The sequence below is a fragment of the Neofelis nebulosa genome, chromosome 9, assembly GCF_028018385.1.
Source record: "Neofelis nebulosa isolate mNeoNeb1 chromosome 9, mNeoNeb1.pri, whole genome shotgun sequence".
Lineage (NCBI taxonomy): Eukaryota > Metazoa > Chordata > Mammalia > Carnivora > Felidae > Neofelis > Neofelis nebulosa.
In genome coordinates, this window is record NC_080790.1 from 1,751,211 (window position 1) to 1,821,553 (window position 70,343).

The following is a 70,343-nucleotide window of genomic DNA, read 5'->3' on the forward strand; positions in this document are numbered from 1 at the left end:
GCAAACATTCGCCCCTTTGTGGCCGGAGCGGGTTCACCACTAAGCACTTTGTGTGTTCTCGTTGGGAGCGGCCGAGGAGCGGGGGACGGGGTGGAGGAGGAAAGCTGCTCAGTGACGCTCGGCCAGGAAGCGACAACTGGAGCTGGCGTCCAGGCAGAATCTTGACGCCTAGAGGCAGCCAGCACAGCTTCCGTGCGGCGTGGCCATGGAGGCAGTTGCAGCCCAAGCGCGAGGCGTCGGTGCCCCACACGCTGGCTGACTCAGGCAGGCCACAGGTCACACCCCCTCGTGGCACCCGTGGCCGATGCAGTGCCTCCGGTGGCGACGAGTGGAAGTGCAGCCTGAAGCCCGTCTGGGGACCGAGCAGGGGCGCCCAGAGCGTGGGCCCCCAAACGGCGTGTGGACGAGAAAGGGTCTGGGATTTGAAGTCGGATGCACACGAGCCGGGCCGTATGATTGTGCGGCCGCAGGGTGAGCCTGCCTGCGTGTGAGAAACAGAGAAGCAGGGCCCCCGCCGGCTAAGCCGTCGGGGTGGCTGGTTACCGCTGCAGGGGTGAGGGGCGGGGAGGGTGCGGCCAGGAAGAAAATCACTCTTTCATCGGGTTTATTTCCATGTGCAAGCATCACCGTCGGTGTGGACGAGGGGCCCGTGCTGGTCTGACCCCACCTGTGTGGGGATGTAATCCCAGCCCGGCCCTCCCCTGGCCCCGGGCCCGGCATGCTGCGAAAGCTCGGGGCCCTTCCATGCACCTTCTCCCTTGAAGTTTCCTCCCCAGATTCCCCTCTTCCTGCTCCTACCTCTGAGCTGGTTCACGTTCAAGATTAAGCCTGAACCTTCAAAGTCCTCCCTTGAACCCGACAGACCCTCTCCTTTGTCCTCACAAAGCACCTCAGACCCCCTTCCCACCAGGACCTGCCCGGGTCCCGCCACAGCGTTCGGGGCTCCTGAGACCCGCACTCGGGCCTCTCGGTCTGGACGTGGCGAGGGTCCTGAGAGGGCAGTGGGACAGAGCCCACATACGACAGAAAAACAAGCCACCTCCTCCCTAAGTTTGCAGAGCAAGGTCAGGGCCCTGCGCTTAACATCACAGGCTTTTGCGTACCCCCCTTCTTCCTCGGTAACTATTGTCTTCCTATCTTACAGAAGCTCTTTCTTCTTCCTGAAACAGGCCCGCGTGATGTCAAAGTAAATTCTGGGCCCAAGGATGCCCAGGGGACACGAGCATTACTTCATCATACGGCAGCTTTTCCTGAGAATGTCCCTGGAAACGCCCGGGCTCTGTGCTGGGGGATCCAGGTTTTGTGCCAGGAAACCTAGCAGGAAAAGAGGCGTAGGGAAGCTGGGGAGATGGGCGGGCCTTGAAAACTGCAACTGTAAGATCAAAGCGCGGGTGTGAGGGCTCTTTGCGGTGGGGGGTGCAAACGACCCCAGCTAACCTGGAGGAGGGGCTTCCAGGCGGCCGTCTGACTTTGCACAGGGGCCAGCGGCCCGAATGCTCACAGAGGACGTAACCAGACGCAGGCAAACCCAGAAAAACATCCTGGAAACTGGAACCTGCCGGTGCAGGCCCCTCCCCGGGCCACCCACGGCCGGGGGTGTGCTCGCCCTGGCGGTCTCGCCTTTGCCTCTGCCATGGGCCGAGCCCGGCTCTGGGAAGAGCCCACCAGACCCGGGGGCAGGGCCCTGGGTCCAAGTCCCGCCGGGCGCGTCCTGACCAGGTGAGCCGCTCGGCCTCCCTCCTCAGCAGGCGTCGCCCGGGACCGCCGTGGGGCTGCCGGGACCTGAGTGCCAGCTCTGTGCGCAGCCAGCGCCCTTTACTGTTATGTCAGTCTTGGCACCCTGGTGGCTTAGAAATTTTGCCAAGAAGCAGAGCTGTTTCCCGAATTCATCGACTCACTCATTCGTGGGCTCACACGCCTTGTCACCCCGCATTTAATGAGTGTTGAAGGGTCCTGGGGGAGCTGTGTGACAGCAGACGCCAGGCTATGTTATGACGTGGGAGGGGACAGCGGGACGCAGGGTAAAGACTGTGGGCGTGGCAGCTGAGCAGACCCACGGTCGGGTCCCGCCTGTCCCTACGGGGTGGCTTCGAAGAGGCCTGACAAAGCCCCATGGGCAACACGAATGTGTGCACGGACTTGTGGTCAGACGACGGGGAACGGGGGGGAGGGGGGGGGGGATGCGTCTCAGGGGCCAGGGCCCGCGGTCGGTCTGATGGTGCCACAGAGACACCAGCTCACTGTCCTGCCAGCCTCTCGGCCCCACCGCTGCGTCCTTGCCCCCGGACCACTCTCTCTGTCCACCCGAGGAATGCCCGCGTCTGAACTCGCCTGCTTAGCTCATCCTCAAATGGCAAAGCCAGATTTCTTCTCTAACAAACACCCTTTGCCTACAGAGCAAAATGTGCACTTCTCATCACGGTCCACCAAGCCCTCCATGGCTGACCCTGCCCCCCCCGGAGCACCCTCTCGCCGCACGGCCACCCTGATGGTCATTCTCTGTGTCCCACAGTCACTGCTGCCGGCATGTGCATCCACCGTGTGGGACAGTCCTTCTCCCGGCCTCTGCCCCTCATCCGGCCAGCTGTTCCTAGACCTCGCCCCCTGCCTGGCCACCACCTCCAGGAAGCCCTCCCTGAATCCCCCTCCCACCCACCCAGGAGGCCAGGTGCCTGTCTCCAACTCAGAATTTCCCTAACTCGCCTTTTTACTGGGAGGCGTGTGACCCTCCTTTGAGGACCGCTGGGTCTCTCGGGACAGACGCGACATCGCACTTCACACTCGGTCCTGTGTCTTTAGTGTCCTGCACCCTAGAGGGAGAATGGTGAGCGTGGGGCAAAAAGTCGCGGGACTCGGTCAGGAGCGAAAAAGAAGCAAATGGGGCCATCGGCCAATTCGGGGTTGGCACAACCTTCGTCCACTTGGAGCCAAGGACTGGGTGTCTCCCCACGCCGTGGCCAGGCACTCGCAGAGCCGTCCCGCGGTTACTGTTCCTCGCACACTTGCCTCCCCGCCGGACCGCGAACTCTCCAGGGTGGGGGCCTGTGTCACTCACCACCCCGTCTTCCCGCAGGGCTGCTGGGGGCCTGGGGCCGGGCGCTCGCACGCGGGGGCTCGCTGAGCCAGGGACGCAGCGGTCGGTCGCAGCGGCCCTCGGACGCAGTGGCCCACGTCTGCACTTTCTCCCCACTTAGCACCGGGAGAAGGCGCCCCCGCAGGAGGGCACTGGCTCGGGGGCCAGGCCTGGTCCAGCAGCAGGACTCTGGGCCCCGGGACATTCACTCACCCGTCTCTGCCGCAGCCCGCAGGGGGCCGTGCAAAGAGCTCCCGAGGGACATCGTGTTGCTGCAGAGGCCTGGTCACTTCTCTGCCCCACATTCCGCCCATGATCGCATAATTAATGCCCCGTCACCGTTCGTTTGCTGACACGCAATCTGCTATGGTTCCAGACGTTCCTACTTACAGCTCAGCCTTTGCAGGATTCATTAGGTTCGGTTGTTCAGAGAATCTGCTTAATTTCCAGCCATGCCCCGTCCTGTTGAAAAAAAATTATGATCTGTAACAATTACACAGTTCAGTTGTTTAATGGAAAATAAATTTGTCATCATTCTCTTGCTGAAAATGACTTTACCTACAGCGAATGCTCTGAACGCCCCCGCAGTGGCCCTGGCGTGGCCCCTCGTGAGTCGACCCCACACCAGCCCTCAAACCCGACGTCCCTCCCCCGTGAGTCTGTCTGTAAACAAGCTCTTGCTGGGCGTGTCACACGGAGTGTCACTTACGATGACCATCAATGAGTGTTAAGTGAAGAAAGGGTTCTGTGACCAAATAGGTTTCAGACAAATTGGATTTTGAAAGCGTGCATATTTAATGCAATCCTGATCCGAGTTTTATATGCAAAGTCTCGACATTTGGGGCTATCTGAAGAGGAACGTAGGACACGGTGCTTCCCAATCCTGACCGCGTCCAGAAGCCCCTCCTCGTCCTGGTACTTGAGAGGCGCGGGCGGGACGGTGGTCAGGAGAACCTCCACGCAGGGCACGTCCTGTGTGCTCACCTCTCCAGCCACGTTCAGAAGGCCACACCGTAGCCACGTGGTGGGACTGTCCTCCACCCCACGGCTAGCTCTTTCCACACCCAGAAACAGCTGGTTCACTTGTCGATCCCTTCATCCAACCGCCCACTACTTCCCGACAGCTCCTGAGTGCCCAGATGCTCCCAGGTCAGCTCTGGAGAAGCCATCCTGGACGAAGAGGTCCGTGTGCAGGTGACAGTTGATGAGGTGCTCCCAGAGGAGATCTGTGTGACAGGCGGGAAGGGGCCAAGCATGGGGCCCCTGGGGACGGTCCCTCACAGGGTGGCTCGAGCTGGCCCGGCCAGGAGGACGCTCAGGGGAGGCTCGCCGAGGTTCTCACAAGACACAGAGGTGGGTTTCCACATGGCCGTGTCTGCAGGACAGCGGGCCTTCGCCGTCAGGGACCATCGGCTCACGGGTGGTGACAGCAGCCTCCGGTGGCCTCAGGACAGACCTCTGGACCAGGGCTGGCTGTTGAGGCAAGGCGCAGAGAAGGGGAGTCGCACGGCAAAGGGCAGACGCGACGAGGAGTTTCAGGCGGGGCAACGGCCTGACCTTCCCCGGGGACACGAAGGTGGCCGGGCAAGTCTCTTACCGATTCTCAAAGCCAGTTGGCCACCCTGCTCCTGTGCCCACTCTGCTCTGCCGGCCCGGCCGCTGCGATGCCCTCAGCCCCCGGCCACCTTCACTCTCGCCTCCAGAAGCCCCTCCCAGAAGTCGGCGAGGCCTCCCACGGCCCTCCAGGCCCGCCGTGCCTCCCCGTCCCCTTCCATCCCAGAGCGAGCGTCCGCACAAAGCCTGGATGGTGGGAAGTGAGCAGCCCGTGTCCCAAGGGAATGAAGGGATGACGAGTGGGCGGAGGGCCTCTGCAGGGGCTTCGTTACCCCACCCGGCCAGCCAGGCCTCGCTGAGAGGCAGCAGGCCCTGGAGACAGGATGCTGGCCATCAGATGCCAGGTCCCCCTTGTCCGTGTGACCTGGAACGAGCCACCATCTGCGTCCGTCCTCTCATCCACGAAGGGGCCACCGAATGGGCTGACACACCCGAGTGCTTAGAAGAGTAAGCCCCCGGCGACTGTCAGCATCATCGTCCTCTCCGACGCCGTCCAAACGAACCAGAAGCAAACTCAGCACGGCTCCCGGGTAGCTCTAAGTGTGACTGCTGTGGGCTCCCCGGAGCCCGGCCCCGTCCCCGTTCACGCACGCGAGGGCCCGTCCCGGCCGGACGCGCTCCCACCCCCCACCTCACAGGTCACGCTGCCATAGACGGCCATTCGCCTCTGCCCCTCCGGCCTTCACGCCTTCCAGCAGAGCGCCTGCACGAGGCCGGGGAAGGCGGGAGAGCGCGCGGAGTGGAGGTGATCGTAGGGAATGACGATTTCCACCGTGAGTCTGATGAAGAGCTGCCTTCATCACCGTGGCGTCTAAGGAGCCAACCACAGCACAGAAGCGGAAACGTTTTGGTGCCACGTTGCCAGTCAGCGAGACCTCGGGTTCCCACGTAACTGCATTCCTGAAGGTGTGGAATCATCAGAAGACCAGATTCGATAATTCGGTTCGGGGGCCTCAGACGTACTTGGAAACCAAGAAGAACTCATTCAGTTTTGTTAGCGTTTCTCAGAAACTTGCAGAAGGCTCCCAGATACATCAGACCGGCCCAGACTATCAGCAGGACCGTCCTCCTCAACCCACACGGGCGTTTTTTTTGTGTTTTACAGACAGAGCCGTCCACGATCCTGTTCCAGACAGGAGAGCACCCCCAAATCCAATTTCTGCCTTCGCGAGCTCTTCCCGGAAGCAGCTCTGGGGCGGTTCCCAGCACACACGAAGCCCCAGGGAGCCCTCAGGGGTCGTGAGGAGACGGTGGGGCTCCAGGGGCCTGAGCAAACAGCGGCACTGACCCGGAGCCCCCGGGTGTCCCCTCACCAGCCCTCGGTGCCCATGAGCTTCGGGGGAAAACTGAGCAACTGCAAAGAAAATGAAAACAGGCACATCCGGTGGGTTCCAGCTCCGCCCAGACCTCGCCAAGATCTTCCCCTTGACACGTGGCACCAAAAGGACTCCACCCAAGATGGCGCCCCAGACCGACGTTTATTCACCTCATGCTGGGCTCCTGCCTGATGGGAATTCGCTGCAGGGCTGCGGCCCGGGAGAAGACAGTACAGACCGGGAAGAAGACGGTACACACGAGGGAGAAGATGTACAAAGCGGGGAGGAGACGGTACAAGCCAGGGCCCCGCGTGCACCTGCAGACACCGGGTCCGAGGACGGGGAGAAGACAGTACAGACCGAGAACGCAGACCCGTGAGCACAGAGCCCCGGTCCGTGGTGCTGCCTTGCAGAGCCCGATGGGCAGCGTCCAGGCTCAATCGGGGAGGAAAGTGCCCGCAGGGGGAGGCAGCAGCCGCAGGGCCTCCGGTGCGAGCCTCCCACCCGTGTGAGGGGGTCTGGAACTCAGGTCGAGGACTTGAGGTTTTAAAGAAAAAGGAGCCGCGCTGGAGTGTGCGAATCGGGAAAGCAGTGTCGATGTCATCTAGTGTGTGTACCGCGGGGAGCAGACCGCGGCCCGAGATGGGGGCGGAGGCCGGAAGGACCCCCTAGCTGGGTTGGGGTCACACCCCAAGGGTTGTGCAGGGGCGAGGCCAGGGAGAGGAAGGACACGTGACAGTGTTCAGTATTTGGTGAGGGAGTCCCGGGCTGCTGGCGGAGTTTGACCCAAGGAGGGCGAGACGTTTTCAGTTCCCGCGGCTCAGGGGGCGCCGAGACCAGCCCAGGCTGGAGAGGACAGAGAGGACGCCGCTCCCAGGGTGCAGTGGGTGGCTCCGTAAGCAGGACAGAGGTCCTCTGCTCCTCGGGAACAGGTGTCGGGGGGCGAGGGCCCGGGGCCTGACCTGGAGCACGCGCAGGCTGGCCTGGGCCCCATTCCTGGTACCCCCGCCCCGGGTGACCCAGCTGTGTGTGCTCAGTGCCCAGCGGGATGGCAGAGAGACGATGTCCCCGCCAGCGAGAGCGTCCTCACGTCCTGCTCTGGGTGCGGTGGGAAGGGGATGCAGAGGCGGGGCTGAGCCTCCGTAAGTGGGGACGACTCACAAGTTTTCACACAGAACGCACCCCCCCTCCCGCCCCCGTGGCCTCGGTGAGGCGGGAAGAAGCCGGTGAGGAGCAGAGCTGGGTCAGGAGCAGAGAAGGAGAAGCCAGACTCCAGTGCAGCTGAGGACGGAGCGTGATGAGAGCCGGGAACCACCAGCGGTAGGGAGGGTGGACTTTACACAAGCCAACGGCGCTGGCGGAATGGTCCAAACGCAGAGGACTCAAACCCCAGCTCCCGCTTTCCTACAACACGCGAAACAGAACACGCGTAGAACAGAATACAGCCCGAAGGAACGCGAGGCGTTTCCACGTGGTTCCGGAACGGCCCGTCAGCGAGGACCGCGTGGGGCGTGGGCTTCGCAGGGCCCGCCGTCCTCGACATCAGCGGCCCGCTGAGCATCCCCGACCCCAACCCCCGTACGCAGAAAAGGACGAGAACAAAGACTAAGTAAAATGCTGCATCCAAAGCACGTGGCACAGAGCGTGTGGCCGGCATGTGACAAGTACCCTCTGTACCCACTGAGCTGTTTTTATTGCTGTAATTGTGTGTGTTTCGTGAAGATTTTCAACAGTAGCGAAGGAAATGCTTCTTTTCCACAGACAGTCCTCGGACCTTCAGAACATTCCGTGTCTCAGCAGCCCGTTGTTCTACGGCCAGTCGGGCTCCCCTGTCCGCACACCCGATGCCCGCTCTGGGGCCCGTACCCCGCAGGCAGCAGCCTCGTGACGAGGGTTCCCTGGGGACTCTCCATGGCTGGGGGGCGGGGGAGCTCGGGTCACACGTGGCGGGGGGTGGGGTGGGGTGGGCGGGGTGTCGGTTCACACACACCGAGTCCCAATCTCCGCTCTGGCTTGAGGACAGAGGTTGTCCTCAGACACGTCCTGGTCAGAGGGAGTAGGAGGAACAAACGGGGAGGAGGGACCCCCTGGTCGGTTCTGAGCTCAGTGACTTACAGACCGAATGCGGCTAAATCTCCATGACAACACGCCAGGCGGCCCGTGAGTTCCGCTGCCCAGAGGAAGCCGACACTAAGCCGAGTAACCTGAGATGGGTCAGAATTGAGCACAAGGAGGAGCTGAGACTTGATTCAGAAACACCTGCCCGGCTCCCCAGCTGACCTCCCCCCAGTCAGACACACTCGGCGTCCGTGCGTCTACACGGCGGATGCTGCAGCCAAGCGAGAGCCAGGAGGGCACACGGGCAGGGCCCACACCACCCCCCAGCCCGGATCCGGCCACTGTGCTGGAGGAGCACTCAGACGTGCCCGGGTGCCGGGGGCACAGCCGGGGGCACAGGGCAGCACTGACAGCCGGGGTGCGGGGCGGGGAGGGTCAGGAAGGCTCCCGCTCCAAGAAAAATGTTTCGAAGGCGAAAGCTAAGATTCCCTTGAAAAGAGAATTGTATAGTCGCGCAACAGGCCCCCGAAAACATACAGATGCCGTTCGCGGGCAAGAGGGCATGGTCTCCCCCAGGAGCAGCTGACCCCTGCCGAGCCTCCGTGAGGGCAAACAGGTCCCCGCGCCCTCGCTTTCCCCCGCGACGAAAATCGGGGCAGCTCATCCGAGCTGTGCCTCGATTCTAAGACAAACTGGAGAATCAGTAGAGCCCGCCCGGGGTGAAGGGTGAAGGTGACCCTGTAACCTCATCCCCGACTTCTCATCACCCGCCCCCCGGGGGCTGAAGGACGCCCGCGCAAGCACTGGCCGCCTCCGCAAGAGGCTGAGGGCGCATTCCAGACGCCCATGGCGCTGTGCTGGCACGTCAGAGAGGTGACAGCCTTTGGGGACTCCCAGTGGCGGCTTTACAACCAGCGTCTAAGCTGCCCCAGCGAGGGGGAGTGGGGGGGTGGGGAGGCCTGTCCGTGGCCTGAAGAAGCCCCCCGCGGAGAGCGGCGGGCACAGCGGTGGCCACGCAGGGGCAGGCGGCTCCCGCTGCGAGCCAGGCCACCAGCTGTCTCCCAGATCCCTCTCGCGGGAGTTCCGGTGAGCAATCTGGCTTCCTACGGGGGCGACTCATCAGCCTCCCGACCCCACGGTCTGACCCAGGGTGTCCGTGCGCCTCTGCTGGCCTGGGCCGCTGGCACAATCTGTGCAACAGGAATGACCTTATTTAAGAGATAGCATCTTAGAACTTACGGAACTGCAGGATGGCCTATCTGAACATGACAGATAACGACTTTTCTGTCAACTACACCACGAACCAGTTTTCCACCTCATTTTTTTTTAGATCAGAAGTAAATGAAAAAGCGGAAGATCGTAGGAGATCTGGGCGGAAGCGGCACCCGCTCCGCGGGAGGCCGCGCGTACTCACGGGTGCGGCGAAGACGGGGAGGGGGGGCTCTGGGCCCGGCCCGCGGGGGTCCGCGGTCTACGGCGCACGGCAGCCGGCAGAACTGGGGCACGGAAAGGGCGCAGAGCAGCGCCGAATGCGGCGAGAGAGACCTCCGTGTGCGGCCGGAGCGAGGACACACGGACGGACACGCGGGAGCTGTCGGGGTGGCGACGGCCGCCTCCGGGACTCAGCACACTCCGTGGAATGTGACTCTGCTCCACTTGTAGAGGATCAGCTGCCTGCCGGTCACTAAGACGCATGCCCTTTGTTTGCAGACGTCCATCCGAAGGAAATGCGCCCGAGAGATGGCTCGAGGCCGAAGCCCAGATCTGACAAGTCACGGGGCTGCTGATGGGGGTTCCGGTAAGAAACAGCGGGCTCTTGGCGGCTAAGAGCTCCGGCCTGGGGGGCTGTCAGCAGGCTGTGTCACACCTGCCCCACGGACACAGCGAACAACAGGTAAGCTCAGGTCTGAGGGCGGCTGATCAGTGCTCGACCTTGGGCTGTGGGCCTGGCCGCTGTGGGTCCCGCAGGCGAGGGAGACGCCGCAGGACATTTGCACACTACAAAGGAATGGGAAGAGCCGGGATACCTCGGTTCTCGGCCTGGGAGGGAGCACAGGCTCTGGGCAAACGCCGGGGGGAGCACGAACGGCAGGAGCCTGCCCCTTCCAGGCTGGGCGGCCAGGAGGCGCCTCCGCACCACGGCCAGCCTCTCCCGTAAGGTCTCAGTGGGGCAGGAGGACTGCCCTGAGCGGGCCTCATCGTCTCCTGGGGGCATCCGTCCTGCCGGCGGTGACGCCCCGCCATCCCGGGGGCCCCCGTGGAGGCTCGTCTCCCCTGACGCACACCAGACGTCACACACCCGTTCCCATCCGGACACACCCATCTCGGCCAGAAAGGCTCTGCTGACAGAAGAAGCCTTCGGCGGGCGTCCTTTCCCCCGACCCGTGGGCAGCTCGCCCCAGGCTGTCCCTGCACACACTCTGTCCCCACAGGCATGGAGACAGGGGACAGCGCAGAGTCCCTTTGTCTCGGCCACCTCCCGCCTTGTGGAGGCTGCCTTCCAAAAGGCCAGCTGGGAAACGCCGGGAGGGCGCGTGTGCCTCCCGGTTCACTACGGGTGTGTACAGGGTGAGGCAGCAGACCCGCGCGTGTCACGTGGCCTCCCCCTCGGGGTCCCGTCGCAGGACAATACCCCGGGTCCTCTGCGGGGCCCCGCCCGGGACACTGCACCCCCACCCTCCCGCCGCCCGTGCCGTGCCCGATCCTGCACAGACCGCACTCCTACCTCGTGTCTGCTCTCCCCTGACCTCTCTATGGGAACGGCGTCTATCCCGCCATCCGGGACCAGAACTCGCACCCCTGCCCCACAGAGAGGCCCCCCTTCCAGCCCCAGAGCCCTCCGGCCGGCACCGTAACCCCTGGTGCCACACAGCCTTGTCCTTCCACACCACGGGCGTGGTGGGCTCATCCTGTTCTCCGGTATCTGCTCTGTGGTCTGGCCCGGGCCCCACGCGCAGTGGGTGCTCCAGAAGCGGCGACAGGTCACTGGAGGGGAAGGAGCAGCAAATGACCATCTGAACCTCAGTCAGAAGCACCATTTGTGCGGAGGGCGGGGTGAGGGGTGGCTGGCAGAGCACGGTCTTCGCTCCTTCCAGATCCGCGGGGGGCGGGGGGCCCGCTGGAGGGGGCGTGGTCCCCACGGAGCCCCCGGAGGAGGCACACAGACCGGGAGCCGGGCTCAGCTGAGGAGCAGAATGCAGATCCCAGCGCACGTAGGAACCCGGTCTCCATGTCAAGGGCGTCAGGCTCATACTTGGGTTAAACTGGGCCCGGGAGCGGGTGCTTGGAGGCTCCCCTCGACTTCGGAAGTGGGTGAGAACTCACTCCCGACTCCACAAAGCGTAGCCGAGGAGAAGCTCGTTCCTGCGGACAGAGAGCACGCGCCTCTGTGATCATCCAGACGTGATCCGGGCTGAGGCTCCCTTGCCGCGAAAAGGGGCTGGCCAAGCACATCGGTGGCCGTTTCCTGGAGGGCACGGCCGGGTGTCCTCGCCGCCATCCCCCTGCCGTCTCTAACAAGGCTCCGGGAGGAGACAGACTTGCAGAAACCTCTGGGAGCTCTCTCCAAGCTCTCGCAAGCTGTTTCGTTGGGGCGGGGGGCAGGCAGGAATTGACCCGTCCACTTAGCGCTCGCAGCCCGGAGTCAGAGCCACTGTTTACTGGAAGGCCCCGCGACTCGGCCACGTCCCTGGGCGTCCGTCACCACGCTGGGGCTTCACGGCGACGCGGCCAGCAGGCGGGGCGTATTTCGAGGCCTGGGCCAGATCACGTGACCCCAGGGTCCCACAGCCAGGTCAAGGAGCAGCCGGCCGGGACTCATCCGCTCCACAGGCTGCCACAGGGACACCCCCCCCCCCCCCCCCGCCCCTGGAGCCAGAGAGCCGGGCGCCTCGAGCAGCGTCACCTGCTAACCGGTTCGAGTTCTGCACATTGGGGGAGGGGAACGGCACGAACATAAAATACAAACGTCAAACGGGCCCCTGAGTTACTCGGTAGCCGCAAAGCCCGGGTGCTGAGCGCAGCAGCCAATGCTGGCGGGGTCCTGACTCCTTCCCTCAGGGCCGAGCGGTCAGCACAGGCACAGGGCCCCTCGGGAGCCGCACGCACAGGCCGGACCACCGAGTGGGCACACGTCTCACCAGGAGCCCTCCAAGGACAAAGGGAAGAAAGGATGTGTAAGGGTCACAGCTGCCGCAATGGCAGGCTGGATCTTCTAGATTCCCGTGAGGCCCTGGTGAAAGCTCTTGCTGGAAATGGTGGCACAGTGTCGCTTTGGTGACCGTCGAAGTCCGCCTCTCAGCTCCGTGACTGCAACGGCAGGCAGGACTCGGCCTCAGATGGGGCGGGGTCCCCTCTGCCATCCAATCACCGCCCTTACTTTGCAGGTGACACAACTCAGGCAGAGCCAGCGGCCCTAGGGCCCTCGCTCCCTGGGGGACCCAGAGCTCGCGCTGCCGAGGTCCCTGCCGAGGCTTCCCGTCGGCCGTGACGCTTCGTACTAGACCAGGAAGGACTCGGGGTCCAGAAATTCTTCCCTTCCCATCAACATCCATGAAAAATCTGGTGTCTCTTAACCCGAAGTAGACAGACTGTAGGCTTGCGGCTGGAGTCATGGTTACCGGGGAAATGCTCATCTTTCGGTGGTATGAACATTTCCTCCTTGCTCGGAGACACGTGAAACCCAGGGCCTCCCTGCGTGGCCGTGGACGCCGCTGAAAGGCTCTGACATTTTCCACCAAGGATGCGGAACAGAGAAGAGGTGGTGTCGAAGTCATGTTGTTGCTTCACGAACACTCGGTCCCCTGCACCCCCCACGGGAAGACGCCAGCTGCCTGCCCCACCGATTCTGGGCTTTGGCTGCCGGGACACGAGTACGTCCACACGGAGGTCTGAACGCGCTTGTGTGGTTTGGCGGACCTCTTGTCCAGCGCTCTGCCGTGGGAAGAGCGTGCAGGGGGACCCACAGCCCAGAGCAGAGATCCAGAACCTGCCACACACCCCAAATGACAACTGGCTCTGTGCACCAGCCACAGGGACAGCTGACCGCATCACAGGGGCAGGAGGGAGCAGGACCAGCAGGAAGAGGGGAGCACCTGAATGGGGCGTGCCCAGCTGAGACTCGCTGACTCACACCGGCGTGGCCTGTGCCCCCGAAGGTCCCCCCGAAGGGGCCCCCATCTAGACAGGTCTGGTTGCAGACAACAGGCTTGGAACCGCCCGTAAAAAAACAGCAAAGATCATCTGTGCGTTTTACGGACCTGAGCTGTCTCGAATGCCGCGTCTACAATCCAGCGGAGAGAGTTCAAACCAGAGAAAGACCCACGGCACCGTCGGCGATGTACCACGGAAGCTTCCAAGATGGGACAAAAGTACACAAACTTCAGGCTTTCCACGTTTCGGGGCAAGGCCGAGAGCAAGCCATTTAATTCAGAGCAGGTTTATTTCCCAAGGGCATCACTGTGCACGATGTGATAAATCAAGGCTACAGACATTACATCACGGTCCACATTCTAATTTTGAAGAGGCAGAAATTGTGAAATTAGGCTGGATTATGGGGGTTTTTTAATTATGCTTAAAATAGTTCATCTCAGTGAATGTGGAAAATGTATTTGTCCAAAGTACCTTCTTCCTCACTGATGCTTGGCAAAGCCTGTGTTCAGTCCAGCAGCAAAGGCTCTTCTCACCGAGTCTTTGATCTGGACTCCTGTCTTAGGTCCCTGCTTTTGGGGAACGTGGCGGCTGTTCCCAGGGAGATGTCTAAAGGACTGTGAATGGCTTCTAGGTTTCACTGAGATGTTTCTCCCTCCTCTCCTTGAGGTCACACAGTCCACAGACGGGCACCTCGTCGCTCCTGCAGCTCGGACCATCCAGGTGTTTTACCAGCACTACTGACATGTTGGGGCAGGTGACTCTCTGCGGGGGACGGTCCTGTGCATTGTTGGACGCTTACCTGCATCACAGGATGCTCCCACCAAGGGACAGCAGCGTCCCACAAACTGGGACAGCCTAACATACCTCTAGACGTTGCCAAATGTTCCTGAGGGACGAAATCACCCCTGGCTGAGAACCAAAATATATTGACGTCTTGGAGCCACTTATCAGACTGACTTAAGGGCCATGTTTCCCATTTTGGCCAATAAAAAACCTGTCTCAAAACACCCAGGGCAGGTTCCTAAAAACAGTTTTCTAGGGGCGCCTGGTCGGCTCAGTTGGTGGAGCATCCGCCTCTTGATTTTTGCTCAGGTCGCGATCCTGGGGTCATGGGATTGAGCCCTGAGTGTGGCTCCACACTGAGCGTGGATCCTGCCTGAGATTCTCTCCCTCCCTCTCTCTCTGTCTCAAGAAGAGAAAACCCCACAGATTTCTAGTCTCTACCCCAGATCTGCTTCACGAATTCCTGACATCTCTGCCGAATGGAATGCCCGCACGGTTGGACAGTGTGACTGCTGGTTTGGTGACTGCAGCACTGGAAGTCATGACAGGGCGGAGTCTTCCTTGGCCAGGGGTCATTGTCATTCCCTGTATGGGAGGGAGACACATCAAGAAAGTGCACCTTCTATCCCCCTTCTGCTGTGTGCTGCCCGTCAGCACAGGACGGGCAGCTCTTGGGAGGCAAGAGGGGGAACAGAGGTGAGCAGCATTTCCAGGCCATTCTGGAGGGACCTGGGTGCTTTCATTCATTTTCAGGAGCGCTCGCCCCAAACGTGTGGTTTCCAAGATGCTTAGAACACCCAGCATGGGCTGGGAAGGAAATTGTATCAGGATGTTTTCTGCCACGACAAACAGAAAACTTACCAAAAAAAAAAAAAAAAAAGGCAATGCACAATATATAAAACGATAAAGCTTAGTAATTATTCCGTGTGACCACCATGCTGGTCACATTGCAGCTCCGGGGTTACGGGTGTGAGACCTCAACGATGCTCTGAGGATGCCGGCTCTTTCTGCCACCTGCGGTGTATGGCCTGTCCCCCCAGGACACCCCTGCTGGAGGAGGCAGGGAGTCCAGAGCGGTTCCAGGTACCACTATTGATGGCAATATCCAGAAAGCTAAAAGGGGGCACAGATACCGTGGCACCTCCTTCAGTCTTCGGTGACAGCCCAGCACAGAAGTCTGCCAGGGGTTCTGCCCCTCTTGGCCAGATTTCCTTACAACCGAAGTCTAAAGCCCCCTCTGGCTGAGGGAAGGGAATTGGCTGGGGCGGACTTAGACCACCGTGATTCACCCCTGGGGCTGGGGAGGAGTCTCTGTGCCCCAGAACGTGAAACCAACCCGCACTTTCACCAAATTGGGGATCTCTAAGCAGGAGAGGACAAGGACAATAGCCACGTGGCCAGGGTGTGGTATAGAGAGCAGCCTCCTTGCCGACACCCGCTTCACATAGTCCCCCTGCCCCCAACCTCAGCACATTCCCATTTCCGTACGTGGACGCTCCTCGTCTGGGAGGGTAAGTGATCTTCCCAGATGATATGCAGCTAGTAACGAAGGCAGAGCTAAGATGTGAGCTCGGGTCTGAGCAGCTGCAAATCCCACAGCAAAGTGTGGACTGACAGGCACGCATTGCACGTGGGAAGGTACGCATGAGCTTGCTTTTATTTTGGTGATTATGGATTTCCTAGAAGAGGTGTCTCCAAAAAAGCTAACGAGCAGATCAAACTCCCATAGATAGTATTGCTTTAGACTAGGGTTCGTTTGTAAAACTTAATTTTAAGAAAAATGCTGGATGAATAATAGAACAGCGACGCATGGATGTGAGAAAACGGGAAGCTGGCTCACAGGTACATGCCAGCGAAGCCGAACGGTCTGCCTCCAGGACAGGAGCCATCCTGACGCCAGGTCCCAGAAGGACATGGCTAGGTGAGTCATTGTTTTTTTGTAAGTTTATTTATTTATTCTGAGAGATAGGGGGCCTGAATGGGGGAGGGGCAGGGGGAAAGGGAGAGAGAGAATCCCAAGCAGGTTCTGCACTGTCAGCACAGAGCCCGACGTGGGGCTCAAACTCCCGAACCATCAGATCGCGACCGGGGCTGAGATCAAGGGTTGGACGCTTAACCAACTGAGCCACCCAGGCGCCCCTAAATAAGTCATTTTCAAGTCTCCGTAAGGGGGAAAGGAGAATGTGGGATTCCACCGATGGATCTGCACCCCAAGAGACAGTCTGCCCTCAGCGGATTCACCGTTCACAGAGATGCTGGATGTTGAGGGGACCAGGGACAAGGAAATCAGAGAGAGGCCAAACTGGTGGTCCTTTGAGAAAGTGACTTCTCTGACCTGGTGCTCAAAGGTGACCTTTTCCATGGGCCACTGCTCCTGGGGACACAGTCGTGGAGGTAATGACTCCAGTCGCATCTCCACTCTGCCTGGCCCTGGGCCCCATTTCCAGGACACACAGAGACCTGGGAGGCTTTCTCCACCAGCCCACGTACTCCGTCATCAGACCTGAGATGCGCTCGGGTCCCCCCTGCTCCTTCCTCTCACTTGGGAAGCAGTTGAGCGAGGGCTACGATAGCCACATACATAGTCACCATCTGAACATGTATCCTGTGCCGTCTCACGTCTAACCCCAAACAGCTTCCGCGCCCCCACTTAGATTGTCGGGTTCCCTGGTTCACGTCACGGGCTCCCAGGCCCGGGTTGGCTGTCCCCCGCGTGTGGGCAGACACGTCCCGTCTGCTGGGAGCCCTGGGCCCCCCAGCGTGGTGAGCACATCCGGGGAAGGTCCACGCCTGCAGGCCCACGTTCCAGGGACTCTGTTGAAGGCGGTACTTGAGGTCGGGTGGCGTGGACCCAGGGGCGGATGAGTTCCGTGGCTCGGTGCGGATTCTGCCCCTCTCGGTCATTGACCGGCCACATTACCTGTCACCACACATCGTGCTCCTCTGTTGTGTTTTGCCGCATGGTACGCTGATTGGACTCCAAACAATAGCTGATTTTGGATGAAAACACTCTTGTATTTTCAGATGAAATAATATTAATTTGGACAGTGAGCATCTGATCAGAATTCCTTGTAAATATTTAGATCAAGCGCCTAGGGAAGAAAGAGACCCAGTTAATTGTAATTAATCGTGGATAATTCATTACTTACCGTACACATCTCGGCTGGAGCTCCATTGGGCTCAGAACCCTAAAGGGGCTGCAGACTCCGAGCTGAACCTGACTGGAGAAGGGTGTGCCTCGTCTGTGCTGCCTGACAATGACGGATGGAAACGCAGGGACGGCCTGCTCCCCCGGCCCCCGCGGAGCGCGAAGGAGAACCAATCACCGTCGCGGGTGGGTTGTAAGTCATCTTGAGATGCAGCTCCAAGCACAGAGGTGAACAAAGGACCAGCTGCACCGCCACAAAGTCTCCCCTCCGATCTTCCATTTCTGCTGAGTCTTGACAAGGGCCGTCTCACGCCCAGAACTCCGCCCCCCTGCCCGCACCAGGCGGCCCCCGGGGGTGGTAGGACTGAGCAGCGTCACCCGTCACCCTCGGGGCGCAGGCATCCAATCCATTAACGGCAGGAGTGACGGGTCTGAAGGGCACTGTCCCCAGCGGCTGAAGGAAGGAGGCCCCGGAGTGCGGTCACCGCATCAGTGGACGGCTGAGGGGAGGTCCGCAGCCGCTCAAAGGGGCCGTGGGGGGACGTGGGGGGACGCGGCCACGCTGCCCGGGAAGAGCCCAGGGGCCGAGGGGTCTTGCAGAGAGGTCTCAGGAGAGGCAGCGTGGTGTCACCTCAGGTGTGAAAGGGGGGCCCCGGGAACCACGGCTGGAGGGCTCGCCCCGAGGACCCCCAGAAACCCACCTCTGCCCTCAGCCCCCACGTAGCCTGTTGGCTCCGCCGTCGACACTCGGCCAGGCCCCTCCCTCCAGCCCCCTGCACAGGGTCCTGGCAACAGCCTTCACCGGGTCTCCCCAGCTCTGTCTCCTCTTCTAGTCCAGGCACACAGCCTCCCATGACTACGATGCAAGCCTCCTCACCCTCTCCTCTTAAAAACCCTTCCATTCCTTCCGATCTCCTCTACTAAGAAGGCCAAGCCCCCGGTTCAGGCTCACAGAGAAGTTCCCTGAACACCATGTCCCCCGCTGGGACCCCACCCTTCACCACCACGCCCTCCGCCCGGCAGCACCCGATTCTGAGTCACTACCCGGGGCTCACAAGCACACCTCGTATGGATTCGATCCTCCTTACTCGGGACTCCGCCTGTAACATACAGATTTTCCAGCTCACCAAAGTCTGGTAGCAGCCCTGGGGTCAAAGCACACGGTGTTTCCGTGGTCGTTCTGGAGGAACACAGACAGGCGACAAACTTGAGGGGTTGGCCCGTGTTCCCAGCTGAGATGAGCAAGATAACAGTCGCCTTCCTGTCCCAGCTCCCGTCCTGTAAACCAGTGTCCTTTTGTGGTCTATCTAGTGCCACGTTTTCCACATTTTTGTGCTTTTTGTCGATAACTTCGCTGCTTTAAGTGGCCCCGTGTTAGGCTGGAGTACTGGCTGGTGTTTGACCGTGCTGCCCCCGGATGTGGTGACACATTACTCTGGATGTTTCTATGAGGAGGTTTCTGGATGGAATTACTGTTCAAGCTGGTGGACTACAAGTGAAGCAGATTGCTCTCCCTGCTGTGGGTGGGCCTCGCCCAATCAGCGGAAGGCCTGAACAGAACAAAGACTGATCTCCCCCAATAGGAGGGGATTCTGCAGCAGACAGCAGGCAGACTTCAACTGCGGCACGGGGTTTCCTTGGGCCTCAGCCTGATGGCAGGTTTTGGACTTGCCAGCCTCTGTAATCTTGTGAGCCGATTCCTTAAAATAAATATTATTCCGCGTGTGTGTGTGTGTGTGTGTGTGTGTGTGTGTGTGTGCGTGCATCTCATCGGTTCTCTTTCTCTGGGAACACTGACTGCACTAACCCCGTGTTTCCCCCAGGGGCAACGGTTCAGCATGCCCCAAGTCAGAATCGGTGGCCACTTCATGGAACACAACTACCATGGACAGAGCAGTCGGCAGCACTGTCCTCCCGGCGGCTGCCCTCCTCCCACTTGCTCACCGGGTTGTGGTTTCTCAGGTCGTATGATTTTTCTAAGCACCCCTCGCCTCCCCCCACCTGGTGATGCTCTCCCCGGCCCCCTGGGCCGCCTTGAACCCCCAGGACCTGATGCCTCACCTCTGTCACACCCCACACAGGAGAGACACCTGAACGTTTGGAGAGCCGCCTGTCCCCTGTGGCATGGCCTCAGGACCAGCCAGACTCCTGGAACACAGGGGGCTGTGGGCGGTGACGTGATGCACGGCCAGTCAGAGAGGCCGCCGTTCCCTACCGTGGGGATCACGGGCCCTCCAGTGAGATACCCGTTCTGTGCACACATACATGTGCGGTGGAAGGTCGCGCGAAGGCCCTCGGACAAAAATGCCCGCCTCCCGTCACAGTGCTGGAAACACCTGAGTTAGTTCTCTTGATTTTGAGGACTTGATGGCTGCAGTGAAAACAGATATTTTCTGGGCCGACAACCATGCAGAATGTCTCCCGTTAGCACTTGGCTCCTCAAATTAGCAGGCCCGAGCAGATGAGTCCCAGCGAAGGCACCTCGCGGCTCATACACCAGAAGACGTTGCCAAAACTTGCGAGCATTTGGGCTAAAATGTCCGAGGACTAGAGCATTTTGAGGATAACCTGGCAGGGGGTCTCCAGCGACGGCCGCTGCTTTTTCTCCTCCGTGCTGCATCCGGCCGTGGAGCCGCGGAAGAGACGTTTCCGGACCAGAGTCCATGAGTGGCAGAACCCTCTGGTGCGGTGGGAGAGTGAATGTCAAGAAAACAGGATTTGGTTCGCTTGCGCCCTAAAATCACTGTTACGGGTCATGCCAGCTGTTCAGAGAGGCAGTGTCGTCTGGAGCAGTGAGGAGGGCCCTCCTACAGCAGGGCATGAATGGGGGACCCGAGGCCCCGGGTCCCTTCCAACCCTGAGACTGGGGACGTTTCCCAGCTCCCTAAACACAGTGCCTGCACCTGTCTGAGCCTCAACACGTTGCCGCGGCAGCCTGTGCCCCCCCGCCCCCCGTGGCAGAAGCGAGTGTCTCGGGGGAGAGACACGGCCAGGTCCGCTGGAGCGGATGGCGGGTGGGGGGGACCCCCAGCACCTTGGCGCTCACCCAGCCCCTGGCTCGGCCGTCCAAGTGCAAGCAACATGCCCACGTGGTATTCCACCCGCGTGTCCCGTCCTACCTTCCCGACTCGTTTCATCCTCTGGCCCAAAAACTTACATTGACATTGAGGACGATTTTACATGGCCGGCAACAAGCTTGGGCAGTTTAAGAGTTGTAATGAAAAGGTCCTCCAAACACAGGCTCTCGTCCTGGGCCACGCCTGCATGCACACATGTGAGCTCGCCTCTCTGCCCTCAGGTCCCCGACTGTAAAACACACACACGGACATGGGGTTTGCTGGGACACAGACCACTTTGTACGCCAAGCTAGTAGGAACCGCTGTGCAGATGTCCCTTCATTCATGGAAATGGAACCATGTCGGCTCATTCCAAGGCCTCTGGTCCACGCACAGAACGCCCCTTCCTGCCAGATTCTCCACCCACCTGGGGTGGAAGCCTGGGGCACAGTCACCCTGCATTTTTACATGGTGACCAGCGTCTGTCATATTTCTTAGACTTAATTCACACCTGGCCAACTTAACAATCATGTTGGGAGCTTTAGCGTCTTGATATCTGACACTTTTAAGAATCCAGATGTCAGATATTTTTTGCGTTTTGAGAAGCCTTGCTTGATACATTAGTTTACAGCTGGGCTCTAAGAAAATCTCAAGAACATTCCATTTGTTTGCAAGTTTTCCTCTGCCAACTCGTGGACCCCAAATGGAGGTGATGACTGTATCCCCCAAGAGTGGAGTTTGTCACAACGCTTCCCACTAGGAGCCGCTGGTTTCTGAGTGATATTGGTAAAAAGAATAACCATAATAATGATCAAGGTCATTGCTTTGTGAAGCAAACAGCTATCGGTAATACTGAAACACCAGATAGGCTTCGATGACACCGAGGGAAAACCTTATTACAGCTCTGATTAACTGTAATCTGATGTGCGCTACAGAGAGATCGTCTGTGGAAATCACATGTCCTGCAGACACATGCACTTTAGGCTAAGTCCACCTGCACCAGTTACTAAGATACGACCCTGAAAACACTGCTTGCCTGTTCCAGCCTGCTTCCTGTCTTGAAAAAACGTGGGGTCAACACCATCACAGACATCAGTAAGCTTTAAAGGGCTTAACAAATGTAGAGTTCCAAGCTCCGTGACTGGCACATCCTGGCACACCCAGAGGATTAATTCCCTGTCCTCTATGCCAAACACGGAGAAGCCTTTACAAAAGCAAAGTTTGAGCATGCTCATTGCGCACGGCTCCAAAGAAATGTCCCCTCCAAAAGTAGGTGGTGATACTGATCTTACGGTGGCCTCGCCATCTGTGTCCAGAGCCATCAGGGAAAAGTGAAGGGGAACCAGGCACCTTGTGCTGGATGGAGCTCCTGTGGGGTCATCTGGGTGGAGGATGGAGTATTCGGAGGGGCCAGTGCGTCTTGGTGGGTGAGGACTGCGGAATCGCCATACCTCGGTTTGAGGACGAATTCTGCCACTAACTAGCTGATAGTCTCGGGCAAATCACCGAGCTGCGCCCACGCCTGAATCTTCTCATAGGATTTGTGAAAGGATTACATCAGTGTAAGCGTGGATAGTGCTTGGAGGGAACTTGCTAAGATCTCGTTAACACTAGCTATGTGTCCATTCAGGCGTCGGGAGGCTCCAGCCACCTGCCTGTTTATATAAAGTTCCTGGAGCACAGCCCTGTTCATTTGTTTACATGTGTCCCCGACAGTTTTCACAGCACAACACAAGAACTGACACTTTGAGATCACGTGCCCACAAACCTAGGATGTTTTTTACTGAAAAAGATTGCTGCTCCCTTGAGATGGTTAATTTCATACGTCAACTTGACCGGACTGAGGGTGTCCAGATACTTGGTCAAACGTTATTCTGGATGTTTCTACAAGGGGACCTGGGATGAGATTAACATTTAAATTGGTGGAATGAGTAAATCAGATTGCTTTCCCCAGTGTGGGTGGGCCTCATCCAATCAGTTGAGGAACTGCTTAGAAGAAAAAGATGAGCCCTCCCCACGACTGAGAGAGAACTCTCCAGCAGATGTCTCTAGACTTCATCTGTCACATCGGCTCTGCCTGGGCCTCCAGCCTGCTGGCCCAGTCTGCACGTGGGACCCGCCAGCCTCCGTAACTTGTGTGTGCCAATTCCATATATACATACCTCGTTGGGTTTGTTTCTCTGGAGAACCTGTCCTCAATTTATCATGCCTTAAGTCTCCATTCACAGGGAGGGCTCAGGATGTGGGAACACAGCCCTGAGATTGTCATAAAGGATCTCTTGTCTTTCAGGACGCCCCGGCCAAGGAGACTCGAGGCCACTGCCGTCCCAAAGGATGGAATCCCAGCTGGGCTGGACTCATGGATGGTGGGGGAGGGGCTTCTGTTTGTCCCCACACGTGACCTAGATACCAAGGACATGATGCCCTTCAGATCCCACCTGCTCTCTCTTTCAGTCTTTGGAGCTGGGAATTAAATAAAATTTGAGGCCTCAAATATTCTTAATTAGTTTGTCTAATTATCACATTAACACTTACTACTTTTTGTAAAAATATTTTAGTTTTTATCATCTTTTGTGCCATTATTCCAATTAATTGTGTTGGAAATGCTCAGCCTGAACATCAAAGGATAAGGTGCTACTTTTTGAAGTCGTGTTGTTTGATAACAGAGTCTTCTCAGATTTCAGCATCTGGAAATGGGTCGAACTATAAAAATTTTATATATTTGCGTGCGGATCACAATATATCTCGTGCACGTAAATGAACAGATGTGACATGTCTGTGCCATCGAATTTCTAGCTGATCTGGAAATACCCATTGATATTTTTCATCATTTCGCTTCAACAAAAGTCTTAAGGTTGTGATTTCACCCGGGCGTCCAGAGATCACTGGGCGTCCTGGGGTGGCGCTAGGAGTGACTTAGTGAACAAACCGCCAGGGCACGGTGGCTCAAGAACAGGTGAGCCTGCACGTGGCAGGACCTGGAAGGCCCACAGGCCAGCGGGACACGGCCCTGGGGTCTCGGGCTGAGGCGACTCAGCCGCCTTCCCCCGTGGCCCCCAAGCTTGCCCGCGCCCTGTCTCCACGGCAGTGGGAGGGTGGGAGCGTGGGGGCCCGGAGCGGCTCACATTCCATGAGCCAACGGGAAGTCAGACCGTGTCACCTCGCTGCAGGAGGAGCTGGGAGGCCTGGTGTGGTTGAGCCCAGGAGGAAGACAGCATGAGTGTTGGCGAACAGCCGGGAATCTCTGCCAGGGCTGCTGAGCCAAACCGGGGAGACAGAGTCTCCCTTTCATCTGATGAGAGGAGGAAAGGAGTGTTTTCATGGTGCGGAGAAGATCGTGCCGAATGTTCAAGCGGGCCCCCGAGACAGGTACGTCAACATCAGCACCTGGCCGGCGGTGAAGCTGGGGGCGGACTGAGTGAGTTTAGGGGCCCCACGACACTTCGAGGTGTCGCCGCAGGAAGTGATGACGCTAAAAGTCCTGGATCAAAGTCACGCGTGTGTTCATTCAGGCGTGGACAGGCGACTTGAGTGTGCGACACGGCTCTGGGTGGCAGAGACGGAGCATGACCCCCTGTCTTCTCTCCTTGGGGAGGAGGACAGTGCGGAGAAGTGACCCCCAGGCCCACGGCGAGCCGGGCACGCCAGGCACCTGCAAGGTACCCGGGCTCAGGGGCGAGTCGGACTCGGTGAGCAGGAGGCGGGAGGAAAGGGGACACCTGAGGCCAAAGGGCCTGGGCCTGAGTCCCGCCTCTGCCCCTTGTTTCTTGTGTCACGTGTTCACTCCACAAGCTTCTGTTGTGACACACACACCACGCTCCCAGAACTGAGGTCGAGACCCCCGTCCTCTTGAGCTTCTTTCTGTCGCAGAGGGAAGACAGACGGCAACAGGCAAAGTAAACGGGAGACAGCAGACTACCTGTCTGCTGGAGGGGAGGCCCAGGGCACTGGCAGGGAGCCCGCTTCGCGAGCGAGCGTCGTCTCTGCCAGCCCGGCATGAGCTCCTCCCTCGCCTCCTTTCCTTGCACACGCGCACTCTCCCCGCACTCAGGCCATGCACGTCCCGGCACCGACCCGTCAGAGCTCTCATCCGAGGGGCTCAGCTCCAGGACAACGCAGGCCACGGCCAGGCCATGGCAGTCCCAGCTGGGACCTATCCCTAGGACGCCGGGGAAGCATTTCTTTCTACCCCAGTTGCTAAGCAAACCTGCAGCTGCGGACAGCCACCTGTCCCGAGCGCATGGAGAAAGTCCCTGCCCCAGGAGGAAGCCAGGCCGGGCCGAGACGTCAGATGACGAGTGTCTCCATGGGGCTGTGCCGACCCCAACCCATCTACCGCTCCCCAGTCACGGGGGCCCGCGAATTCCCATTTTTCCTTAAGCCACTTTGGGTTGTGGTTTTATAATTTGCAAGCAAGAAGCTTCTAATCTAGCCAAGGGGAAGGAGATTGGCAGGCGGTGGAGACAAATGAGAATACTCTGGTCAGGGACGGCCTCTGGGAGGGGACATTTGCTCTGAGGGACACTGGTAACAGTGGGACAGCCACGTGCCGAGCTGGAAAGGGAAAGTTCCAGCGAGGATCCCCAGCAGCAAGCCCGGGAATTAGGAGAAAGCTGGGCATATGGGGGGCAGAAGCGAGCCCAGCAGTGAGCAAGGAGCCAGAGGAAGCAGGCAGGGGCTCCCGCTTCATCCTGGGGACGGAGGACAGGCACCCAGGAGCCACAGGCCCAGAGGCTCATTGACACCATCGAAGCATCGCGGTGACAGGGACAGGGGCAGGGACAGGGGCACCGCCTCCCAGATGGGACAGCCACTGCACGAGGGCTAACCCCAGCTTGGCCGGGGACCGGACATGGTGGGCACCCTGGGGACAGACTCAGAGCCTGCAGACCAGCCCCTCCCTTCTGTAAGACCCACTTTGTTACAGACTGTGAGTCCTCAGTTCCTGTGACTTCCTTCCAATGGTCTTCGTAGCTGCCACGGTTCTCATTCAAGAATCTCACATCTGATTCCGAAAACAAAATAATAAACACGCACCAAAAGCTTTGCAGAAGCATATACTTAACCAAGTGGTTCCCCTTTATAGATTTCTTAAAACTTTTCAGGGGGGCGCCTGGGTGGCTCAGTCGGTTAAGCATCCGACTTCGGCTCAGGTCATGATCTCACGGTCCGTGAGTTCGAGTCCCGCGTCGGGCTCTGTGCTGACGGCTCAGAGCCTGGAGCCTGTTTCAGATTCTGTGTCTCCCTCTCTCTCTGACCCTTCCCCGTTCATGCTGTCTCTCCCTGTCTCAAAAATAAATAAACGTTAAAAAAAAATTTTTTTTTTAAACTTTTCAGGGATTTTTTTTTTAAGTTATTTTGTAATTAAAAAAAAAAAAAAAAAAGCTATTTTTAACCGAATGTAAATACTGGTCATTTTTGTTGGTTCAGAGAGAATTTTTCTGAACAAGTCACAATGATTTTCCCAGAGAAGGTGCCTCATTGGATGCGGGGACCAGAGCCCAGCAGTGCTGATGCTTAGTCCTTGATGAGGCTGCCACGTGCCTGGCCCACATTACTGTCCACGGCTGCTAGTAACCAGTCTGTACCTCTGAGGACTGCTAGAGAAGGTTATGGCGGGAAGCTAAGAGCCTTGGGAAGGTGCTCTTTATTTAAAAAAAAATTCTTAATGTTTATTTTTAAGAGGGAGAGACAGAGTGTGAGCAGGGGAGGGGCAGAGAGAGAGGGCGACACAGAATCCGAAGTAGCTCCAGGCTCCTAGCTGTCAGCACAGAGCCCGATGCGGGGCTCGAACCCACGAACCACGAGATCGTGACCTGAGCTGAAGTCGGACGCTCAACTGACTGAGGCGCCCAGGTGCCCCGGAAGGCGCTCTTTTCATAAAGACCATATTTGCTCTCATGGCAGAAAATTCAGGAACTACAGAAAAAAGCATAAAGAAGAAAATACAAGTTACCCATGACCCAAACCCCACATAACCGTAAGTCCTGAGTCTCACGGCCCCCGACTCCTGTGGGGTGAGAGTGTCATTAATGACACATCATAATAAACGCGGTCACACTCAGATGTGCAGTTCGCCTCTTCCGGGGCATGCACCCAGCTCACGACGGTGCCCCTGTTCGAGAGCCTTTGCTCCTCACTAGGGACAGGAGTCTCGAGGACACATGCCTGGCCGCGGCCCTGCTGGCTGGACGGTGCAGGGCAAGCCTGACCCACGCGGGGCCTCGTCACATTCTCTCTCGGCAGCTCCTACTGGGAGCCCGGTGACGGCGGGATCCCTCCTGTCTCACACCCACAGGGCCTCGGAGAAGCCAGGTCCCAGGGAGACAGGGACACGCGGACAGAAGGGAGACAGACGTGAGATGACACACACAGGACCTTCCCGTTGCCTCCCCGGTCTGGCCCACCTGCGTTTGCCATCCCCGCCCATCTATGCCTCCGTCAGCTACGTCAGCTACGCGGGCTCTCGAGAGACTCTCCGCAGCCGGGAGAGGGTCGCGTGCGCCCCAGGAGCACCCCGCACAGCAGGGACGCCTAACCGTTGCTGCTGAGAACGTCCACACTCGGCCACCCCCATGGCTTCCCGTGTAGAGCCCACGCACCTCTAGCCACCCGGCGTCCGTCTTCCTGGGGAACTCTCTCCGGGTGGCGATCGAAGAGCCTGTGCTCAGAGCGTTTCACTCCACGGCCAACGGCCACTCCGCCAAAGGATGCGGGGCCAGCCGGGAAGGTTTAGGCGCTGGAACATTCCCTCTGGCTCTTCAGAGTTGGGGGGCCTATCAGTTGTCCGCCCAGTCAGAAGCTTTCAGGGAATTTTGAGGTGCTAGCGCTGTGAGCCAGGCCCCATCCTAGACCCAGAAAGTCAGAGATGACAGTGCTGCCTGGCCCCAGGGAGCAGGGCTAGCGGGAGGCTGGGGGGTGGGGGGGGGAGACGATGGGGGGGCTTGTGGTGGAAGGTCTGAGGTGGGGCTGGGGCGAGAGGCTGGGGACCGGGGGAGGGGGCTCGACCCGCCAGTTGAACCCTGGACCCCCCTGCCTGGCAGGCCCACTGAAGGTGTGAGCGGGGCCCCTGCCCTCTCAGTCACGGGTCACCCGCATGCTGGGCAAGCAACGGCCAGCAACCCACAGCCCCACACTGACCTTGGGGGTGTTTCCCTCCCAAGTTGACTGAGGCAGGTCTCACCCCCGCCCTTCATGTCCTGCTGGCCCAGCACCCTCAGCCTTCAGCCCCAGTCAAGTGTGGGCCTCTTAGGGCTCCCCGCGAGACACCCCGGGAATCACGAAGGGATGACCCCTTTTGCACTGTGTCAGTATTTCCAATAAACAGCCCTTTTGTCTGAGGGCTCTAAAGGGTATGGTTAACATCATTTCCTTCACTTTTCTAGAAATGTCGTGTTTACAAGGCTATTTTGGCAAGAGCATGATGCAGGCTGACTGGGACCCAAACCTGCCACGCTGCTTCTGGACTTTTGATTAGAACTGCCACCAGAACACAGCCAGGCCACCGGCCGTGTTGACCCGACACCATCTCTCGGGGGCTTTGATGAGACACTCGGACATGTCCTGGAGGGAAAGGAGCCTGTAAACTCCGGTGCTGCTGAACCCATTCTACACCTGGGTCTGGCTACCTCTGTCCAGCACCGGGGAGGGTTACTTGCTCTTCAGCTGATGCTTCGCCTCTTCCAGGAAGCCCTCCTTGCCTTCTCTCTCCACCCTTTGTCAATGGCGTTGAACCACTCTTTCTCTGAGCTACCATTATACCTTTTAAATGTTTGTGTTATTTTGCTTAACATAATCTGTTTATATACCCCCTTCTCACACAAAATTATCATGCCCTTGAGGCCGGGAACCAAATCTGACTTCTCCTTGCAAACCCCGCCCCCCGCTGCCAGAAGGGCGCATGGCACCCAGGAGGAGGTCCTTTGGTTGGACTTGACTTGATGAGGTTGACACCTCCTGGGTTCACACCTCCATGTGACCCCTTTGCCTCGTCTTTGGACTCCACCTGGTGACTTTTCTACTAAATAGAACAGAGAAAAACCAATTGGCTGTCATTTCTGAGACGAGGTCACAAAAGACCATGACGTTGGTCTTTCTCACCAGCTCCCTGTGGCCGTGGGAGTCCTGGCCCTGGGGACACCAGCCGCTGTCTTGTGAGCAGAGAGGCTCCCACCACTGAGGACTGAGGACCCCGGGCGGCAGCCGGCCAGCCCCAGAGGCCTGCCCAGAGCCGTGTGAGAGAGCCCAGACCAGGGTCACCCCGCAGCCCGGCTGACGTCCTGCCTGTGACCCACACAGACCCCAAGAGGGAACCCGCTGGGCCACAGAAACTGGAGACACTACATACTTTTCCTTTCAAGCCACTAAGTTTCGAACGAATTTATTATACAGCCGTGGTGATGGAGGAAAGGTCACCCTGTTAGTTCCACGCCTGATATGAGGATGTTCGATTGACCAGGGCAGACACAGGGCAAGAGGGGGCCGTTCAAGGCCGCTGAACTCCCACGGCTCTTGAGACTCTGGGACGTGAAACATCGCCGACCTCCAAGAGGCAGTGTCTCAGGACAAATAAAACCAGGCCCTGATCACCTGCAGTCCGTTCAGCGTCATGACGAGGAGCATACGCGCTCCAATCCAAGTCCCGCGGGTCAGGACGCCGTGACGTGACGGAGTGTGACTTTCCCTCAGAGGCGTCTGCAAAGTCCAGACCTCAGCTCACAGTAAGAACAGCTCCAGTCAACATTTGAGGAATATTAACTACTAACCACTGGTTCACAGGCCCTCTGTTAGCAGCCGGGGACAGAAAGACAGAGAGATGCCACCCTGTCAACTCGAGGGACACGAGGACAGAGGCCCAAACGGCCCGAGACCCAGAACGATCAGTAACCCCAGTTCCGCTGCCTTCCATGTTCAGCAAATGACGCGCGTAAGAGGTCGTAGGGACAAAACCAGTAACACCGAAATAGACTTCTGCGTGCGATGGTGTTTGTCAATTTGGAGGGTGAGGGACCCGAGCCGTGGTATTAGCTACCTGACCCTCTGAGGATGACTGGGGAGGGACCTCGTTCTCCCGGCGCTGCCCTCAGAGGTGACGAGGGCCGCAGAGACTGTGCGTCTGAGTCGGAGCAGAGTTTCAGAGGGGACGTGGCTTCAGGAATTTCGGGGTCAGAAGGGACAGCGGCAGCCGTCTAGGCGGGCTCTCCCCTGCGACTTTGTGTGTGGGCGCGTCCCCGGAGAGCCGGCCTGCAGACCCCTGGACTCTGGCTGTGTGGCTGGGGAGCCCGGAGGACAGGCCGCCTGAACCGGCCTCCCGCTTCCCTCCCTCCTGCCTCTCTCCCTCCGGCCTGTTGGGGGGGGGGGGGGCGGTGTGCACGTCCAGACTACACACACTTTCCTCCCCGTGTGACTACTGCAAACCGCAGAGGGGGCTGGGGAAGGGCGGACTCTGGGTCTGACGGCGGCTGGGCCCGGCAGCTCTCGCAGAGGCTGGGACCCCACCCCACCCCGCCCGCTCCGCCTGGGTTCTCGTGTCCCCAGCACTCCTGCACTGCGTGTGGCACCTAAGAGGACTTCTGATGGTCTGGCAGGACTGGCCGTGAGAAAGCGCCCTTGTCCCTCACGTCCACGTGAGAACTCAGGGCCGGTCTGTGCCTGGATCAAAGCCTGGGGGACGGGGCCCAGGGGGTTAAAGGACCACACCTTTCCCATAATGGGGGGGCCATTACCTACCAGGCAGGACCCAGCACGATGCAGTTAGCAAACCTCCACTGGTGGGGATTTCGAGCACATCCAGGACACCTGGCCGAGGGTGGGGAGGAGGGTGTGCACAGGGTCGGTGGGGGGGGGGGGGGGGATCCTGGGGCCACTTCTGTGACCTCGGGAGCCAACACCCAGTGGAGCTGCCCTCTCCTCGTGCCTCAGGCCTCCTCTCTCTGAGAAGAGCGTGGGGTTCGGGGGAGAGACTGCTTCTTCCCGAGGGCGTGACTGGAGGCCGGGCAAGACAGTCCTGCCAGCGGTGGCCTTGGCCCAACTGTCCCTCTGCAGTGTGGGAGAGCGGACGGCAGGTTCCCAGGACGGCGTCTCTGGGCGTGAGACTCACCCCCTGCGGCTTCCTTCCTCCCGACTGCACAGTCAATAACCACAGTGACAGTGGCCTTCCAGCATCCTCCCAGCTCCTTCCTATTTCTGAGTAGCTTGTGAGCACAACAGTCCGGAGCTGACATCAATGAGGGGCTGCCCCTGTGCCCCCCCCCCCCGGGCCACCCCCTCACCTGCCCGATGGCGCCAGAGAACGTGCAGGCCCCCATGGCCCCAGCAGCGTGGCTGGAACAGGAGACACACAAACGTCACCTGTACCCTAAGGTGGGGCACGGGGGCGATGACAACGATCGGCCAGGACCCTGGGGACCCGAGACCCGGGTCCAGACAGCAGCCAGGGCCTTCAATCTCTGCCCTGAGCCTCTCTGTCCTGCCCCATGAAACCAGGTCGTTAGGGTCCCAGTGTGGCAGGGAAGAGACCATGCGTATTCCTCTCCTCTCCTCCTCAAAACCCCCCGCAGCCATAAAGCAACTGCTACAGAAGTATAAATCCACAAGAGAAGGGGAGGGAGGAGAGGGACGGGGGGATTTCCAGAAGATGCTCTCCTGCCTGACAGAGGGAGGAAGGGACACTGAGCCCCCAGACAGACCGGGGCGGGGGGGCCCTGGAGGCAGCAGCGGGGAGGCATCGGGAGGCAGGGGCAGAGCCCTGCACCTGCTGTGCTCCGGGACTGAGCTGTCCCTGTGACCCTGCTGGGGAGCACGGACAGGTCCTGCCCTTGCCGAGCTCTTATCTATATAACCCAGAGCAAGGACAGCATCGAGGCGCTGATCGGAGTGGGGTTCAAAGAGACGACGAGGTGAGGACAGGGGGACAGGGGTTCAGGGCAGGGGGCCTGGCCCCCCCGGACAGCGTCTCCATGTTTATTCCAGATGAGCAGTCAAGGAAACCCTGCCCGCGAAGGGGACATTTAGGCGGAGGTCGGGGGCAGGAAGAAGCCAGGGAGGGAGGAGAATTCCAGAACAGGAACAAGAAGCGATGACCCGAGGACACGCAGCAGGAACGTGTTGGGTGTGCTCCAGGGGCCTAAGATAAGGGGGTCTGCCACCACTTTTGGTAGAGGAATAAATCGCTTCACAGAAGGTGAGTTTGTCTACGAGAGCCAAGGGTGGGGCCGGGCCGGACGGCTTTGTCAACCAGGGTCCGAATGTCACAGCAAAGGGAGAGGAGAAGGGGATCCGACGGTCCCGTGATGTCCTGAGAAGACCCCTCTGGCTGGCGCCCGAGGACGGGGCGCGGGCTCCGGGTTTCCACGGAGAATGGCCCGGAACATCTCCAGCCACCTCTCGGAAAAAGTATTTATTGAAAGGTCAGGCTAAGTGACTGGGACAGCAGAAGGAGGTCAAGGAGCCAGCAGTTTGGAGGACGGTCGTCGGGGGTTACGGGACAGCGGCTCAGACTGCGGTGGCGGGTGTTCTGGAATGGGGGGAGGGGGCGGTGCAGGCAGGTGTCTCGGAAAACACGGCGTTCTGTCTCCGGAAGTGGATGGACGGGGGTGCCATTTACGGAGATGGAGAACAGGCGGCTGGAGGGGGAGAAAAGTTCCGTCCTGGGCACGTGGCCTGTGGCACGCCTGCTGGAGCCCACGTGGATGCCAGGTAGCTGGCGGGGAGAAACCCACAGTGAGGGTTAGGGGTCCCGGCGGGGAGGCGGAAAAGACCAGCCGGGGAGAAAGAAGGCCACCGGGGAGCATCCGCCCCAGGAAGGACACAGCGCCCAGGACACCAGCTTTCCGGAAGGCGTCGGATGGAAGCGACAAGGGCTCCTACCTTACGCGCCTCACAACTCAAGCCGGAAGAGGCCACGGTCCTCACTGTGACAGACACCCTCTGCGCCCGGCAGTGCCGCCCCCGGGGAGCCCGCCGGGGAAGCGGGAGAGGGAGTGTGTTTCACGCTCCTGGGGTCCCTGTGGAGGGACGTGTCCTGAGCACACGCTCCGCCTTCTCCCGGACTCCCGGGGGTGTTTGCCAGCAACGATGAGGCAGCCGAACTGGGCTCAGCTCTTCCCTTCTCCTCGTGGGCCCCAGCCGGGCTGCCCCGACTCCGTGAGGCCCACGCGCCCCCTCAGTGGGGCGGGGAAGCCGCCCGATCGGTGGTCTTCCCGGAAGCCCCCTTGACAAATACACCTAATGCCGAATCCTCCCATTTGGCTGCTACCAGTGATAAAGGTGCCGTTTGCCTCCAAAATTATTTTCTTACTTGTTATTTCAGTGTGTTTAGAATCTAGTTGGGGAGAAATGCAGTATTTATTGGGAGCTCCCTCAAAATGCCAATAGAAATAAAAGGACCACCATGTAAGGACATATCCGACCATAAGTGTATGTCGGATGAATTAATAATGTACAAAGCTTCTCATTAGAGTTGTCTTGACCAAGAATTGGAAGTGAAGTGAATCCACATCAATTTCAGAGAAGCTGGAAACAATGTGTCACATCCGTACCACCAACCGTAGGAACCCTTTAAAAATAATTAGCTGTGCGAAGTAATTTGACGGGATTTCCGCAAATTATTTTTCAACGAGAAAACAAGAGGCCAAAACTATGTACTAATGCTGCTTTGCATAAATAACTCAAGCAAATATGTTGTTTGTGAATATGCGTTACACAGGAGGAAAGCAGGGGAGACAAATCGGGTCCTCGGCCGCCGCTCACCGCCGGGGGAGCGCACACGGATCTCCCCACTTGCTCTGTTCTGTGACGGATGGAGAGTCAGAAGTCATCATTCAGGGCGGGCGAATCTAGTAACAGAGACAGACGTATATTTAAAGACACAAAAGTAAACACCAAGAGAAACAAGCAAATAAAAACGCGGCGATGATAACGAGTAGAAGGGAGAGAGGGAAGATATTTTTAAAATACGCCGTCATCATTTCCACGCTGACAGCAGGAGCCAGCGCGCTCCCTCGAAGGAACAGAGGACAAGCGCTTTCTGCTGAGATACACTGAAGACCAGCTCGGAGGAAAGGCCTCAAAAAATACCAGAAACGCAACTGGACGGTAAAACAGCTGGTCACTCAGTAAACGGACAAAGGTCTTGAACAGACGGTCTTCCCGGGAGGAGCCACAAACGTCAAGTGAGCAGAAGAGACGCCCTCGGCCACCGGCCAGCGACGCCTCGCCTGGCTCCTCGGGGCTCGAACCGGCAGTCAGGGACCCAAACGCGCTGGCGGGAGATCGGAACACACAAGCCTGCGGCCGCTTTTGGAAAACCGCCCGGTGGCTCTTCGGACGGTGACACGCGGGCTTCCCGAACGCCCCAGCAAGTGCACACGTGGTACGGTGAGCCCTCCTTTACGATCAGGAGGAGTGGAGTGTGTCGCTCGGGCCGTTAGTGCAGCGGCCCCGTTGATGGAGCCTGGCGGGCCCCAGACCCTCCCCCGCAGAGCCCTGCCCCCCAGGGAGGCTCACCCAGGACACCTGCTGCTTAGCAAGCTGGTTTCAGCCGTGCTGAACGTAACTTTCTAAAACTAAAGTGGGGGGCGCCTGGGGGGCTCAGTCGGTTGAGCGTCCGACTTCAGCTCAGGGCATGATCTCACGGTTCGTGGGTTCGAGCCCCGCGTCGGACTCTGTGCCGACAGCTCGGAGCCTGGAGCCTCTTTGGCTTCTGTGTCTCCCTCTCTCTCTCTGCCCCTCCCACGCTCACGCTCTGTCTCACTCTCTCTCTCAAAAAATAAACATTAAAAAAATTTTTAAACTAAAGTGGTGCTGCCTCACAACCCACCTGCTGCCAGCCTCGCAGAAGCAGAGCGTGCCTTCAGAAACAGTGCAGGGGGCCCTGGGTTCACTGGGAGGGACACAGGGGGCCCGTCCACCCCCGAGCCTCCACATCTGTGGACCACCAGGTCTCTGGGCTCCTTTCCCTCAGGAAACTTGTGTTTCATCCCTGGAGGCCACGTCCTGCAAGGGGGACACTCTCGTGTGCTCCAGTGACAACTTTCTGGGTACCCTTAGATCCTGAGGCATGAGGACACTCCAGAAGGTGCCCGGATGTTGGGGCCGGCCAGGTCCGAGGGGCGAGCCGCACACGGCTGTCACCTGCCCGCAGACACGCTGGGGCGCGGAAGGAGACTCACCGGGCGGCCCGGAGACCTCTCCCAATATCCGAGCTGCCATCGTAGAAAAGAGGGAAAATCATTTGTGTGTGGAGCCCCGAGGTGTGGAATTAGAAATCTGGGTGGGAAATGCATGAAAGCCTGCCTGGGAATCAGCAGAAGCAGCCCTTGCTGGCCTGAAAGCTGCTGGATCAGGGGCGGCCCTCGGTTGGGGCAGGCCGGCTCCCCACAGTGCTGGTCAGGCGGGGACGGCCAGTCCGGGGCACGCGGGTCGTGGGAGCCAGGGCTGAGACCACCATCGCCGCCGCCCCGGGGCCCGTTTGCCGTGTCTTTCCTCTTTCAGCCCAACCCCCTCCCCGCAGCCTCGATTCACTACACTGGGAATGTGTCTAGACGCCCTCTGCAAAGACCAGAGACGTGTCTCTGCGGCTCCTTAGAAGTCGTGCTGGAGGCCCCGGAGGAGCTGAGCTGAGCCGCGCCCTCAGGATTCCCGGGTTCCTAAAGGGTGTGTGGCCCCCACGTCTTCCTCAGCATGGGACTGACGCCCCGATCTGCCCTCAGCTTCAGTGAAGCCCCTTGGGGGAGCCAACCGGACTTCAAACCAGGGGTGCTGGACGAACACCTTGGGGTCCCCTGAGGCCCAGGTCCCCCCCCCCCCCCCCGGAAGCCCTCTGTTTCAGTCCCGAATCCCCACACATCACTCGCTGTGCACCTGCGGGCAAGGTCCTGGGCCTCTCTGTGCCCGCGCCCCCCTGTGCGGGGCACCGGGGGACAGGCTGCGTGCGCTGCCCTGGTGGGCGCCTGTCAAGCGCGGGGCTGGAAGCGGGGCCGCCGATCTCGGGTTTTTCCTCCTAGCCGCGCTGCCTGCCGACGGCAACACCCACGCTCCGCGGAGACTGCCACATCCTGGCCCCCTCTCCCTCGTTGCCATGGCAAGACGAGAGCAGAGAGCCAGGCTCGCACACACGGTGTGCCGCTCTCCCTCCCCCGGGGCTCCCTGCCAGCTCCAGGCAGGGGGGCTGTTAGCACGGGGGGCCACGGGCCCGGCCACCCCCTCCCCCTCGCCACAGCCCGGCCCCACCACCCCCCCAGCCCCCGCGGAGCCCGTGGGAAGCCCGGCCTGCAGATCCCCGTGGGCTCACTGCCGAACGTCCCCTTTGTCTGTGTGAGTCTCTCCCAGAAAAGGTCCCGGCCAATCTAAGGTCGGCCTGAGCCTCAGCGACGCAAGTCAGGTCACCTCTAGGAACGGCACTGGGGGCCGGGAACACCTGAGCGTCCAGCGTGGAGACGAGGGGCTGAGATCCGTCCAGGCACAGGGCACGTCGGGCGGGCACTGGGTCGAATCGCTCACACGCCTGCGCTCACAAAACCCAGATGACGAGCCGAGAATAAGAGAACGTATCGTTCCCACTGTACGGATAAGTAAACTGAGGCTCTGACAAGCAAGAGACAAGCCTGTGGTCAGACAGGCTTCCATCCGGACCAACGCCATCAGTCCAGGAACGCAACCCCAAAACTGCCTCCCGCCGCGAGCTCAAGCTCTGGTTTACAGCTCTGCTTCCCAGGCCTCCAGGCCTCCAGGCCTCCGTTGATGGGCTGGGCTGAACACTGGTCGCCAAAGACAGCAGGTCCAAGGCCCAGAGCCCACGGAGGTGGCCTCATAAGGAGAAAGGGCCTCTGCAGGTGTGAGTAAGGACCTTGGCCTGGGGAGGTCGTCCTGGCTCATCAGGGCGGGCCCCAAATCCAATCACAGTGCCCTTCGAAAAGAGAAGCAGAGGGGTTCAGCACCAGAGGAAGCCACGCGAGGACGAGGCAGAGACGGGACGGACGGGGCCACGAGCCAAGGAAACCTGGAGCTCTGGGAGCTCCCTGGGGCTCTAGGGGAGCGTGGTGTTGCCGACAGCTGGATTTGGGACTTCTGGCCTCTGGAGCTCCGAGAGAATAAACTTCTGGTGTTTTCAGCGCCCCCCTCCCCCACCGTTTGTGTTGTCACAGCCTCTCCCCCGCTCCCGCACAGTGTAGCAAGAAAGGGGCAGACTCTGCGGGGGAGGAGCTCTCCCCACGGGACTCTTCTTGGCCCTCGTGTGCCCGGTGGACCCGAAGACAGGGATTCCCTTCTCCAGTGTAGACGTTCCTCTGGGCTCCAGACACACGTACCCCCAAACCCACTTAACATTCCCGGTTAGGTGTCCCCATCTCAAGTCCGACACGTCCGAACGGGGTCCTCGTTCCCCAACACGCCTTCCCCGGTTTTCTCATTTGCCAGCGGGCGGGGGCACGTCTCCTGCTTTCTTCACACCCGGCAGCCGTCCTAGGGACCAGTGATGGTGACCCCGCCTCCGTGGCCCACGCCTGCCTCCCCATCCCCGGCCTGGTCCAGCCGCAGCCACGCAGAGCATCCCGGCGGCTGCTGGAGAGCAGGCCCAGAGGCGGGCAAGGGTCGGCAGACTCCTGCTCCGGCCCAAGTTGTGGGGGGCAGAGCATGAGGACCCAAAGGGACAGGACCGTCACCCGCCGGCCGGCTGCTCCGGGAAGGCAGGGAACACGTCAGCCCGAGACCTCAGGGCGAGTGGCTCTCAGGGACCAGACCATCCACCAGCTCGGCTCCCCGACGGCACCCGTACGACATCTGGCAAACGGTATCTTCCCAGTAAAATCTGCTGACTGTGGGAGTGGGGAGGCCCTCAGGGTGGGCTGGGCTCCAGCTACAAGCCACCATTTTTGCCACCAATCCCGAGGCTCCGGAATCTGGATGACTCCTCCTGGGACCACCGGCACGGCCAGCCGCCAGGCTTCCCTGGGGGTCTTTACTTCCTCGCACCTGAACCGGATGGTTCGGGGGTGACCAGGTGGGCCTGCTGACCAATGTCCACACGTGCCTTCCCCGTGGCCCCCGGCGCCCCCAGCGTGCAGCTGGTTCTCACGGACACGTGGCCCCCCCGGGGGAGCACCCGGCCCAGGCGTCACCTCCCTCTCTCAGAGTGGCCCAGCCACCCGGGTGCAAGGCAAGAGGCCACAGGCCCCACCCCTGGAAGAGTGTCCAAGAACCGTCCCCTGGCCTCTCAACAGCTGTCGTCAGGAACCCAGGCAGAGGTGGGGTGGACACCCGCGTTCGTGCGGCCGTACCAAAACGGCACACAGGCCGCTTCAACAGACATCTATTTTCTGGTTCTGGATGCTGGACGTCCAGGACCAAGGGGTCCACAGGCCTGGTTTCTCCTGCGGCCCCTCCCCTCAGCTTGCAGATGGCCGCCCTCACCTGGTCCTCCCCGGTGCACGTGTGTGTCCTCACGTCCTCTTCCCACGGGAGCACCGTCGCATCGATTGGGGCCCACCCTGAAGACCTCACTTGACCCTAATTAGCTCTTTAAAGACCCCATCTCCACATCCGGAGGAACGTGGCTTCAGGACTCCAAAATAGGAGTTTTGTTGATGGGGACAGGATTCAGCCCTTCACGGTGCCTGACATGTGCCTCCGGGACTGAGACGAGGCCCTGGTCCTCTCCAGCTGCCCCTCTGTCTTCGGGAGGGTGGGCGCCGATCCCAGGGTGTCTGTCCTCTGACGCCGATGGAGAGGACAGTGCCTGGAAGGGGCACAAACAGGCCAGGAGTCAGAGTCTCCGCCCAACTGCGGAACCACCGTAAAAGGACACCGCGCCCTCCTTCCAAGTATAAGCTGAGCCTCGTGCAGGCTCTCGCCAGCAGCTTGCCCTGTGGGGTCAGAAACCCTGCTCTGCCCGAGCTTTCAGGGTCCCGGGTCCAGTGCAGGTTCTGGGCAGGAACCTCACATCCCTCACTCAGCTCTTTGCTCCCCAACGACATGCAGAGGGCAGGTGCAACAGCATCCGCTGTGCACGGACAACCTCAGGGCGGAGTGCGGAAGCGGGCCCCGCGTCGCCCTAACCGTCGGAGAAGCGGCCGTGCCCAGGTCCTGTCTCCCAGAGCCAGCACCCTGCTTCCTCTGACTGCTTGTCACTTACTTGTCCCGTTTCCATAAAAAGACCGACCACAAGTCAGCAGGACGCCCCAGAAAACCTCGGCCTGTGTGTGCGGGATTTTTTTAACTACACATCCCCAGAATCTTAACATGCAGGCTCCTTCTAACAGACATAAAAGCAGCCCGATCTCCTCTTTTTTAGATCTGCAAGCACATGGCACATCCGCATGCCCGCATCTGAGACCGGGAACTCTGGGCAGCTGGTCCCCGCAGTGTGCGGGCTGGCAGGGCTGGACGGGAGACAGATGTGTGCCAGGCCCAGCGTGGGACGCCTGTCAAACTGTCCTCAGAGCTCAGACTCACAGAGAGGCGAATTCTGCTCTGTGGCAGGGGAGCGACACACAGCGTCCCTCCTACGTCCTGCCCGAGGGAGTGCAGCTCCGGGCCAGGCCTCAGTGCTCAGCACCCTGCTGTCCTCCCGCTAAGGGCGGGACGTCCCCCCGCTTTGCTGACAGCAGCCCTGTTCCTTAAGATCACCACCATTTGATGGAGTCCGTTAAAGCTTGCCAAAATTAGAGGTCACTCTTACAACTTTAGCTTCAAGCTCTAAAACCGTCTGCTAAATTTAGACATACTTCTGATGAGCACCTTAATTCTCTCGGAGAATTCTCTCTCTGAATATCGGCTTCAGCGGGAAGAAGGAGCAGAGAGCCGGTGCGCCGGCACGGGGAGCGTTCCGGGCAGAGCTCACAGCACCCAGAGCGAGCCTCACCTGCACCCCTTGCACTGGGGCACCTGCCTGGTGTTAGAGGAACTCGCCATCCAGTAACTTGGAGACGATATTTCAGACTTGCTGAAAGAAAATCTGGATAGTTCTGCTTGAGGTGGAGGGGGAGACATTTTCTTGGCTTGGGGGAGGGGGTTGCAGACCAGGGTGCCTGCCTAGTGGCAGGGATGGGTCCTGGCGGCGGGCTGGCCTGTGGAGTCAGCTCAGCACCACATCCCCCACCCCCCACAGCATGCCTGGAAGGAGCCTTCACACCAGCCAGGCCCAGCAGAGGTGAGGAAGGGGGAGAGGCCCCGGCGGAGGTGAGGAGTGGGGAGAGGCCCCGGAGGAGGTGAGGAGTGGGGAGAGGCCCCGGAGGAGGTGAGGAGGGGGGAGAGGCCCCGGAGGAGGTGAGGAGGGGGGAGAGGCCCCGGCGGAGGTGAGGAGGGGGGAGAGGCCCCGGCGGAGGTGAGGAGGGGGGAGAGGCCCCGGCGGAGGTGAGGAGGGGGGAGAGGCCCCAGCAGTCTCCCCAACGGAGGGGAGGTGCAAGGAGAGGCTCGGGGACAGGGAGAGGAGGTGGTCTGGCCAGCACTCTGAGGCAGGGGGCTTCAGGGCAGCCTGGGGACTGGGTTCGGCCCAGAGGGGGTCAGTGGGAAGCAAGATCTCAGTAAGCGTGTGAAGGTCAACATGCAGAAAATCGCAGAAGACAGGAAATGCATCCAAGTACACAACAAGGTCGGTATCGGGAGCTTGCTGAGGAAGTAAACGCACATCCAGAAGAGCTGCTCAGCCCCACTCCTCCTCCGCTTCTCCGTCTTGAAATAAGGCAAACACTGAACGTTTCCTGTTCCTGCCACTGCTCAGTCAGCCTCACTCCTGTGGCAGCCCACCCCCATCCCCTCCAGCCGTGCTGCAGGGCCTGGGGCTGGGGTGCCTCCCCTGCACGCCCTCTGCAGGGGTCACCTGTCTCCTTCTGTGCTGCGTGACCCACAGCCTCCCTCAGCCCCTAGCTCCAATGCCCGGGCTCGGGGATGCGGCCGTGCCCTCCACAACCTGCAGAGTCCCCTCCCCGCGCAGCCGTGTGTGTGACGCATGATGCTGTCTGCTTCCCACACGGGCTCTTTGTATCCACCATCACACCTGCTGCACCAAAGTGATCCCTGGCCTGAGCCTGAGGCTCAGAGCGTGCTGCTGGCAAAAGGAAGGAAGGAGGGAGAGAGGGAGGGAGAGGAAGGGGAAGGGAAAGGAGGGACAGAGGGAGATGCAGGGAGGACAAAGGAAGGAGGGGGAAGGGAGGAAGGGGAAGGGAGGAGGGGGAAGAGGGGAGGGGAAGAAAGAGGGAGGAAGGAGAGAGGGAACAGGAGGAGAGGAAGGAGGGAGAGGAGGGAGGAAGGAAGGGGGGAAGGGAGGGAGGGAGGCAGAGGGGGAAGGAAGGAGGGAGGGGGAAGGGAAAGGAGAGGCAGAGAAGGGAAGGAGGAAGAGAGGGAGGAGGAAGGAGAGAGAGAAGGGAGGGAGGAGGGAAGAGGGAAGGAGAGAGAGAGAAGGAGGAGGGGGGAAGGGAGGGAGGGGCAGGGAGGAGGAGGTGACACACCGTGGACAAGGGGGAAGGGGTCCCATCGCCGCCAGAGATGTTCCTTAAGGACTGACGATTCAGGGGCACCCTGGGACCGTCCAGCTCCCGCCACCAAGCGTGCTTGTTGGAAATGCAGACTCCCAGGCCCCACCCAAGCCTGCATTTGCACAGGACGCCCAGGGATTCGAATGCACTTAAGTTGTGAGCTGCACAAAGCCAGGTCAAGGTCTGGGTCCGGGCGAGGCACCATGCCAGCTTAAGTGAGGAGAAACTCGAGTTGCTCAGGCGCCCAGCAGAGGGAGGAACCCCAGGCTGCAGTCTCCCCGTTCCGTGGGAGAAACTCGGGGGACACACCTGGAGCCCCGTCAAATAGAAGACGAGTCAGACACTATGTGCCTCAAGGCAAGTGACAGGAGACCCTTCAGTCCCATCAGGGGGAAGCTCCAGCAGTCAGGGCCCGTCCCCGGGAGAGGAAGCGCCCGTAGGGCGGCTTAGCCTGTCACAGGAGGCATGAGCCATGCGGCAGGACACAGAACAGGGTGGTCTTCTCTTCCAGTCACATGGCAGGGACTGGGGAGACCGGTCATTTCCCCCAATCACAAATCGGGGATCGGGGAGGAACCGGTCATTTCCTCCAATCACAAATCGGGGGTCGGGGAGGGACCAGTCATTTCCTCCAATCACAAAGCAGGGACCGGGGAGGGACCGGTCATTTCCTCCAATCACAAATCGGGGATCGGGGAGGGACCAGTCATTTCCTCCAATCACAAAGCAGGGACCGGGGAGGGACCGGTCATTTCCTCTAATCACATGGCAGGGATTGGGGAGGGACTGGTCATTTCCTCCAATCACAAAGCAGGGACCGGGGAGGGACCGGTCACTTCCTCCAATCACAAAGCGGGGACTGGGTTGGGACTACATCGCAGAATAAGAAGGAAGTTCAGGGGAGGCAGTCTGGAGCATGGACTAACGCCGGTGTTAGAGGGACAGGGTAGGGCAAGAGCGGGGCACAGGCTTGAGGCAGAAACAGGGGGTTCGGAAGTGGTCAGGACTGGAGAGGATGTGAGCCCAGCGTGGGAGAAGGCGGGGCTCCTGCAGGACAGTGGGGTGCAGGGCTGGGCCAGCAGGTGGACAGAGGACTTCTGGATCCAGCTCAGTGGATGCTTCCCAAGACGGGATGCAGACGGGGGCAGGTTTGGGGTGAAGCCAAGACAAGCCTGGGTTGGCTGGTGGTTGCCGGCTGGTTTTGAGGCATCTGAGTCTTTTAGGCAGAGAGGCCCAGGGGCTGCTGGAAATGCAGGTCAGGAGTCCCGCGGGGAAGTCGGGGAAGTCGGATCTGCTCTGCAGGGAAGTCAGGTACAGGCACCGAATGCGGCCTTTGTGAGGCTGTGGCTGCAGCCAAGGGTGGTGCCAAGACCCCCCACCCCCCGGGACAGTGCCTGGGGAGTACCGAGGCCAAGCCCGAAAGGGGGGCAGGGAGCAGAGAGAGGAAGGAGGTCAGGCAGGGAGGGAGGGGTTAACTAGGTAAAAGTGGTAACTGGAAGCCAAAAGAAGAGCTTTCCCCACAAAGACAGAGGGACACTGGCACCGGACACTACAGAGGTCACTTAAGACGACCTGTCCAGCAACTTCTGAGGCTCCCTCCAGCCTGGCTGTCATCCCCGTACCGCTGGCACCCGTGCCCCTTCTTGCCCTCTCTCTGGCACCTCACAGCCCGGAGGTCCGACCCCAGGGCACACGTTCTCAGGAGTCCTTACTGAGCCAACAGGTGCGTCTAGGCATTGCGGCCCCCCGTCGGCCAGGGACCCGCGGCGAGGCTCACGGCTCCGGCCCCGGGCTGGCAGGCCCCTCAGCCCCGGCCGTGCACAGACCCGGCTGTGTGGGGAGTCTGAGGCCGGGGTGCAGCTCCCCCGGGGGCCTGGCAGGTGGAAACTCCCCAGAGCAGACGTCATGTGGAGGCGGAGGCAGGTGCGGGCACCGCACAAGACCTGCAGGGCCTCCAAGGAGCCGGGGAGCATTTCAATGCTGCCTCATGCTCTTCCCGTGCCACGTCAGGAATGCACGCACACGTGTGTGCACGTGTGCACACGAACACACATCTACATATGCACAGACAAACGCACATGCATGTGCTTTGTGGACGGGTGTGTGTGTGGACGGGTGTGCCGTCACATGTGCACGTGCATGCGTGCGTGGCTGCATATGTGTGTACACGCCTGTGTGCATGCATGCATGTGCACACACACACACACACACACACACCATAGCTGTGTGTGCCCCCCGCCCCCGGGGACAGGGGCATCCCACCCCCACACAGCTCCTCAACAGCCTGGGAGAACTTTCCGGTTGCCCTGCCTGCCTTCCCTTGGCACGGCGCCCGTGAGCGCTCACACGCCGGGACTTGCGGCCCTTTCCTGGCTGAGTGCTGCTCTCCTGTCATCTGGTCAAAGAAGCTGACAAGCACGGGCAGGTCGCCAACTTGGCCTCAACTCCACTCGGAGGCTGGACTGGCAGATAAATTGGTCCTGGCGGGGGGAGGAGGAGGGGGGAGCAAGAGGGGGGCCCAGAGGGAAGAATTCAAATTCATTTTTCTGCTAAACCAAACTCCAGCTCTCCAAGGCTCACAGCTGTAGCTGGGAAGGCTGACAGGGCGCCAGGCGGGGAGCGGGCAGATGGTACAGGAGGGGAGTGTGTGCCCAACAGGAGGGGCGGGGACCCCAGCAGAATGGGGACGAGGAAGCGGGAATCTGGAGGAATGCTCTGGCCCTCCGACCTCGGCGCGTCTCTGGAGGCATTCTGGTCCATTCTGGCTCATTCCAGTTCTGCGAGAGAGCCAGAGGCAGAGGCAGATCCCGCCCAGAATCCCAGGCCACCTCGTGAGAGAGGACTGGTCCAGGGCGGCAGGCGTCCCCGGGCTGCAGCCCTTGAGAGCTCGCTGGCTGGCGCTGGTGTGGCCCTTTCTAACCTGGGGAAGGAACTCGGACAGCCAGAAGGAACGGGACTTCAGAACTCCTTCTCTGCCGATCGTCTTACAGGCGAAACTGGGGCTTCAGGCTGGATGTCAACGGTGGCTCCCTCGGCACTGAGGCTCCGGGGTCGTAAAGTGCACCTGGCCCGCGTTCCACGAGGCGAGTGTGGCCGTTCCCTGCTCGTGCTGTGGCTATTCGTCTAAGTCCCAATATGGCAAACAAAAGCCTTGCAGAAACTGCTGGATCCCGGTACCGGGAGCGGGGGGAGGGACATCATGTGACGGTCGCCAGCCGCGGTCCCAGGGTGCCCTGTGATGTTCCTGTTTGTGGCTGTGCCGCAGGCGCGTGGACGCACGGGGCTGGCGGGGCACATTGTCCAAAGGCAGGTGTGGGGGTGCCCCGCAGAAGAGGTCCACTCGGGGCAGCGGCCGCTGTGCCCCAGGGTGGCGCAGCCCAGCACGTGGCGTCCTCGCCAGGCCCCAGCGGACACCCTGCCGGCTTCCAGGCCTGCTCCCCACACCCTGCTCCTGTTTGCAGCCCCTTTCGTCTCAGCCCAGGAACCTTGTCGCCAGGGGGGCCCAGAGCAAGTTGACATCCAGTTGGGGCGCGAACACAGACACTCCACCAGCAAGAACAACATACAAAGGGATGTGAAAACCCCACGTGTGTGTGTTGTGTGTGTGTGTGCGTGTGCATGTGTGTGTGCATACGGAGGAGGTAACATCCATGCGCGTGCACATGTTCGTGTTGGTGCGAAGGATATTGAGAAGACGCTCCCGGCGTGAGAATATTCACTGACGACAGGTGTGTTTAGGGGGCAGAGAATCCCAAGAGCTTCCAGAACCTGGCGGTTCCTGGCTCTAACCCCAAACGGACACCGAGAATCCCCCAGGGGAAAGAGGGAGTCTGTACCCCTGTGTAGCTACCAACACAGGTGAAGTTACCTGCCTTGGTTTGCAACCACCCCTGTCTATTCTGCAAATCCCAGTCCAATGTCTTCTGGGCAGGACATCCTGGGGGGAGGAGGCAGGCCTCCAGCCCGTTAGCGGCTTTTTGGACACACCCAGTTCTCATAAACAGCCATGTCGTGAGTAAAACCTAGTGAATAAACACACAGCACTGGGCTCCCTGTAATCCCACCCCGTCACGCAGATTTAGGGGGGCCCAGGGTTCACCGGAAGGCATTTCCAGTTTGCTTGAGCAAAACCACTTGAAAACAAGCATGACAACGTGGCAAGCCAGAACCGCCTCACGGCACCTGCTTCCTCCAGCGGCACAGCCCCCACCCCCGGAGAGATGGCCACGTCCCTGAGGCACCAACCACCACAGGTCACGCCGCCGCTGGAAGCAGGGTGGGTGTGAGCGAAACGCTCCTGCTGACGAGCGCACGAAGGTGCGTGCGTGCTGGGGAGGGTCGTCAAGGCGGCACCCGCCCCCCCCCCCCAGACCTCCCCAAAGTGGCCCCAGGCGCTCACCTTTGGCCTCCTCTTGACGTTAGAGGTGTCTAGGATATCTGGGCCCTGAGTCCTTTGCTCCCAGCATCTCCTTCTAGAAATGAATGTCCCAGGTAGGAAAGGTGTTAGGAGCATAGGTAGTGTCATGGGTAGAACTATGTCCCCACAGCCATGCAGAAGTCCCACCCCCAGGACCATCCCCACAGGAGGGAGAATGCCGCGTGAAGACACAGACGCGTGGGGGAGACGGCCGTGGGAGGACACAGGCAGAGACGCAGTGACGCTGTCACCAGCCCGGGACGGCCCGGGCCACCAGCGGCTGGAAGAGGCAGGGAGGCGCTTTCCCCCAGGGTGAGGGAGCCTGGCCGGCCACAGCTGGAGGAAGCAGGACCCTGACCAGGTAGCACATGAAAACACAGCGTCTGCAGGTAGGGGCCTCCCCTGCAGACGGGGAAGGCAGGAGCGGCATTACGGGTCCCTTTGGGACACACGTGATCCCAGATACAGCCCACGTGCTGAAAGGGGCCTTGGACACAACAGACCCGGCAGCTGACCTCTGTCTCAGGGGACGTCCCCTCCAGCAGAGATTCATCAACACCCACTACACACAGGAGGGGCCGCGGCCACGAGGGAGCCCGTCTCCACCCTCTCTGACGACGAGCGGGGCATCCGACGTCACGAGGCCGCAGACATCACGGGAGCTCCCTCCCCTCCGTGCCGGGAGCCGGCCTCCGAGCCCCTCTAGGGTTTTGGCCCCACACAACTCCTCCAGGGTGAGGGCCCAACCAGGACGAGGAGGGGTATCCAAAGGCAGGACTGCCGCGTTGGGGTAGCCCCGACGGGCGCGGCCAGGGCTCAGCCGAAGCCCCAGGCCCCACACCCAGGCAGCGAGGCCTCGAGCACAGCAGGCCCTGCCTGGCCCCGGGCTCGTGCTGCCCCAGCGGCACCTTCCGACCCTCACGGGAAGGCTCTGAAGTATGTGAATTGCTTCTTACGTCGTAGAACAGCCTGCACCACTGTTTATCGTCTTAACCTGTGTATCACGACCATGGTCTTCCCCGAGGGCCCTGAGGTTCCGGGTCCAGCTCGGGAAGTGGGCAAATCACGTGGGCAGGGGAAGAGGCTGGCCAGCAGCTGTCCGGCCCCTTCAGTTGGGGTCAGGCCAGAAGTCACAGGCAGAGGAGGGCGGGTGGAAGGCCGTCCCCCCCACGGGCTTGTGCCAAGCAGACAACCAGGTCTGGGAGACGTGGCCTCTGTCCTGGAACAACGGACCTTCTCTGCCCCTTTACCTCTCGTCGTCACATAAAATGCGACGCGATGCCCCAGTTTGGAGACGTCAGAAATCCAGTTAGGTGGCCAACCACTGCCCACGTGGGGAGTGAGCCTCCACGGAAACCGGCCCACACACAACGGGTGAGTCCCGCACGCGGGTCACGGGAGGCCCACAGCGGCAAAGCAAATGCTTGTGTGGACAAGTCTGTCCCTGGGCTCTCAGACCCAGCATGTCCATCAGGGCAACTTCCAGAGGCCCCGCCAGGTAGACCGCTGGGGCTCTGCCCACGGACCCTGAGCCAGGGGTCCTGGGAAGTACCTGGTCCTCAGGGCTGAACACATTCCCCTCCTGGCTGAAAGCCCTCACCAGGGGCAGACTTCCATTCCACCCCAGGCCCCAGGCCCCAGTCCCAGCGGGGGAGACTCAGGTGCAGTAGGGGGCCCATCCCCCAGCACGGGAGCCGTGAGGGTGGGGGTGCTGAGGGCAGAGCGGTCTGGGCGGGGGGCGAAGGGGTGGAGCGTGATGGGGAAGAGGCAGCAGGTGCGGGGTGCGGGACTGACGCCACACCAAGCCTTGGACGACCCCAGACTGTGTCCCCGGATGGCAGAGAGGCACATCGGCAGACACTCTCCTGATGCTTCTGTCCGCACAGGTCATGCAGGGCATCGGGACACAACACAGCCACACCCCAGCCAGAGGCAAGCTCAGTGGCCAGCCAGATCGGAACCGGTCCCTCGTCTGGACAGAAGCCCCTCCGAGCAGCCACAGCACAGCACGGCCAGGTTTCCCTGGAATGGTTGAGCAGACGTCAGATGTTTAGAGGGCGTGGTACAGACCTGTCCACCTGAGGACCACAGGGCGGGGGCCACGAGCCCCTGTGAGAGGCACGAAAGGGACGGCACCCATCAGTGTGACAAGCCACCTGTGTGTCCAAGCCACCTGTCGGCTCCCCGTGCAGACGTGCCCTGTGCCCTCAGCGTGGGTCAGATTCCCTCTCTCCCTTCCCCTTCCCTTCTCCCTTCCCTTTCTCTCCCTGTCTCTCTCCGTCTCTCTATCTCTGTGTCTATGTCTCTCACATGCATACACACATGCACACACAGGTGTGTGCACTTGTATGTATACATACATACACGTATGCATACAGACATGCACACATACAGGTGCACACAAATACATACCACATGTGCACCCATGCACACACGCATACACGCATGCACATGTACACACAACATATGTACCCGTATGTTCACATGTACACACACATGCACATACAAACAAGCACACACAAATACACACCACACGTGCACCCATGCACACACGCATACACGCATGCACATGTACACACAACATATGTACCCGTATGTTCACATGTACACACATGCACATACACACAAGCACACACAAATACACACACGTGCACCCATGCGCACACGCATACACACATGCACATGTACACGCAACATATGTACCTGTGTGTTCACATGTACACACGTGCACATACACACAAGCACACACAAATACACACCACACGTGCACCCATGTGCACACACATACACAACCCGCATGTACGTGTGTACACACACAAACAGACACACTGTTGTGGATCCCTGATTAATTCGCATTCCACATGACCGCAGGGCGCACGGTGCGAGGAACACTCCCCCAGGACCAGGAAAGCAGGCATCTTCCGGCGGAGCTAAGGAGGGGGACGCATACCTCTTTTCAAAGCTTTGATCCATTTTCCTTATTTTGAGTCAGTTTCAAACAAAACCCTCCAGACACACCCTCTTTTTAAATGTCATTGCCCCTGTCCCCTCTGGGTCCTGGCAGCAAGATGCCAAGGGAAGAAGGCCCAGGGGCAGGACAGGCCAGCACGGGGTCTCCGAACACCCGGCTGGGTCTGGGGGACACACACGCATCCTCTAGAGGAACCAGCTCTTGAAGGTCTCCCTTGATTTCCATGCCCGGAACCTTCTCCAGAAGGGCACTGTGCGCTCGCTTACTGGGGGTAAGCACGTGCCCAGTAAGCCCAGCGTCGCAGAGGCCTGCTCTGTCTCTTCTGTGTGCTCACAAAGTATGAGTCAGGACCTGGAGTCCGGCCTAACCTGTCTGATTCTGACGTGCCTGTCTGGGAATCCTTCGTGTGACACGGGCTGGTGGCCGGCTCCCGCGTAACCACCCTAACCGGTCAGGGAAGGTGAAACGGCATGTGGAGAAGGAGACCGTGTGCGGCTTCCTCGCTGCAGGGTCTGAAGCATCCTGACGGCAATATCCCTAGGTACCTGGGAGTCTCAGCGCTGTCTCTGCCCCCTCGGGTGGGGGGTGTTTCCCTGCCCACCCCTGCCCCTCGCTGCTGCCATCCTGCCTGTGCACCCGGCCCTCCCGTGCCGCTCCCAGAGGGCTCGTGGGCTCCCGTGTGCCTGGGGCCCTGGAGGCTGCTGGGGAGGCCTCTTCAAGGAGCGCTCAGCCCCAGGGGTGCCATACAAGTTGGTGGCTTCAGCGTGGAGCTGCTGGGACCGGAGGCGGCCCATACAGTCCTGCCAAGATAAAGCTTCGGAGCTGCCGTCACACCCGAGCAGCTGTGTGCCGGGTTCCAACAGGTGACTGACAGGGTGGAGACGGCAGGCCAGGGGCTCCTGCCAGAGATGGTGACGGGCAGCGGGTCACTGGTGGCTGGCCACGGTGCGGTCTCACGCCCACCGGGGCCACCTGACATCATCCAGGACTTCCCCACGCCCTGGAAGGAAGATGTGCAGCCTTGAGGGAAGTGAGTCACTGCAGCCGAGGCCGGGGGTGGCGTCACCTGGCCAGGTATGCCCTCAGTAGGTTGGAGGCGGAGCCAGGCCCATGGCCCCGGGCCCAGTCTGGTTCTGCGTGCAGCCGTGTGCGTGAGCTCCCCAGTAGGGGGGCAGCAGTCTGACCCTCCTGCCCCCGTAAGCGGCAGGAAAGGTGGTCCCGGCACGGATCTGTGCTGTTCACGGCGGGGCCTTCCCTCTGCAAACTCACGGGGATGGCTGGTGTCTCAGTTCTGCACCCCTTCCCTCAGCAGCCTTGGTCCAGCTGGGCCCTCCGGCCTGCCCAGGGTCCATGGGACGAGTCGGGAGGGCCAGGGAGCACAGTGGGAGGTCACCGTGCCCATCAGCAGATCCCTCCCTGTGGCTCAGCCCCACCCCATCCTTAGGCAAAAGGACGTAAGTCCTGGCAAGTGCCTGGACACAGGCCTGCCAGGGTCCCACACAGCGCCCTGGGGCGTGGGTGTGAGGCCCGGCCCCGCAGCCCCCAGCGCTGGGCCCTTGGCGAGCTATCCTGGAACACAGCCCATCACTGCCCTCCGTGCCACCTCGTGTCCTCCTCTGCATGCTTCTGGAACTCTGTCTGACACATATGTCGTCTCATCCCCTTTCCTCAGGGACGGTTTGGACCCCAGGACCCAGATGGGTAAAAGGGTTTACCCAACGTCACAAAGCAGGACAGTGACAGGGCTGCCCCAGGCTCACCGTGACTTTAGGGCCTTGCTTGTACAAGGGAAATCTGTGCCCACCCTGCACATTGCTGAGTGTCCTGTGTGTACATGTGCTCATGGGTCCCCTGTGTGTACATGCATGCGTGTATGTGAGTGCATACATTTGTGTGTGTGCTCATGTGTTTGTGTGTGCACCTGTGTGTGTGCATGAGTGTGCATGTGTTTGTGTGCTCACGTGTATGTGTATTGTGGGGTGGCATGTTTTTGTGTGTGCACCTGTGTATGTGTGTGCACTTCTGTGTGTATGTGTGTGTGCGTGGGCCTGTGTTGTGTGTGCACTTGTATGTGTATGTTTGTGTGCGTGGGCCTGTGTTGTGTGTGCACCTGTGTGTGCATGTGTGTGTGTGTGGGCATGTGTTTGTGTATGCACTTCTGTGTGTATGTGTGTGTGCATGGGCATATATTTGTGTGTGCACCTGTGTGTGTGCACGTGTTTGTGCATGCACTTGTGTGTGTATGTTTGTGTGCGTGGGCCTGTGTTGTGTGTGCACCTGTGTGTGCATGTGTGTGTGTGTGGGCATGTGTTTGTGTATGCACTTCTGTGTGTATGTGTGTGTGCATGGGCATATATTTGTGTGTGCACCTGTGTGTGTGCACGTGTTTGTGCATGCACTTGTGTGTGTATGTTTGTGTGCGTGGGCCTGTGTTGTGTGTGCACCTGTGTGTGTATGTGTGTGTGCGTGGGCCTGTGTTGTGTGTGCACCTGTGTGTGCATGTGTGCGTGTGTGGGCATGTGTTTGTGTGTTCACGTGGATGTGCAAACTGAAGGGGAGACAGGCTTGCCCAGGGTGGGGAATCCCCGGCCCAGAGTAAGGGGTGTGTCGGGGCCAGCACCCCAGGGGGTGAGAAGAGGGAGCCAGCCCCCATCACCCCCGCCCCCGTAGGTGCCTTTGTAAGCAAGACAGTCCTGTTGTTACCAGCTCACTGGATCCTCAGCAAAACCCATCAAAGGCAGAGAGGAGCCGTGTTCTTTCCATCATTTTATCAACATTTTTTTTTTGGTGGTTTTTTTTTTTTTTTTTTGGGGAGGGGACAGAGAGAGACAGAGCATGAACGGGGGAGGGGCAGAGAGAGGGAGACACAGAATCCGAAACGGGCTCCAGGCTCCGAGCCATCAGCCCGGAGCCTGACACGGGACTCCAACTCACGGACCGCGAGATCGTGACCTGGCTGAAGTCGGACGCTTAACCGACTGTGCCACCCAGGAGCCCCTCCATCATTTTAAATCTAATAAACAGGCCCGGAGAGTCTGTGCCTAACATCACCCAGCCGGTGGAGTCGGGAACGGGGAACAGAACTGTGGCGCTTCCTGTCCGTGCCCTGGGCTGCCCCAGGAGCTGCTGACTTTCCAGGACACGCAGGCCCACGTGACGGGCTCCCTGGGGCCTCAGCTCCCTCGGGCACTCGGTGAGGAGCAGACCCAGGCTCTACCTTCTCTTCTGGGTCAAAGCCGATTGCAGAGCTGACCCGAAGCTATCCGGGGTGACGGGCTAGACACGGAATGGAGGTCCCCAGGGATCCCACTGGACACGGTTCTCACCACGCACACACAGCAGGCGGTGCTGGGCTCGCACACTCTCCTCCTCCCCCCGCCCGAGGCCCGGGCAGCGAGTGCAGCCATGTGGCTCACAGGACGGAGCCTCCCCTCAGGGTCACCTCCAACACGGATGTCTCTAAGCATGAGTTTCCCTGGGGTTTCCTCCCCTTTCCTCATGTGGTGAAGCCCGAGCCGCCACACGGAATCTAGCAGACACCAGGGCATTTGGGGAACACTCTCCTGCCTGCCCCACCCCGTGCAGGGTTCTGAGGGGGAGAAGGCAGCCAACACCCCAGGGCTGACCCGTCCATCCACAGCCACAGAGCTCTGACCGTGCCGGGCACACGTCTAACGCACCCCTGGGCTCCGCCCAGCGGCCTCTGGCAGAACCCAGGAGGGAAGAGAAAGAAGCAAAGGGGAGACCGAGGAGGGAAAGTCAAAGTGACTCCCCAAGATGATGCAGAACCACGAAGATAAACCAACAAAAAAACAGTGAGTTAGATGAACATCTTAAAAGCAAAGCCTTCTCCAAATGAAGCATCTTTTCTATCATAAGCTGATGTAACAAATTTCACTTCCTAATTTCAAACATTCAAGCTTCTCTTCCAGAAAGGTGTTTACAAGGCCAGGCTCAGAGCACAGGGCCTTGACACGACTGAATGGCCCCGGGGAAGCACCTGACCGCCAGGCCCTGCAGCTCTGCTCCTGAAGCCCCGGGCTGTGCAGCAGCAGGACCTGGGGGTTATGTGGACAGGAGACCTGATCGGGCTGTCATCCCTGGGAGCTCACCCAGGCAGGGACCCAGGGACACTTCTGCCTCCGGGCGCAGCCAGCCAGGAGCCTCGCTGTGTAGACAGGCAGGTTCAGCTGGGGCCTCCCAACACGCCTTACCCGGTCCACACCAGGGTCACGGGAGCACACACCCACACCGCACATCCACACCTGCCCCCCCCCCCACGCATACACATACCCACTGCACACACGTGCGCACACACACTCGCTCCCCCCCCCCCCCCCCACAGCAGGTGCACTTAGGCTACAGGAGGCTGGCCCTCTGGTGCCCACCTCCCCTGCTGCCCACAGCTGCTAGTCTTATCTTTCTCCTCACGCCTGCAGCCGAGGCCCAGTGCCTGTGGGAACCGAGGAGGCAGGGAAGGCAGAAGGAAGGCAGACAAAAGGGCCAGTTGGCCGAGACAGGAGCAGGTCGCCCATGGACACAGAGCACCCGGTGCTGCTTCAGGCCAGAGCTGGGGTGCAGCCAGGGCCTGGAGGGAAGGAGGGGAAGGGAGAGCTGGGGATGGGGAGCCAGCCAGGCAGGGCGTGGGGAGGGAGAGCCACCCTGGGAGGGGAATAACGGGGTGCCTGGAGGGGCTGGGGAGCCAGGAGGGGTCCTGGGAACACCACCAAGTCACAGCCACGGGCTCACAGAGGCCTGGCCAGGCTGGGGGGCACCAGCTCTCCCCCACAAAGCTGTCCCTGAAGAGCACCAGGCTGGATGTGCTCGGAACAGGCCAGTGCCTAGGTTGGCCACATCAGCCCACCAGACTGCCCGGCCGTGGGCCCGGCCGCTCCCCAGGACACAGCACTGAGCCCGTGCCCGCTCACACAGGTGCACCCCTCCCCGGGACTCGATCCCGAGCCTGTGCCCGCTCACAGGTGCACCTGGGGTCTGCAGGGCCCTCAAAGTCCCCTCCTCTACCATGCCCTCCACGAGGTTCTTTCTAAAGGATCCCTTGCTTGGTTGCTTGTTTCCTGGTATTTATTTATTTGCTTGCTTTTGCTTTGTATTTTTAGAGCAGTTTTACACTCAAGGAAACTTTAGATTCAAGAAGGTACAGACACCCCACACGCCCGCCACACACAGCCACAGCCTCCCCGCCATCGGCACCCCCAGCAGAGGGACAGTTGCTGTAGCCAGTGAACTCACAGCACGTTCTCATCGCCCAGAGCTCACGGTTCATTCTAGAATCACTCTCAGCACTGTCCTCTCCAGGGGTTTGAGCAGATGTGTAATGATGTGTCCACTATCACTCTGTCTCCGTCTCTCTTCTTTCTTTCCTTTTCTTTTAAAGCTGTTAGTCCCCTGCTTTAAACTCCAAGCCGCCCCCCTGCCAGCTCTCAGAGAAACCCCCGGCCCTTCAGGGTCATGCTCCTGGGACCTTCCCAGCCTGCTTTCTCTCCACTCACCCTAAAGAAGTTGATCATTAAATCTATGCCCAAAACTGGGATGCTTGAGAGTGAACAGGACGGGTGGTTCTGGAACAGCAGACGTAAGTCAGGACTGTCCCAGGAAAGCAGGCCCCGTGTCACCACACACTCACACGTGGCCCACGCCCCCCAGAGCATCGGGGCTCTGGCCTGAACACAGCGTCTGTACCCACCCCGCAGCCCTGCCCTCCCCCTGCCTGCACAGTGGTGAGGGGCGCTCCCTGGTCACGGGGAGGGAACCCGTCCCAGGCACTAAGATTAGACCCGGTGCCAGTGCCCCCAGCAGCTCCCCTCCTACCTGCGACTGCAGGCCCCTGGCCGACCGCGGAGGCGAGTGCAGGGACCCCGTCCTGCAAGGTCCTCACAGGCCCGTGTGTGCACACCTGCTCCCATGCCTCCCGGCCTCCTGAGAACTCAGGTCCTTGTCAATAATCCCTGACACGAGTGTTCCTCCTACTCCCCTGCTAGAGATGCTGTGCCAACACTTCTCAGTGTCCCACAGGGCACCTTAAGTAAAGTGGGACTAGCGGTCTTGCCTATCAGAGCTGGAAGGCAAGGAGCCCCTTGGCTGGCCTCTCCTGTCACAGGAGGGGGCACACCTGCAGGTGACCCTGAGCCAGCAACCTGAGACCTGCTAAGTTCCTCTGACACCTCCACACCCCTACCAGGGTCCCCCAGACTCTACTCAGCACTCCTGCGCTCTCCTGTAACACCTCCACACCCCTACCAGGGTCCCCAGACTCTCCCCAGCACCTCTGTGCTCTCCTGTAACATCTTACACCCCTACCACAGTCCCTCAGACTCTCCCCAGCACCCCTGCACTCTCCTGTAACCTCCACCCCTACCAGGGTCCCCCAGACTCTCCCCAGCACCCCTGTGCTCTCCTGTAACACCTCCACACCCCTACCAGGGTCCCCCAGGCTCTCCCCAGCACCCCTGCGCTCTCCTGTAACACCTCCACACCCCTACCAGGGTCCCCCAGGCTCTCCCCAGCACTCCTGCGCTCTCCTGTAACACCTCACACCCCTACCAGGGTCCCCCAGGCTCTCCCCAGCACCCCTGCGCTCTCCTGTAACACCTCACACCCCTACCAGGGTACCCCAGGCTCTCCTCAGCACCCCTGTGCTCTCCTGTAACACTGCCACAGCCCTAGCAGAGGTCCCCAGACTCTCCCCAGCACCCCTGTGCTCTCCTGTAACACCTCCACACCCCTACCAGGGTACCCGAGGCTCTCCCCAGCACCCCTGTGCTCTCCTGTAATATCTCCACACCCCTACCAGGCTCTCCCCAGCACCCCTGCACTCTCCTGCAATACCTCCACACCCCTACCACGGTCCCCCAGGCTCTCCCCAGCAACCCTGCGCTCTCCAGTAACACCTCCACACCCCTACTAGAGGTCCCCAGAATCTCCCCAGCACCCCTGCACTCTCCTGTAACACCTCCACACCCCTACCAGGGTCCCCCAGGGTCTCCCCAGCACCCCTGCGCTCTCCTGTAACACCTCACACCCCTACCAGGGTACCCCAGGCTCTCCTCAGCACCCCTGTGCTCTCCTGTAACACTGCCACAGCCCTGCCAGAGGTCCCCAGACTCTCCCCAGCACCCCCGTGCTCTCCTGTAACACCTTTACACCCCTACCAGGGTACCCGAGGCTCTCCCCAGCACCCCTGTGCTCTCCTGTAATATCTCCACACCCCTACCAGGCTCTCCCCAGCACCCCTGCACTCTCCTGCAATACCTCCACACCCCTACCACGGTCCCCCAGGCTCTCCCCAGCAACCCTGCGCTCTCCAGTAACACCTCCACATCCCTACTAGTGGTCCCCAGAATCTCCCCAGCACCCCTGTGCTCTCCTGTAACATCTCCACACCCCTACCAGGGTCCCCCAGTCTCTACTCAGCACTCCTGCGCTCTCCTGTAACACCTCCACACCCCTACCAGGGTCCCCAGACTCTCCCCAGCACCTCTGTGCTCTCCTGTAACACCTTACACCCCTACTGGAGTCCTTCAGACTCTCCCCAGCACCCCTGCACTCTCCTGTAACACCTCCACACCCCTACTAGTGGTCCCCAGAATCTCCCCAGCAACCCTGCGCTCTCCAGTAACACCTCCACACCCCTACCAGGGTCCCCCAGTCTCTACTCAGCACTCCTGCGCTCTCCTGTAACACCTCCACACCCCTACCAGGGTCCCCCAGTCTCTACTCAGCACTCCTGCGCTCTCCTGTAACACCTCCACACCCCTACCAGGGTCCCCAGACTCTCCCCAGCACCTCTGTGCTCTCCTGTAACACCTCCACACCCCTACCACGGTCCCCCAGGCTCTCCCCAGCAACCCTGCGCTCTCCAGTAACACCTCCACACCCCTACTAGTGGTCCCCAGAATCTCCCCAGCAACCCTGCGCTCTCCAGTAACACCTCCACACCCCTACCAGGGTCCCCCAGTCTCTACTCAGCACTCCTGCGCTCTCCTGTAACACCTCCACACCCCTACCAGGGTCCCCAGACTCTCCCCAGCACCTGTGCGCTCTCCTGTAACACCTTACACCCCTACTGGAGTCCTTCAGACTCTCCCCAGCACCCCTGCACTCTCCTGTAACACCTCCACACCCCTACCAGGGTCCCCAGACTCTCCCCAGCACCTCTGTGCTCTCCTGTAACATCTTACACCCCTACCACAGTCCCTCAGACTCTCCCCAGCACCCCTGCACTCTCCTGTAACCTCCACCCCTACCAGGGTCCCCCAGACTCTCCCCAGCACCCCTGTGCTCTCCTGTAACACTTCCACACCCCTATCAGAGTCCTCCAGACTCTCCCTGAAGTCTCTGTCATCATGCAGAAGGTGACCCAGCCAGTGGGGTGTCTCCTTCTCAGAACAGGTGCTGACCGGCAAGTCTGAGATTCCCAAGACACCTGGTGTCTCCTCTGAGTCCAGTCTCTGGGGGGGGGGGAGTCCTCATAATCTTTGTCTACCGCACATGGGAATGTCTGGGGCCTGACCCTGCCCAGTGCTAGTCACTGCACCCCCCTTGCAAAGCTTGCTCCTGCCACAGAAAAGCCTCCTGAAGATTTTCTGACTGTATCTACATGTCAGGGCTCTGCACATTTTCCCAGGCCACTCCTGATGCCTGGGCCCTTCCCCCTTTCTAGTAAATTCCGTTCATTCCTCAGCGTTAGGCACAGGCCTGCCCTCTCCCCTTGGAGATTTTTCGGGATGCTGGCCCCCTCCCCACCGAGTGTGAAGAGGGCCCAGTGGCCCCAGCTGCCTGGCTGCCTGTGTGGTGTGGGCCTTGCTGATCTACCTGTGGGGGCCTCCTCACTCTGCTCACAGGTCAGGTCGGCACAAGGCTGAAGGCCAGCAGGTGCTCAGGGGCTCCTGGCTAAAGGAGTTCATTATTTCAGGATTTCTGCGACACAATAGCCAGCCTCCTGTTGTTTGGAGGGGGATTTGGAGGACTTTCTGCACAGAATTCTGAAATCCGTGTAGCTGTGGATGGGGACCGTGCCCCACTCCCCTCCCCCACCCTGCCTGCCCCCAGGGCGTCCTGTCACAGGGCAGCCTAAAAGGCTGCTAACCGCTGTGTGATGCCCGCAGGGGACCTGCATTTTAAAGAGCCAAGCCTTTACTAATCCTGACTTTATTTCTATGAGGGCAAGTTGCCATCATTATCTACGGTGGAAGAATGTTCTAAAGGGGCAGGTTTCTCCGCTAAAATCATACCCCATGAGCTGGCCCCTGTTCTACTAGGAGTGACGTTAACTCACTGGGAATGCTTGACCCTCTTTCCTAATGACATTTTTTCATCTTAAACCTGTAATGACCTAACAGGTCTGCTATGGGGATGGGGTGCGTCAGGTCACTGAAGGGGTTCTCAGACCCCTTGACAACGGCCGGCTCACTTGGGGACCCCTCAGACTCTCAGGTCAATAGAGAGCAGCGTCCTGACTGTTCTCAGCTTTTGCTGACCCACTAAGTTACCAAGAGTCATTTTCAGATGCAGTCCTGTGTATGTCTTTCCTCCACTCCCTGCCTTCCCTGACCCCCCACAGTTGACGGAACAGAGGTCCTGTCTCCCCCAGGCCGCAGGAGCCGAGCTCTCTGCCGTACCGCGTCCCTGCCTTGCAGCAGAGATCCTGGGATGTACCCCAGGAGGACTGAGTGGGGATCCAGGCAGTCGAGGTAGAGAGTCATCCGGGGCAGGGGGGACAAGGGTGGATGGCCCAGGAGGTGGCCGGGGAAGGAGCAGACGAAGGACAGAGGGGAGCTGGGAGGAAGGGTGGCCCTCAGCCTGGGCCCTGAAAACCACAGGCTTCACAGAGAGGTCCCAGGTCCTGGTTCGGGCCCCCCTCCTACCCGCCGCACGGCTGCCCCTCCCTAAGGCTGAACCGCTGCCCCTCTGTGGCCAGGCCACTCGCACAACCACGTGAGAATGAGGGGGAGTCAGGGATAGTCCGGCACCCAGGTCAGAAACCTCACCGGGAGGGAGAGGCAGGCAGTGCTGCAGGGCCCCGGTGGGGCAGGGCCCATGGTCTGGAACATTCACAGGACTTCCGTGAGGGGAGGATTGGGTAGGAGAAGGGCAGGGCAGGGGACGCTGGATGAACATGGGGACAGAGGAGGATCTTCCAGTCTTGGCAAGGACACAGGGTAGAGGGACAGCACCGACCTGAGTGGGATGCCCCTGACACGTGTGCATCAGCTGGCCACGGTCATAGTGACGCTGCCCAACGAGCATCCCCACCACTACATCAGCTCACCGGGGCTCGGCCGGCAGGTCTGTGGTCAGCGGGCGGCTCGGCAAACCAGGAGGATAGCCGTTATGGGTTGAATCCTGTCCCTCCCCCCAGAGTAGGTGTCAAAGTCCCAACCCCCAAGGCCTGGGAATGTCACCTTCCAGGGAAATAAGGTCTTTGCAGGGGCTCATATTCAGGGGAGGTCATCAAGGTGGCCCCCATCCGCCGTGACTGCGGTCTCCACAGGAGGGAGAATGCCGCGTGAAGACACAGACACGTCGGGGAGACGGCCGTGGGAGGACACAGGCAGAGACGCAGTGACGCTGCCACCAGCCCGGGACGGCCCCGGGGCCACCGGCAGCTGGAAGAGGCAGGGAGGCGCTTTCCCCCAGGGTGAGGGAGCACGGCCCTGCCGGCACCTTGACCTTGGACTTCTGGCCTCCAGAAGAGTGAGAGAATAAATGCCTGTTGTCCTAAGCCACCGGTCCTGGGACTTTGTGTCGTAGCCGCCCTGCAAGCAGAACCGCAAGACCCTGAAGGCTTGTGCTCGGGTCCGGAACAATGTTGCTTCCTTCCAGCAGCCACTGGGCACGGTCGAGGCCGGGCGTGCCTCTGCTCACCGTCACAGTGTGTGGACCAATACAGGCCCAGCCACTTTCTCAAGCAAGTCTCCATGGCTCCCCGTGGCCTGCCGAGTGGCCTGCATTCGAGGCTTTTCTCTTTCTGGCTTCTCTCCACACCCGGTCACACGCTCTGGTGACACAGAACAGGGCGGATGGACGTGGGTTTCAGGACCCCATGTCTCCTCTACGTAAAGGGCGATCTCCCCGCTGTCCGTGTTCCCCCGACCTCCGCGAGGCGTGGCCCTCCCCGCCGAATGGCCCCAAAGGCTGCAACTGGGCTTCCTCACTGCGTTCCCAGCACCTCACACATAACAGGATGTAGCAATAAATGTGAACTGAAGCCGTGTTGTAGACAACAGACAGAAGGAACCTTTAGAACATAAGGAATGTTAGGAAGCAGGTCATTTAAAATAAGTGCACGGGGCGCCTAGGTGGCTCAGTCAGTCAAGTCCCCGACTTCGGCTCAGGTCACGATTTCACGGTTTGTGGGTTCAAGCCCCACGTCGGGCTCTGTGCTGACAGCTCGGAGCCTGGAGCTGCTTCGGATTCTGCGTCTTTTGCTCTCTCTGCCCCTCCCCCGTTCACACTCTTATCTCTTTCTCTCTTTCAAAACTAAATAAACATTAAAAATAAATAAATAAAATAAAATAAAATAAAATAAAATAAAATAAAATAAAATAAAATAAAATAAAATAATAAAACAGGTGCAGGAATGGGTATTTGCAAACGGGAGGTTTTGCCAAAAAAGAAGGAGGTAACTGAGCTCCAAGAGGAAAATCTCGCCCGACAGGAGGGTCTGAAGGGACAAGACCCTGCAGCCACGTGCTGCCTCCAAGGACGATGAGGCGTGGACTGGCCGTAGATGGAGGCCTGGGAGTGCAGCCAGGCCGGTGAGGAAAAGGAAGTGCCCGGGTTGGTGGCTCGCTCGCAGCTGGACGCGTGTGCAGCCCGAGCAAGTCAGCCCTCCCGGCCCCGGGTCACCGGCCCGGGTCACGGCACGTTCACACCCTCCGGAGTTAGGATAAATTCAGCGAAATAGCGACCGAAAGCATCGAGGCCATGCCTGGCTCAGAGCGGACGACGCTCAGTGGGGGCTCGTTGCCTCCCACCAGACCCTCTTCCTCCCCCCACACGCTAGCGTGTCCCCCAGAACCCAGGGGTGGTCTCAGCGGCACGCCCCCACGTCCCCACACCGGCCAAATGGGCAGCAATCACAGCCCTACCCCACCCCCGTTCCCTCCTAGGACACGAGCCCCAGACACGGGCCACTGGACCGGATGAAGCTCCACCTGGGCTTCCAGTCACAGGATGACTCCTCGAGATTGTCCTCTCGGACGTTCCAGAGAACTTGGTGACCATTTCACCCTGCAGCATCGGCATTTTAGGGCAGGCCGCCAGGTGACGACCGAGAACAGGGGGTGGCGGGCACGGACTCTGAGGCTCAGACACTGGCTCTCGGTGCGTCTGTAGCGCCCCGTCCATGGCCCCGGGGCACGGCCGCCACAACAGAAGGCCACGGGGCTTAGGAAGCCGCTGTGCTTCCTGTGCACGGACACCCTCAGCACTTCCCACCTGCACGTGAAAAAGCCGATCTCGATTATTTAAATTTCTAATCCGTGCTGTTGCTGAAACCGCTGTATCTACCTGTTGGCACGTTCCATTTCCGCCACGCGGGCATCAGTAAGCTCCGGACGCCTTCATCTTCCACACGGGGAGCAATTTCTGTGTTTCCCTCACTGTTTAGGAGCAAACTGCCAAAAAATTCGGGAGGCCTGACACATGTGGTCCACTATAGGCCCTGACTGTGACCAGGAGACCATGGCTCAGTGTAAGAAGAGAGGAACTCTCTCTCTCTCAAAAATAAATAAAAACCATTAAAAACACTTAAAAAGGGGCACCCTGGGTGGCTCAGTGGGTTAAGCGTCTGACTTCAGCTCAGGTCATAATCTCGAGGTCCGTGAGTTCAAGCCCCGCGTCAGGCTCTGTGCTGACAGCTCGGAGCCTGGAGCTGCTTCGGATTCCGTGTCTCCCTCTCTCTCTGCCCCTCCCCCATTTGCCCTCTGTCTGTCCCTCTCAAAAATAAATTTAAAAAAATTTTTTTAAAAAAGAGAGGGGGGCAGAGGGTCAGGGTTTCAGCCCTGCTTCTGTCTGGCCTGACGTCCTCTGGCTCTCAGCTTCCTCACCTACAACTACAGATGAAGTCCTCCCACACGGACGGTGGACAGAGCAGGCCGTAAGCTCTGTGACTGTGCACGTGTGGGAGATGCTGGAGAGCACTCTGAGGTTTTGGCGAGCCGCGCAGTCACCGTGTGCTCAAGCTGGGGGACTCCCGTGCGTAGCACAGTCCAACAGACTTGCCTCAGGTCCACTAGATCCCAAGACGCTAGCCTTACCCAAAGGAAAGCCAAGGCTTCCCCAAAACCAGAGGTATCTTCTGGAAATCCAGATCTTGCCTCCTCACATCTGTCCGCGTGGTCCCCTCCGCCCCGCGAAGCTTCTGCTCATCCCACAATCTCAGGTCAGACTCCATGCTTCTAGAGACCCCAGGTTACACAAGGCTCTTCTTTGTTCCAGGGCCCCTGTGCACACGTGTCTCCAAGCGGGTGAGTTTTGTTTTGTGCCCCCCGTTGCCTGCGGAGAATGGTTCCGCCTTCCAAGCTTCCCGACTCTCTGATGATCCCGATGTTGGGGAGTATGCATGGAAACAAATTTTACCCGAGTCTCTTTTAGAAAGTTCTGGAAGATCCATGATTTTTACAGCCTTCTGAAAAGCAACGCTGTTGGGCTCATCAAGAGATTTTAAAACATTCATGTCCTTTGATCAAAGGTGAGAACACAAAGTGCACACAGAGGTTGCAGCACAAAGCTGTCTGGCGGGACCATCTCACTGGAGCAGATGGGTTCTCCGACGCAAACAGAAAGCCACTTTATCTTCTACCCACTTTCTTCCAGACCTGCTCTCCTGACTGTCCCCTGCCCGGACCCTCGGGTCCTAAAAAGCTCTGCGGTCAATGGCAGATGATAGAAAATCCAGTCAAACGTCATCTCCAGTCCGGGCTCTTACCCTGTTTACAGCCCTCTCCTCTGGGAGAACGATTCTCAGGAAGGGAGTCGGGGAGGAGAAGTCGGGGTCCTGGGGGCTGAGAGGAGGAGCCGTTGTTTGTGTCCCCAAACTGCAAATAAGGACTCTTTCTCTGGAGGCAAAGATGATGTCCAAAATCAGGGGATTATCGCAGTCAATTGTTGTTTGGCTATAACTTGATTGAATATTATACCACCATTAAAAATGTCACTTTGGGGGGCACCTGGGGGGTTCAGTTGGTTAAAGCTTCTGACTCTTGATTTTGGCTCAGGTCATGATCTCACGGTTCTTGAGCTGGAGTCCCGCGTCGGGCTCTGTGCTGACAGTGAGGAGCCTGCTTGGGATTTCGTCTCTCTCTCCCTTTCCTTCTGCCTCTCTCTCTCTCTCTCTCTCTCTCTCTCTCTCTCTCTCTCTCTCAAAAAAAAATGAATAAACATTTTTTAAAGTGTTTAATTTCTTGGGGAAAATGCTTATGATAAAATGTGATCAAAGAAAGTGGTACATGAAACTGTATCTGCCATTTCTTTTTTTTTTCAACGTTTTTTATTTATTTTTGGGACAGAGAGAGACAGAGCATGAACGGGGGAGGGGCAGAGAGAGAGGGAGACACAGAAGTGGAAACAGGCTCCAGGCTCCGAGCCATCAGCCCAGAGCCCGACGCGGGGCTCGAACTCACGGACCGCGAGATCGTGACCTGGCTGAAGTCGGACGCTCAACCGACGGCGCCACCCAGGCGCCCCTGTATCTGCCATTTCATGTAAAAAAAAAAATGCCCGTAGGAGAAAAAAACCTGAGTAAGCTACAGGAGATAGTGCTTCTCTCTGTGTAGATGGTGAAGCATGATTATTTTTACATGCCTTTGTATATTTTTCTCCAACATTCAATATTTAAGTGCTCCGATGAGGGTGTGTGATTCGGGTAATCAGGAAGTTAAATTAAGATTGGAGACCGAGGCCGTGGCACAGCGTGGTTTTCCTGGGCCCACGTGTCCCACAGCCTCGCTCCTGGCTGGCTGGCTCTGACGTGTTCCCAAGATGATAAGGTAAGTCTTTCCCGCTGAGAGAACGGGGAGCACAGGCAACGCGCAAACGTCTGCACCTGTCAGCAGCCGAGAAGGGGAGTCAGTGCCCCTTGGAGAGCCCCCAATGCCCACAGCACCTGTTCACGAAAGCTCCTGTCCCCCATGCTGACCGGGGGGGACACGGGACCACAGGTCCAGCCGGAGGCCCCCTCTGGAGACCAGGGCCGGCCGCCAGTCCGCAGAGTGGCAGCCGTGGAGCGTCCCACGTGGAGCACAGCTCCCTGTGCTGCCTGCGGCCCTCCTGTCCTGGGTTCAAACATCCGGCCCCAGGTCCCCGTGTGACCAGCTCCAGTCCTGTGTCACCAGGAGCCCTGCTTCATCTCTGGTGAGCCTCGTCCCCAGCCAGGCCCCACACGCCTCACCCAGCCTCCCTCGCCGGCCGTGCTGTCCCCTCCGTGACGACACCACCCACGTGCTGACACCCGCTCCGGCCGCCAGCCTCCACTGCTGAGATGTTCATGCCCCGGCCTCCACCTCTCCACTGAGATACTTCACGGGCATCGAAAAACGAACTTTTTTTTTTAAGTGAAAGGACTTCGTTTCGTGGGGGTTCACCCTCCGGCCACGCTGTGGCATCCCCATGAGGACCCCCATCTCTGGTCCCGCCACGCACGGGCCCCCAGTGACGAGCAGAGGTCCCCCCAGCCTCCTCCTCACTCCCCGACCAGTCTCGTTTACGCAGAGTCACCAGGTCATTTGAATCATACCTCAGGTCATACCCTCCCTCCTGGAGCCCTGATACATTTTCTTATTGAGTTTACAATGAGATCTGAGTCTCCAGACGCCTGAGGTCACCCAGTCCCGGCCTCCCTCTCTGACCGGCGCCCTGGAGACACTGGCCTCCTTCCCGTCTCCCAACGCCCCTGCTCCTGGCGGGAAGCTGCCAGTCTGAGTGGCGAAGGACCTGGGGCCCCGCTACCAGCCCAGCGCATGCGGCTCTGCAGAGCATCTCCAGGAGCGGCTGCCAGGAAGGACAGGACAGAAACTGAAGGCTCTGTGACAGGTCCACCGTGAGCCCAGAGAGGGCCTCGCCCAGCTCCTCCGGAGGCTGCAGTCCAGCAAGCAGGCCTGGGGCCCGGCAGTGGCCAGACAGGCCCCGGGGACACTTTCCTCCCCTCGTCTGGGGGGTGGGCCTTTGGGATTCTGGGGCGAATTTCGGGGAAAGCTCTGGGACGGTGTTAGTGGCCTGTGCTGGAGGAGGGCAGCTTCCCTAGCACTGCAGTGGACATTCTGGTGAGGCTCAGTCGAGAGGTCAAAGCAGTACCCACCTCTGTCCCATCTGTCCACCACGACCTTCCTGCTGCCCCACTCCTGTCCCTGGGAGGGGACCTCCTGGGTGTTTCGTGTTCTCTCTGCAAATTTCAGCCTCAGGCCATTCGGGGATTTGTTGTCGCAGATCAGAATCCCTGGAAGAGGTAACCGTGTGTGTGTGTGTGTGTGTGTGTGTGTGTGTGTGTGTGTGTGTGTATCTTCTGCATCCCAGCCTTTCCTCCAGCCGAGTTATACCTGCCCCCGAGCGAAGGCCACACAGAAGTCACGATGGCTATGCCGACAGATCACCGTGCATCTGGGAGGGACACGAGAGGCTGAGCCGAGCAAACACCCATGCGGCAAGGACACGGGTGTGGGCTGGAGAAGGGCTGCCTTGCGGCCCACTCCCTCCACTCGCTTCTGAGGCTCAGTCGCCACATCCTGAGACCATCAGCTTGGCTCCTCGCCATGAGTGGGGGACCGACATCTGGAGTCACCCTCCAGCCCTGGCACACGCGGGCACAGGTGGCCAGGACTCAGGACCAGGCCACCCGCGGTCAGCGCAGTGGGAGATGCAGCCCTGGGCGGGACGGTGATGGGCCCCCCCTCCGGGGGTCCAGGGAGAGCTGGCCCTGCCAGTGAGGTGCCACTGAGGAGAGCGATGTCATGTTTTAAAGAAGAGTGGAGAGATTCCAAACGGCCATTGCAGGAAACCACCGAGGGGTGGATAGGGCGGGTGAGAAGCAGAAGAGAAAGCAAGATTATTAAAACACATGTTTTCTGCACAATATCAGAGCCACACACGCTTCCCGTGGCCCCACACGGTACCGTGCAGAGCTCTGTTCCCGCGAGAGAGGCACAGAGCGGAGCGGGGGAGCCCTGTGCCATCGGGGACACACTCAGTGCGCCATGGATGCCACCAGCCCCCGGGCTCCACATTGTCAGGCTCCTTCCTGCATTTTGCAGGTGAGGCAGCTGGGCACAGAGAAGTCCAGTAGCTTGCCCAGGCTCGCACAGGAAGAGGCGGTGTGGGCCAGGCCGCCAGCCCTGTCTGCATCCTTCCGGCCGGGCAGGGCGTGAAGGAAGACACTTGAGTGTCACAGGGTGTCTGTCCATTCCCAGTGACAAGGAACACAACACCGACACGCTCAGCATGCTACATCAGAGTCAGATGGAAAGAGCGCACGCCGCATGACCCACTGCCAGAACATTCTGGAAAAGGCACAACCGTAGGGAGAGACAAGGGATCCGCAGCTGCCCAGGGGGTCGCCGGGGGGACTGATAGGAAGGTCCCGGGATGGGGATGTTCTCCATCCTGGCGGTGGTGGTGGGACACATCCGCGTGTGTTTCTCGGAATTCACGCTACAGCCCGTAGCTCATGTCTCCACGAGCCTGGCTTTAAAAAGCCCCCATCCAGCCCCGGACGCCGTGGACATCCGGGTTCGGGCCCAGGACACAGCGTGGGAAGAGCAGGAAAGCCGTGCTGCGAGCGGCCGAGCTGCCTCAGGTTTCAGGCCCGGGTCCCTCCACGGGCTGCGCACGGGCCCCTGCCCAGACATCCCTCTCCTGTTAACACACCTCACAGGCTCCTGGTTTGCAAAACTGCAAACGGGGGCACCTCCTCCAGCTCAAACTCAAACGCTGGGTCTGGCGGGTCTGGGCATCAGTAGCCGATGAGCCCGCACCTCAGCTGGCCTTCCTGCGGCGGACCCAGACGGAAGGGCCTCGCCGGTCTCCCGCACTGTCCCCAGAGCATCCTTATCGGTTCCTCCTTGTGGACCAGTGGGGATCTGGTGGTCCCGGCAGTGGCGGGGGGAGAAACATACCCCCGGTAGCCCCACCGGCCCGCTCGTGTCTGGGGAGGAAGGGCCACCCCGTAAGCGGGCTCCGCTCTGCGCCTCCAGAACGCACAGCATCTAGGACCGCGGGTCTGCGGCCGGTTACGCGGCTCCCGCCCCAGTTCCAGCTGGGGTCCGCCCGCTGTGGGGAGGGGGGTGAACACCACGTGCTCCTCTGCGTGGCACGCCAGCCCGTCAACTCCCCACCTTGGAGATCTGGAAAGGGGCACACAGACTTGCTCGTCCTGGAGCAGAGGCTTCCGAGGGGGGCCCACGAGCCCCTGACCGCCAGAGGGGCCGGGGAGGCTCCCGCACTGGTGCCCCCTTTACCAGCAAGAGCAGGACCGTGGGCTGAGCACCTGCATCGTCTTCTCCGTACGTGCCCGCGTGTGAACCCTCAGGGTGAGCCCTGAGCCCAGGCGGCTGCAGAGGGGGCTCTGGCACTGAACCCCAGATCCGCATAGCAGCGATGGGGGCAGGGGCACAGCGTGCGGATCCCACCCCGCCCCATGGTGGCGACCTTGTGCCGCTCAGATGCACTCTGGCCTTTGAGCCTCCCGACGACCCAGTCAGCTGCCTTCCAACAGCGAGCGCTCTACCCCAGACGACCGTCGGGGGTACTTCCGGGCCCCACTGTGCCTGCGACGGCTGTCTGGCTAATTCCTGCCGAGGAAGGTGAGGAGAGATGGCCTGAACCTCCAGGCCGGCCTCGGGTGTGGTCTTCTCCACCCCTTTCTCCTTTCCTGCCCAGAGGCCCCGGGGACCCTGCGGAGGCACAGCCATTGGACAGGGGCCTTTGTCCTCAAACCACGTGTGACAGGAGGCCATCCCTCACCAAGGACACTCGCAATGGAGTCTGGGTCAACCAAAAATAAATGTGAAGACTTTAAAGGCTTTTAAAGCAGCCGTCTGCACCTATGTCACTGCTTCCATTTGTCCCTTGGGAAAACTGAGGTCGGAAGGGAGCGAGCGGCCTGCCAGTCCCAGGGCTCGCCGGCCCCTCCGAGACCCCCCTCTAGCCCCGGGTCACCCCCAGCCCTGCCGAGACCCCCCTCCAGTCCCGGGTCACCCCAGCCCCACCGAGAACCCCTCCAGGCCCGGGCCTCCCCCAGCCCCACTGAGAACCCCTCTAGGCCAGGGTCACCCCCAGCCCCACTGAGAACCCCTCCAGGCCCGGGTCACCCCCAGCCCCACTGAGAACCCCTCTAGGCCAGGGTCACCCCCAGCCCCACTGAGAACCCCTCCAGGCCAGGGCCTCCCCCAGCCCCACTGAGAACCCCTCCAGGCCAGGGCCTCCCCTGGCCTCACCGAGACCCCCTTCCAGGCCCAGGGCTCCCCTGGCCTCGCCAAGAACCCCCTCCAGTCCTGGGTCACCCCCAGCCCCACCGAGAACCTCCCAGGCCCGGGGCTCCCCTGGCCTCGCCGAGACCCTCCTCCAGTCCCGGGTCACCCCCAGCCCCGCCGAGACCCCCCCTCCAGTCCCGGGTCACCCCCAGCCCTGCCGAGAGCCCCCCCTCCAGGCCCAGGAGCCATCGCCCTGTGCTCTGCCGCTGGGCAGAGCTCAGGTGTCTCCTACTTCTCGCCGGTGCAGAATTGCGGGGTGTGGGCAGTGCGGTAACGGGGTCTCCAGAGAAGCACGGCCAGTAGGACACACACGCGAAGGATTTCCTTAGAGAATTGGGGCCCACGATCGTGGGGCTTTCAGTCCGCTGGCTCTGCGTTGCCAGGAGGATGACAGCCATCTTTGGCTTTAAGCGAACTGGCTTCGTCAGCTTCTGCACTTGTGGAAGAGGAAGGCAGGATGGACAGAGGTGACCACCATTCTTCCGTCCTGCCGTGCACAGAGGACAGCGCAAACATCACATCAGGGTGTCTCGCTTCCTCGGGCCCGAGGACTGAAAGGGAGGCGCAGGGCGCTGACCTTCTGATCTCCGGGGGCTCAGGGCCCCGAAGCCTCCCCTCGCCAGCCTGGGGCTGCCAGAGTCTCTCACGCACACACTGGGCCGCGGGGCCCGGCCAGGGCCTCCCTGGGTGACGCGTGAGCCCACGGCTTCGGAAGGGCGTGGGCCGGTCAATCCCGGCTCCCAGCGGGTGGAAGAAGGGGTCAGGCGGGCTCTCACTCTCTTGGCTCCTGCAGGAACACCCCCCCCCTGCCCTCGCCGGATGGTCCCAAACACCACAGAGATTCGAACCGCCGGCAGCCTCCCCCACACCCCACAGAGTGACCCATCGCTGATGGTGCCCACGGCGACACCCCCTGTTTCTGAGAAAGGACACTGGACGGGTACGCACTCGGAAGACCGTCCTCTGGATCTGGGAAACCTGATCCAGGGGGAGGCGAGGGCCCGGCTGCAGCGCAGGGGAACAGTGCCGGTGTCCCCCACCTCCAGCTCATCCAAGGAGCAGGGACAAGTCCCCACCCCGTCCGCTTCAAGGGGCCTGCGGGACACAGGGCGAGGGGCCAGGAGCCACTGGCATCACCCGAAGCCCCTCTTCCTGGTGTCCCCGCGCAGCAGCCGCCCGCGCAGCCTGGGTGGTCCCGAGGCCTCCACGCTGTACCTCCTGGACCAAGTGGCCCCCGCCTACCCCACGACTCTCCCTCTGACACTGCCCGCTCTGGCCACACCCCTCTCCTCATCCCTCCGAGATCAGCCCTGCACTCCCAGATCCCACCCTGCCCACCAGGTCCACGCTCACACCCCCACAACCACCCCCTCCAAAGGGCCCCGGTTTCTGGTTGTGCCCACCGGGCCCTCACGCTCGAAACACACACAAGGTTACCGTGGCTGCAGAGCGGGTGCCCAGCGACATTTCCCCACCGCATCGTCTGCGGCAGCGTGAGGGCTCAGCGTGCCGGGCGCCAGCTGCCTCCTGGGGCGAGCTGCAGGGCTCACCCCCTCACTGCCACTGGGCTTCCTGGAACGTGGCATCTACAGTCTCTGCCTGAATCATCTGTTCCATGTAGTTCCCCAGCTGAGTGACCTGTTATTATCAGGCCCTGGCTGGGGCCTCAGCCGTCCAAGGCCAGCATCCTCGGGGCGCCTCTGGGAAGCAGAGGCCATCGCGTCGCTCAGCCCGTCTCTGCTCCTTCCTGAGTGGCCGTGTCCTGGGAGCACCTGTGTGCCCTCCCCTGCCCCCAGCAGGTGGAGGCCTCCAGGGCCTCTGGCGGGTGGGTGGAGCCCCGTGAGCCCTGGTCCCCTCCGCTGGGCAGCGGGCCCCAGGCCTGAGGGCGAGGCGTGGACACCAGTGGGAGGAGAGGACTGTCGTGGTGGTGGCAATCCTCCCATCCGAAGATGAGCCCGCTCAGGGCTCTCTCCTCCCCGACTCCCACGGCCCGGCCAAGCCCACACCCTGCTCTGTGCTCGGCGGTGCGACTCAGGGAACAGCACTCACTTACAGTTACGTGTTCAGAGAAGACTTTTCCAACCCCTACGACAAAGGCGGCCTCTGTCGGCCACCTGTCAGGCTCATTGCTGTCCACTCAGCAACGAGCATAGTGCCTGGCGCACAGTAGGTGCTCAACAAATGTTGGCGGGAGGAAAGGAAGAGATCTGGGTTCAAGCCCCGGGTGAGAGACGAGCCGTCCCTGCTGACCTCCGATTCCCTCGGGCAGTAAGCGGGCAGTAAGCCGCCATGCAGAGGAGGGTGAAGGAAGGACCCGAGAGCACGATGGAGGACCGAGAGCACAGTAGGCATCCCGTCAGGGCTCACTGCGCACCCCACGATCACGCACCAGCCATTTGGAGTGTAAACGAGATTGAGGAACTGCGTCTTCCCAAACTATCCAGATGCTTTAGATAAGGCAGACTTTACTCAGGACCACGGTGACGGGCACAGGACCACCACAGTGGGGCTGAACCGTGGGGGAGAGACGTGGCTTAGCCCCAGATGCCGTAAGGAAAGGTGGCGACTTACAGACAAGGAGCAGGGTGGGGCCAGGGATGCACAATTAAGTGAGTGGGGGGAGTCTTGCTGGCTCACCTGTGGAGGAGGGGTGGGGAATGTGGTCAGATATCCGGGGAGGGGGTTCTGGCTAAATGCACTTGACAGGACTCGTGCCCGAACTGGGCTCTTAAGAATGTGCCCAAGGATGGGGCCTCGTCAGTCTCAGAAGAACCTGTCTGGAGTCTGGTAAAAAAAGAAAA

General features: G+C 60.1%; 1 long non-coding RNA gene across 1 annotated transcript; it reads right to left on the minus strand.

Moving 5' to 3' along the window:
- Positions 1 to 32,837: 32,837 nt before the first annotated feature.
- Positions 32,838 to 34,540, minus strand: LOC131484289 (uncharacterized). The gene is made up of 2 exons (XR_009248143.1): positions 34,019 to 34,540; positions 32,838 to 33,586 (listed from the first exon to the last, which is right to left on the minus strand). It is a non-coding gene; the product is annotated as an uncharacterized LOC131484289 (long non-coding RNA).
- Positions 34,541 to 70,343: the final 35,803 nt, after the last annotated feature.